Below are 72,089 nucleotides of genomic sequence, written 5' to 3'. Positions count from 1 at the left end.
GGTGATATGTGGTCTGGATTTCCTTAAATACTTTTTTTTCCTTTTTTTAAATTTTTTTTTAAACAAGGAATGGTTCTTTGAGCAGGGGAGAACAACAGGATTTATTTAAAAATGAAGATGCTATAACTGTAAAAAAGATTAATAAGACTAAAAATAACGTTTAAAAAATAAATTGGATAATACAAGTAAAAATTAATCCAACAGAATATTCTTAAACCATACTCTCCTATTTAGCTTTTTTTAAAAAAAAGTTTAGATAAAAGCAGAACCCTAGGATTTTTGTTTGGCATGGACAAGGGGAGAGGATAATTTAATTTAACACACTTTTATTAAATGTGCACTTTGAGTAAGGCAATATTCTAGTCTTCAGAATATGAAGACAAAACAAAATAGTTCCTCAAGGAGCTTTCACTTCACTAAAGAAATATTGTATATGCAAGTTTGAACAAAATAATAACAAATTTTGGACAGAATAAGAACTAGTAATTCAGGAGATTAGGAAATGAAGATTATATATAGTAAATGGCAAACAATATTTTGAAAGAATTTAAGTATACTATGAGTCAGAGAGGAGGCAAGTGACCATTCTGGATATGAGGACTAGGCAGCACTAGGTCAGTATGGGAAGGAAGTGGGTATAAAGGGGAATTTTATTAAATAGGATGGTACAGTAGAATGGAGTCAACTATAAACTTAAATTGCTATGTAAGTGCCAGGCTTGGAATTTTATATTTTATTTTGAGAGCAACTTGGAACAACAGGGAACCACTGAAGATTTTTGAGTCAAGAACTGACATAGATCTGTCATTAAGCTAACACTAAAATAAATATTTTCTGTATTTGGAGAGGAAAGGATAGATGTTATAACAGAGAATAAAACTAGTCTATTAAAAAATAAAATAAGCAATAACTAATTACTTTTTTTTTATCAGAGAAGGCAGAAGAAATATGGTTGCCACCAAATTTTGAGAAAACTGAATTGCTAGCATATATGGAGACTTCTGAAAGGGAATAATAAGGAATATATTTGTTTCTCAAGCACTCATGCATGCTGTATAAAAGCTGACTATGTTCTATATAATTAAAAACTCATAAACAAATGCAACCAGAGACTTGAGGTATTCACTTTATAGACCATAATGCAATAGAATTATAATCAATAAAGAAAATGTGAACAAAGGAATACAGGCTTAAATGGAGATTGAAAAAGTATCACTCTAAATAATTAATGGATCAAAACCTTAAGTCATAGAAACAAACAAAAATTTAAAGGGAATGACAGCTAAACAAAATAACAAAATACCTAAAAGAATCTTCATAGGAAAATGCATAACCCTAAATATTTACATTAACAAGAGAAAACTAGTGAACTAAATATTCAGTTTTTAAAAAAAAGAACACCAACAAATTAATCATCTCAAAACAATCACAAAAGGAGATATTTTGAAATTGCAACAAATGCTGACCTGAAATAAATAACTGACCTAATAAATAAAAGCAAAAGGTATTTCTAAAAAGACTAAACAAAACTAAATTGTAAGGAATATGGGGCTGCTTGGGTTCCACAAGAATATGAAAGGAGATTGTTTAGTTTACATTACAAAGACTGGGGTCTGCTTGTATCATTGCCTATGGCCAGGTACGGAGTTAAGACAAAAGATTTAGTCTCAATCTGAACAAAAACTGAGAATAGAACAGGTCTGCCCCAATTTAGCTCTGAGTTAACCTAGGGTCTGCGTCCTTCTCCTCTAAATACGTTCAAGGAGGTAGCTGTTTTTGCTCATTTAGTATAATGAGCAGGGCAGGAAAAAAATATGGGGAAGAATGCATCAATTAGATTTGTGACCCCAGCCAATAATTGGTAAGAAGCAGCAGGAACAAAGCCTTTCAAAGTGCATTTCTGGGGCGGCTAGGTGGCACAGTGGAGGAGTGGCTAGGTGGCACAGTGGATAAAGCACCGGCCTTGGAGTCAGGAGTACCTGGGTTCAAATACAGTCTCAGACACTTAATAATTACCTAGCTGTGTGGCCTTGGCCAAGCCACTTAACTCCATTTGCCTTGCAAAAACCTAAAAAAAAAAAAAAAGAACAAAGTGCATTTCCAGGATTCAGTACCCCTCTCCCCTTGAGAGAAGTGTGCCATTTATTAAGATGTCTTAATTTAAAAAAAAACTATTTTAATCACTCTGATCTAAGTAGTCATGAGCCATTTATAACATGAATAAACGTGGAATAACAATTAATAATGACTGATAAATTATCATTTGTTATAGACAGCCTTTATAGACGGTGCTTTATAGCAAGTTAACAAAATCAAAAGTGGAAAGAGAATTTGTTATGGAAGTAACTTTTGTGATGGACTTATCATAAAGAATGTGATCCACCCACGACAGAGCTGGTGGTGTTGGAACACAAACTGAAGTACAATTTTTATTATTATTATTATTATTATTATTTGGGGGGGGTTGCAGGGCAAATGGGGCTAGGTGGCCTGCCTGGGGCCACACAGCTGGATGACTGTTGGGTGTCTGAGGCTGGATTTGGACCTGGGTGCTCCTGGTTCAAGGGCCAGTGCTCTGTCCACCACCCAGCCACCCCTACTATTGTTATTACTACTATTTTATTTTATTTTGGGTCTTTTTTTTTTTTTTTTGGTTTTTGCAGGGCAATGGGTGGCTTGCACAGGGTCACACAGCTGGGTGATTGTTGGGTGATTGTTGGGGGCCAGATTTGGGCTCAGGTGCTCCTAGCTTCAGGGCCAGTGCTCCGTCCACTGCACCACCTGGCTATACCTACAATTATTATTTTTTTATTTTAATTTTAATTTTTTCTCTCCCCTTTACTTTATCGCTCATGGGACTCTATATTTTGGGGGGGTATTATGTTTACTCTTAAACAGAATATTTTAGTAATGTATAAAAAACATTATTTGTACAAAATAAGAATAAATACATAAATGGGGGAAAAGAAAAGAGAATTTGTAAGAAATGGAAAGGTAATAGAGCAAATCATCAGAAACTATCATACTTAATTACACCATATAAAATAATAAAAACTTAAATTAATGAAAATCTAAGAAAATGTAAATACAATTAAAAAAGGAAACAGACAACCTAAATAAACCACTCAGAACTCAAGAAGAGTTGTAAGAAATGGACTCCCACAGAAAAAAGAAAAATACCCCCAGGTGCAAGTTAATTTCTACCAAACCTTTAATGAATAATTGTCCCTATTCTAAATAAACCATAACAAACTCTATGCAACAAGCATAGTCCTGATTTCTAAATTAGAAAGAAATAAAAGTGGAGAAAAAGAGAGAGGAAGAGAGAGAAAGATGAAATTCGAACTCACCTGAGATTTAGCCATTAAGGGTGTAGAAGGCATTTTCTCTTTCTTTTTGAGTCTTTTTCACAGAGAAGGGCAGAATTCTGAGGACTGAAAAACAAGAGACAAGTCAGGAAAAACTAATCCTTCCTTCTAGCTCCCAAACCCACTAATTTCCAATACAATAGTTGGGAATGATCCAGGATCCAACCTACCTTCTATTACAAAGATAGTGAAAGGTTATGGAAATGAGTTTTTAAGATCAGAACAAAAATGACTTCCACAGAAAGTCAAGACCTTAGATCAAGCCTATCTTGTGAAATTGTATGCTTCTGATGTAAGAGGGTTAAAATAGAAACTTAAGCTATTAATAAACCTTAGCTTGTTTTTTCCCCTTTAGTTGAATTCTCATCTGTGCAGGGGAGACTTTGTCAGAAGAATGGTTTAGATAGAACACTATAAAAAAAATAATCAAGACCGCCATGAAGGCTGGAATTGTTTTTCTTTCCCTCATTTGAATCCCCAGCAATCATACAGCTCAGCATATAGTGGCATCTAATAAATGTTTACTAACTGACTAAATGACTCTTCCTCTAAAATGATAAATTGTATCTTTCGAAAACTAAGAGCCAGCATTATCTGTAATAGAAATAAACTAGAGGCCTTTCCAATAATATCAGGAAAAAAAGCAAAAGATGTCCATTGTCACATTATTATTCAATATAGTGCTAGAAATATTAGGTTATAGAGAAATGACTTTTTAAAAGAAATTGAGGAAATAAACATAGATAATAGTAAATAAAACAATTCACTTATTACAGATATGATAGTTTATTTCAAGGACCCTAGAAAATTAACTTTGAAAAACTGCAACATCACCAAAATTTTAAGTTATAGAATGAGTCACCATTATTTCTGAATATTACCAACAAAATCTATCAAGAAACAATAACAAGAGAAATTTCATTAAAAAACAACTTGGGGGGGGGGGAGGCAGCTAGGTGGTTCATTGGATAGAGCACTGGCCCTGGAGTCAGGAGGAACTGAGTTCAAATCCAGCCTCAGACACTTAATAATTCCCTAGTTGTGTGACCTTGGGCAAGTCGCTTAATCCCATTGCCTTAAATAAATTAAAAATAAATAAATAAAATTTAAAAAAAAAGTACAGAATGTAGCAAATAATTGTTAGACTACTTGTCTAATGGGAATCATATGAATGTAACTACAAAACAATTTTTATTTGAATAAAAATCAAAATAACTGGAGAAATATTCATTCTTCATGGATGGTAATAGAATAAAAATGGCATTACCTAAGAATTACTTTTTGAAAAATATTGACAAAATTTATTTGGAAAAATAAAAAATAGAATCTCAAAGAAAATAATGAAAAAAAGTGGGAAAGAAAACAACCCAACAGAACCAGATCTCAAAGACTACTACAAAACAGCAATCATCAAAACAGATTGTACTGGTTAAGAAACAGAGAGACCAATCAATGGAACAGATCAGGTATACAATAAAGAGAAGTAAATAAACATTTGTAGTCTAATGTTTTATAAAATCAAAGATATTAATTATTAAGGTAAGAACTCAATATTCAAGAAAAACTGTTGGGAAAACTGGAAAGCAGTCTGGAAAAAACTAGCTAAAGACCAACATCTTACAAAACATACCAGAAAAAGTTCCAAATGGACACATGATTTAAATATGAAAGATGATAGCATAAACAAATTAAAGGAGTAAAAGAAAAAAATTATCTTTTAGATCTATGGATTACAGAAGAACTCATGATGAAACAAGAAAGAGAATCACAGGAAGTAAAATATATGATTTTCATTATTTTTAAAGGTTTTTGCACAAACAAAAGCAATGCAGCCAAAATTAAGAGAAAATAAAGTAAATGCAGGGGGGGAGGGTTTTACAGCAAATTTCTCTTATAAACATTTAATTTCTAAGCTATATAGGGAACTGATTCAAATTTATAAGAATAAGAGCTACTCCCTAATCAGTACATGGTCAGTGGTATGATTAGGGTGCTTTTCAGAGACAGAAATGAAAGCTAATAAATAACTATAAGAAAAAATGCTCTAACTTAATAATTAGAGGAATGCAAATTGATACAACTGTAAAGTTCTGTCTCAGACCCATTAGATTGGCAAAATTGACAAAAAGTAAAATGAAATTGCTGGAGATATATTAATGTACATTTGGTGTTACTGTGTCCTAAATTAAGGCAATTTAGGACATGCCAAAACAGTATTTAACTCTACACACCTTTTTTGCCACAACAATGTCAATATCATTCTATACCTAAAAAAATTTGTTCTTTATCTAGAGATCAGGACTCATTTGAGTCCTAGGGTCATAGAGAGTAGGACTCATATGAACAAAAATATTTAAAGCAGTTCTTTTGGTCACCCCTGTTTACGGAGTGAGGCTCAAGGCCAGTTTTTTTTTTCCATATTTCCCACCAGCCTGCCTGTTGGAGGGATTCTTTGGCACTCTCCATCATGCAAGGCACTTTTTCTCCCCAACTTCCCTCTTCAGTTTCCTTTTGTGAATGGTTTACTTTTTTGGTGTGTAAGTTCCTCGAAAGTAGGAGCTGTGGTTTTTTTTTTTATTGATATCTGTATGCTCAGAGCTTGACACAGCGTCTGGCACCCACAGTTTTGCTTAATAAATGTGGCACTTAAGGTGTGGAAACTGAGGGGTGCCCACCTATTGCCCAGGTTGTGGTCTCTGACAGTAATAGAATGTTATTGGGCAGTGGGAGGAGGGGTGATGTCAAAAATATCTAGATGATGGGGGACGAGGTGAGAGCAACCTATGAAGACCAAGGGGAGGGGCAACCCAAGACTACCTGGGGGAGGGGCCAGGGCAACCTATGAGGACCAAGGGGAGGGGCAACCCAAGACTACCTGTGGGCAAGGTGCCAGAGCAACCTATGAGGACCAAGGGGAGGGGCAACTCAAGACTACCTGGGGGCGGGGCCAGGGCAACCCATGAGGACCAAGGGGAGGGGCAACCCTAGACTACCTGGGGGCGGGGCCAGGGCAACCTATGAAGACCAAGGGGAGGGGCAAGCCTAGATTAACTGGGGGCGGGGCCAGGGCAACCTATGAGGACCAAGGGTAGGGGCAACTCAAGACTACCTGGGGGCAAGGGGCCAGGGCAACCTATGAGGACCAAGGGGAGGGGCAACCCAAGACTACCTGGGGGCGGGGCCAGGGCAACCTATGAGGACCAAGGGGAGGGGCAACTCAAGACTACCTGGGGGCGGGGCCAGGGCAACCTATGAGGACCAAGGGGAGGGGCAACCCAAGACTACCTGGGGGCGGGGCCAGGGCAACCTATGAGGACCAAGGGGAGGGGCAACCCTAGACTACCTGGGGGCGGGGCCAGGGCAACCTATGAGGACCAAGGGGAGTGGCAACCCTAGACTACCTGGGGGTGAGGTGAGAGCAACCTATGAGGACCAAGGGGAGGGGCAACCCAAGACTACCTGGGCCGGGGCCAGGGCAACCTATGAGGACCAAGGGGAGGGGCAACCCAAGACCACCTGGGGGCGGGGCCAGAGGGAGGTGGGCAAACCCTGGGTGTAGGGGCTCCTCAGCCAAGGAGACTGACGACCGCCACAACCACGCTAGGCAAGGACTGGGGGCACAGCCTTCCATGGCATGACCTCAGGGCACTTTTAGGGCATGGGGGGAGGGAGGGTCCTTTTTTCCTCTCCTTTGTTGAGACAGTTTTGTTCTTTTTCTCAGTGGGGAGGAGGGGGGGCAGACCGGGGAGAAAAAAAAGTAGGGTTTTTTGGTGGATTGAAAAAAATGTTTTTCAATTTGGAAAAGAAAGAACAAAAGAAGGAAAGGAGAGGAGAGGCCACCAAGCTCAACCCCCCGCGCTTTAAAGAAATGGAAACTGTGCCCAGGGAGGTCAGGAGCCTCGGTCAAGGTGACAGCCAGGCTGCAAGGGAGGGAGGATTGGAATCCAGGTCCAGGCTCCTCCGTCCTGTATCCAGATTCCCCCTGCCCCTTGGGCTTTCCGCCCCCTCCCCAGCCTAGTCCGACGGAGCCCCTCGCACGGCCACACACGCTGACGCACACTCACCTGGACCGCTGGGGACCCCAGGCAGCGCTCCCGGGACTACGCTTGCGCAGACTGAAGGCTGAACTACAACTCCCAGAATGCAGAGGGCTCCGGGCCGTTGCCGGCCCGAAGGAGGGTGCGGAAGGCCGCAGCACGTGCCTAGAGTGTTTACCTCAGGAGGGGAAAGAATTTGGTTCCTCGGTCTCTTGGGAAATGTAGTCCGGGGCGGGAAACGGACCTACTGCGCAGGCGTACTACCACTCAGCCCCATTAGGGCTTCTCCCCGAGGGGCCCGCGATGCCCCCCACCAGCTGCTTTGCCGAGATGCCAGGCGCGGGGAGGAGGGGAGAGGAGAGGACAGACCCACGCCCCGCGGTCCGTGCCCAGGCCCGGGCTGGGGCGCGCAGCCCCCTCCGAGGATGGGCAGCCGCAGCGCCCCTCGAGCTGGGAGGAGGGGGCTCGGGCTCCGAGGGGGCTGCCCGAGACCAAGGCTGCGGGAAGGCCGAGGGTCCTGGGGCTCCGCACTGGGGAGCCGAGCCCCGCTGCTCCGGGAGACCAGGGCATCGCCGGGGGGCAGCAAACCGGGCAGCCCGGAAAGGGCGCTGGGGGGGGAGGGGGCAAGGCGGGCAGGGGGTGCAGACCCATAATGGGCACAAAAGAAAAAGTCTCTAAGCTGATGCCCTTGAGTTCCGGTCACCAGACTCGGGTGCATGAGCTGTCCGGGTCCTGACCAAAGCTGCAGACAAAGCCCTCCCTTCCATTCTGGTCTTTTCTTGTTTCTCCACTCTCTTCCTGTGCTTACCTCAGTGGATCTCTTTTGTCCAATGATCATCTCTATGCAGATGGCTTCCAAACTGACATATGCAGCCCTAATAATCTCTCCACTAAAATCTAAACATTTGTGACCAAAAGGCTTCACCCAACAGTATTTCAAATTCAACATCTCCAAAATTCACTATCGTTTTCCAATCCTTTCCACTTCCCAACTTCAGTATTTCTGTTGAAGGCACCAGCAGCCTTATCACTGGGTTTCACTGTGTGTCTGCCTCCAATATAATGAGATCTTCCCAAGGACAAAGACTATTTTAGCTCTATGATCTCAGTTCCCAGACTAATCTTTTGCATCACAAACATTTGGGAATTTTCTGAGTTGGGTTGGTTGCACTGAAGTAACTATGGATTCTCTCTCCACAAAAATCTCACCTCTGTTCCATTGTTTTGCTTGCCAGGACAGCCATAGTCTCTTAGTAGTCTCTGTACTATCACATCCCTGACTGTATTCCACAGTGCCGCCAAACTGATATTCATAAAATGCAGACACTGATGCAGAGATGTGTTTGAGAGGGGATGTGTGTGAATGAATTTGCCACTCAGATTCAGAGACATGAAGGACATATTAACTTTATAGTACCCTATAAAAAACAGACTACTCCTTAAAGGAGTGAATAAACATGGAAAGGTAGGAACTTTTTTTTTGTTTTTTTCAGGGCAATGAGGTTAAGTGACTTGCCCAAGGTCACACAACTATGTAAGTATTAAGTGTCTGAAGTTGGATTGGGTACTCAGATCCTCCTGACTCCAGGGTGTGTGCTTTATCCACTGTGCCACCTAACTGCCCCAAAAGGGAGGAATTTTAAAGAGGAGTTGGGCAAGGTGTGTGTGCTGAGAGGAGTTTAGGGATGGACCAGGTTGATACTAGAGAGGGACTAGTTCTATGTATTCTGCACAAAAATACAGCTTATGGCTTTTTATGGCAGAGTCAACTGATAGTCAAGGACAGTTCACTGGGCATCACTCTGTTATCTCAGCGCTCTTCTTGGGTCTCAAGCTCCCATTTTTGTAAACTAGCTTTGAAGCACTGGCAATTTCCCTCTAGGCCCAATTACCTGCGACAAGATACATGTCATGGGAGTCAGCACAAAATACAGGATACATAAGATGGTCCTTTGTTATCGAAAGATCAGCTGCTAGCATAACATTTTCTCTGGCTAACATTTCCTCTGTATCAGCTCTACCCATCCCCACCCCTTATCAGCCAATCAAATATTTATTAAGCATGTAATAATGTGCCAGACAGTACTAAGCCCATTTTCTTCTACTTTTTATGAATTATCACCCACTGATATTATTTGAACCTAATTTTATGGGATTAGACATTATATGACCTCAGAATGTCAGCCTGACCCGTCCAGGAACGCTGAGGATAGCTACACGATATTTTGGATTCCCAGGTCTTGTTTTGGGTTCCTTTGAGTGTGGCTTTGCCCAGATTTTATTGAATGTTAACATTTACCTTGCTTTCAAGCTGCCCTCTCAGTAAGATTGTTTAACGGTGCTTGGGAGGGGGGAAGGAGAGGGGCTGGAGGGGGGCTATGGGGAGACCCTTGGCTGGAGTCTCTACGACCAACTTTCCGGAGTCTGGAAGAGGCAGTCATGCCTCCTTTGTTGTCCTCTCCTCTACCAAACGACCTCATGAATTTGTTTCCAGAACTATTTCAGATTTGGGCATGTGTTCTCACAAACAACAGCTACAGTTTCACTCCGTAAATACTCATTTGATCATCCGCTCCGCTCCCCAACGACGCTCCTAAGTCTTTCGGACCTTCTCCTCGGAATCGCCCGCATTGCGCACTTGCAAGGAACTTAGAGGCTGGCCACCGCGTAGTTACGCTTAGTGCACGTGCGCAGAGCTCAGACTACAATTCCCAGAATTCTACGGTCCCTTTCCTTGTGTTTCCCGGAGACTTCATTTCCCAGAGTCCAACGACAAGCCAAAGGCGGCGCGTGAAGAGAGTTACGGCCAATAACATTCGTCCGGGCCCGCTCCACCGAGTGCCCGAAGGATTTCGGGAATTGTAGTTTGTGGTTTCTGCGCAGGCGCGCCTCCAAGGGGGCGGGGCTTCTCTTTTCCTCCTGGGCGGGCGGCAGGTGAGTGAGGGTGAGGGACAGCGTGTGGGGGTGGGGTTCCTCCGTTCCTTCACTTCCTGCCGGGTGGGGGCGGGGAGCGGGAGGCGCGGTGGCTATGAGTTCGAATCCCGCCATTCCGGTTCCTGGCTCTCTGCCCCGGGTAGCTCTCATACCCTCTCTGGGCCTCAGTTTCCTGCTCTGTAAAGCAGCATGCGCTGAGCGGGCAGGTCTTCAAGGGCTCTTTGGTCCTGGGGCCGAGGGGAGGGGGTGGGGTCCACCGGGGTCAGCGGAGGGGGCAAGGGCAGCTAGTGACCCCTTAGGGGTTCAGCATTTATTAAGCACCTACTGTGTACTAAATGCTGGGGACATGAAGAAAAGGGGGGTTTCCTAGAGTTCCCCTGCCCCCCCAGGGGAAGTTCAGAGTTCAAGTTCAAACCCTGGCTCTGACTCAACCCGCCCTTGGTGATTATAGCTGAGTTCTTCTCTCTGAGCATCATTTTCCTTAATCTATAACATGGGAATTGTATTGCTACTGGCGCCACCCGCCTCACTGGGCTGTGCGAGGGAAGCATTTTGCAAACCTGAAAAGATTACATAAATATTTGAACCAACATGTCATATTTTTAATCATTCGGGGGAAAAATCTCAATAATAGGAATCATTATCAAATAGGACCAATTAATGTAGGGAGTTATTAGAGTCTAAGGGCCACTTTTTCTCATCTCCAAAATAAGAGTCAACTAAGACCATTTCTCCGTTCTTTTTCATCTTGTTTGTTCTAAACCAAACCATCTTGTTCTTTTCACCAAAACATTTTTATCATTTTTATTACACTTTCTCCAACATTCCCTTTTTGTCTTGCTCCTTCAAGTCCTTGAAGATGAGGTTGGCGCGCATGCATATGTGTGTGTGTGTGTGTGTATGTGTGTGCATGGGCGCTCACGTGTGTGTGTGTGTGTGTGTGTGTGTGTGTGTGTGTGTGTGTGTGTGTGTGTGTGTGTATGGAGGCCACATGCTGGCCGTGGAGTCAGGAATACCTAACTGTTCGTGCCTCTAACCAATATTTGCCCCAGGACTACTGGATAGTCATCTACCCGCTTGGTGCTCTAGACAGCTGTCTCAGAACTGAGAACTCACTACCCAAGCAAAAATGGCTATGGGTTCTAGGCTGGCAAAATCTCTTGAAGACACAGATTCTCTCATATGTCTACCTCTTTGCATTATTGAGACTTATTCCTAGTCTTGCCTTTGGAGCAAAGCAAAGAAAGTCCAGCATATTCTAGATGTTACTGACTTCTGGAACTTTCCCCCAACTCCCTCCACAAGGGATGTCTGTTTGTGTGTGTGTGTGTGTGTGTGTGTGTGTGTGTGTGTGTGTGTGTGTGTGTGTGTCTGTGTGTCTGTGTGTCTGTGTGTCTGTGTCTGTGTCTGTGTGTGTGTCTGTGTCTGTGTGTGTGTGTTTGTGTACTGATGTTGTTCCAAACATAGTTAGGAATTGAACTGAACCTAATAGTCTTAAGTACATTTATTCTAGGGGTAGAAAAACAGAACTCTTACCCCTCTCATTCTGTATAGCATCTTCCTCTTTCGGCAATTTGAACTTCAACTGTTTGGGGTAGACCATGATAGGGGTGGTGTTATTTGGCACAGTTAACCCCTAAGAAGCTTGTGGCCCAGTAATATGTACAATTTTTGTCTAGTTATATTCCCCTTTGTTGTACTTGTAAAGTTGATTTTTGAGGCCAAGTATTAGACCTTATACAAATCTCTATTACATTTAATCCTTTTTAAAGTCAGCACAGTGTTTGATCTGAGAAGGCCATCTTAACCATTCCTTCCAGACTTATGTCACCTGAATATTAAATAAACTATCTATCTAAGCCTCTAAGTTATTGATGAAAATGTTGAATGGTCAAAGGAGAGCTCCCTAGGACATCCCACTGGAGACCTTCTGAATTGACTCACCCTACCTCCCCCCACCCCATCTTAGTGATTCCCTGTAACTGAGAAAAACAGTTAAGTAAAATTAGATAGTGCAGCAGCAAAATTTCAGCAACAAACACACCTCCAAAATTATGAAGTATTTCGCCCCCATAAGTCTCTCAGGTCTCTAATAAAAGAACTGGAAAGGATGTTTCATGATCTGTCCTTCGGGATCAGATTTGGTCATTAAATATAATTTTAAATCAGCTGTACTTGAATGTTATTTATTTACATTATTATAGTCATTGCTTTTCTCGACCTCTGTTCACATGCATCTTGTGTTTCTTGAATTCTTCATATCATAAGATGCAGCATTATTCTGACACAATTTGCTTGGTCATTCCCAAGGTAATGGAACGATGCCTGGATGCCTGCTTTTCTCTCAAGTCTTTGGCTATCTTCCTTGATATATGCCCAATTAATATTTTGGTGGTTCAAAGGATGTGAATAGTTTATTTACTTTTCTCATGATTCCAAACTTTATGAGAACAACATCAGAGCATTAGTGTTCCTGTCTTCCCTCTGGCATTCATTTTAATTCATTTCAGCATTGATTTAGCACCTCCTGTGGGTCAGAACCTATATTAGACTCTGGGGAATAAGAAAATGAAAACCAATGTCCCTCCCCTCAGACCTTTCTGGGTTGGGACTGATGCTGCTCATCTGTAATTTTTTTTTTTTTTTGCTGCTTTACTGGATGTAAGACAAAACTGTTTTCATGTCTTAGTAATGATTTCTTATATTGTCATACATTGTTGATAATTTGCACTTTTTTTTTACCTAAATATTAAGTGCCTTTGGTTTTATGTCATCCATGTTTTCCAATATACCCATCTCTCCCTCTGGCCATAAAACTGACCCAAGTAAGAAAGAATTTTTAAAAGAATGTTTAGCAAAACTGACACTGCAAAATGTATTTTTGTTCATAAAAAAAAAACTGTCACTGCTCCCTTTTCTGGATATTTCCTTATCACCCCTTTAATAATGTTCTAGAATTTTTCTGAGTATCAAGGTAGAATACATTGGCTTATAGCTATAGTCTATTCTTCCCACTTTTTTTTTTAATTGAGTAAGCCTTTGCCCTTCTCCAGTACTGGGACCCCTTACATTCTTAAGGATTGAACTTTCAGAAGTTAATAGTATCAGTGGTTGACTTAGGGAGTTCTTATAAACCTTGTGACATGACTTTAACTAAGGCAACTAAATAACTTTTCTTACTACCTCCTTACTTACAGTTTCAACTTGCTTTCAACCATATATTCCTCTACTGTCACCAAGTTTACCTTCCATATAATTCAACTAATTAATTTCTCACATATGCAGCAAACCAAATAGGACACTGGAAACATTTTTCTCTCTTAAATGAGGATGTAACTGAATCTTATATTCTTTATCATATTATAGCACAAAGTAGAAATTTCTAAGCATTCAATCCATGTCTCTCAATTCCCCTTTAGGAAGCTCTGGTCTTTGTAACTTGCTTTGTTAGAGATAGAACCAGTACCTTAGTAAGTAATATCCCTGGTCCTTCTCTTTGATTGGAGGAAGAGGTTAGATTGTTACTAGATTCCTTTTGACTTCATTCTTTCTGTAAATTACGGACCATGAAATTCCACCCAGATAACGTGTAATTAATTTCATCCTGGTGAGTTTTTGAATAACAAGGCAGAATTGAATTCTTTAATAACTTATTTTTTCTTCCTCAGCTCTGGCTTCTTAAGATTTTTGATTCCCTGCCAAAGAAGAGTCGAAGGGGAGGAGGAGGAGAAAATGACTACTGGGCTTCTGATAGCTGGGTCCCAGGTGAGCCAGCATTCCTTTCACTCTGTGATATGCTTAAATATTCTTCAAAGTGTGGGTAGATTTCTTTCCCTTTCCTTCCATTTCTATAATCAATCAAGTCATATCCAAGGACTAGAAGACCTAGTGTTTTCTTTCAGAAGATCAGAGTTGTATTATATGGGTGCTATAGGATTGCTAAAATCTATAGATTATAGATCTGGAAAGCATCTCAGGAAGTGTGTGATCCCTGAAGTCAAAAAGATGAATGTGGGAGAGTAGAAAGTTTGTGGGATTTAGCATCAAAGAACCTGGGTCTGAAATCCTGTCACTGTCACTTCTTTCCTGTGTGACCCTGGAAAAATCATTTACCTACCTGCCCTCATTGTCTTCTTCTGTAAAATGAGAGGGTTTGCCTCGATGGCTTCTGAGATCTTCTCCACCTCCAAGTCTAGTATCCTGGGGCCTTTCTCTAGTTCACCAGCTGCAGACCTTGGCACCTGATCTTCTCTTTCCGTTAGGTAGGGAGCTTATTTTGGTCCACGATGATTCTCTTTAGGACTAACCATCTGGATCAAGATATTTTAACCTTTCACTGAGTTCTGAATTCTGAATTCATATGTTCTCTTTCCTTTTATAAATAAACTCTCGTAAAAAATGTTTTTGAGGCAAATGAATATAGTTGTATAGCATTTGATGAGGCCCAAAGACTCCAACTATTGAGCAAGATTCACTATTTGAGAAAAACTATAAAGAAGATGGCAGAAGGGGTGGCTAGGTGGCACAGTGGATAGAGCACCAGCCTTGGAGTCAGGAGTACCTGAGTTCAAATCTGGCCTCAGACACTTCTTAATTACCTCGGTGTGTGGCCTTGGGCAAGTCACTTAGACCCAATGCCTTGAAAAATCTAAAAAAAAAAAAAAAAAAAGATGGCAGAAACTAGCTAGAGACCAATATTTCACACCTTTTACCAAGATAAGCTCTAGTCTAAATAAACACTTGACTAAGTTATAAACAAAGTAGAGAAGTAAGAAAGAAATTAAAATTCAGATCTTTGTGATCTGAGTGAATTACCAATGATAAAATAGATAATTTAATTTTATAAAAATATAAAGATTTTATACCCAAGAATGTAGCTAAAATTAAATGTAAATCAAGAAAAAGAAGGGGATGGAGGGACTCTATGGCAGGTTTCTTTGATAAAGGCTTGATAATTAATGAATTGATTCAAATATCTAAGAAAAACTGTTCCCTAGAAGAGAAATGATTAAAGGAAATGAATAGGCAATTTGCAAAAGAAAAAAATTCAAGTTATCAACAGATATGGAAGAAGTGTTCCAAATTACTAATAATAAGAGAAATTCAAATCAAAACAATTGTGAGGTTCTACCTTATATCCATCAGATTTACAAAGGCAATGTAAAAGGAAAATGACAGTTGTTAGAGGAGCTGTTCTATATATGGAGCTACTAAATGGTCTAGCCATTCTAGAAAACAATCTGGAACTATTCCTCAAAAATCACTGAACTTAAGATTCAATGAACTGGGTTTTGATCTAGCATTTGGAGCACATAAAGAGATTCATGTGCAAAAATAATGATAACAAGAGAGCAACTTATACAAAATCTACAACATTGTAAAATCAATGTGAAAGGCATAAGCATTCTTTTCAATGCAATAATCAATCATATCTCCAGAGTGAAGATGCATTCTATGTCTTAGAAAAGCTGTGAGGGACCAGATATGTAGAATGAATGTACATCTTTAGATATAACCAGTATGTGAATGAGTCTTACCAGACTAGAGCCCTGGGCTCTGATAGGTCAACTTTGCCTTATCTTGCCTAGAACCAAACCTTCAGGTCACTTGCCATCTCTTTCTAAACCATGCCATTTTGCATGTGTCTTAAAAAGTTAAGAGAGCCATAATTTCTGGGTCATTAAACATTTTATGTATAGTTAACAAACAATTAATAAAAAGGCTGGTCATTTGTCTATCTCTGATAAACCACAGATAGATCATGATGACCTATTGAGGCATATATGCCCTTGAAAGAGCAGGTGTTCTCGAGAGACAGCAATCAACTCTGATGAGTGAACAATTAACGAGTAAAATGAATATTATGATGACAGTTTATCATATTTTAATAAAGGGTTGGGGGACCACAACTGATCATGCCACTCTTACTCCAGGCTGCACAGACACAACACACACACACACACACACACACACACACAAACACACACAATCTCATTGTCAGCCCAGTTCTTTAGGGACTGATTTGAGCTAGTAGAGAATGAGGAAATAGTTTGGGAAAAAGTCCTGGATCACCCCCAAAATAATTGGTTATTAATATGAAAGAAATAATCATTTCCTCTTAGTCCCCTCCCCCTTTCTAAAAGTTCTACTTTATGTGTAGTCTTCCTCCGTTGGCATGTAAGGTCTTTGAGAGCAGGGCCTGTCTGGTTTGCTTGTATTTGCCTATTCCTACTATGCGTAGCACAATGTCATGCTTATTGACTTACTTGTTACTAGGGTTCAGCACGGGATGATATGGGGCTTCTCTTTCTCTTCAGATAGGGAGAGTTTGTGGAGAAGAATGATGAATAGTGATAATGATACCTCCAAAAAAGTATAAAGAAAAAGGCAGGTATTGAAAATAAACAAAAAGAACAGAAATAAATTCAGAAAGAGCTGCAGACAGTCACGGCAATATTTCATATTTGTCACCTACTTTAAGAAACAAGGTGTATATAATATAGATTCATTTATTAAGTTTCCTCAAGTTGTGGTCTATTGTTAAGTTAGTATATTCCTGTACTGTAAGAAACGATAAGCTTATTGATGTTAGGAAAACATGGATAGACTTAGGCAAAATCATGAAGAATGAAATGAGCAGAACCAAGATAACGTTGTATATAGTAACAGTAATATTGTTTTAAAAACAACTTTGAATGACTAAATCCTTTTGATCAAATTAACTACCTATGAAAGAAGATGCTGTCCAGATCCCAAGGAAGAATTGATAAATAGCAGTATGTATAAAATAATTTTAAATAGATATGTACCTATACACATATATGTTTGTGTCTAATGGAGACCATTTCTAGGCAGGGGTGGGGCAAGAGCAGAGAAAAAATTAAAAGAGTCACATGATAACTTTATTATATATCTAAAGGGAATAGCAAGTTATATACAATAGAGTTGTAATTTAATGTGCAGTCATCCTTTTTTTTAAAATTCTACTGAGTTATAGAAATATTTGTTTTATTTCCTAAATTAAAGAGAAAATAAATTTAAATTTTTTTTAAGTTTCTCCAGTCAGTGTGCTAGATGCTGGGAATACAAAACACATGTGACATTTAAGAGTAAAATACTTGATTCCCTGGAAACTTGACATAGGTAAGGACTGATAAGTTTGCCCTTTGGCAGTAAAAGGAATTTTTTAACATGATATACAATCTAACGTAAGATACAGAATAAGGGGTGCAAGAAATAATTCGGTTAATGCCATCTTCATACTACTATCTTCACGTATCCTTCATGCTCCATCCTCTGATGAGCAGGAATGTCTTTTGATATTTCAGAAAACACTGACCTTCCAAGATGTGGCTATAGAGTTCACCCTGGAGGAATGGGGGCTGTTGGAACCTGCTCAGAAGGACATGCACAGGAATGTGATGCTGGAAAACTATGAGAACTTTGTTTCCCTTGGTAAAGACAGGTTTTTGTTCTATGAATCATCATCTATCCATTGGAATGTCTTTGTATTCTCACACCTTCAGAGTTATGGGATACCTGAAGTGTTCTGTTGAGTTTTGACTCAGTGAGCAGGATTATTCTCCTGACTGCATATTCTGTTCAAAGATTCCTAAATCTTTGGTAAAGAAAAACATACAGGGTTGATCCTCTCTCTTTTCACATGAAAAAAGGTTTTAGGTTTTTGATTTTTGAACAATTTGAAACGAGCAGTTTTACTATGATGTCACCAAGACTTTTTCTTCTTGACAGTCTGTTTCTCTAGTCAGAGATTCTCCACCAACATATTAAGGACATAAATAGTTTACCCACTTAGCAGGAAAAATATTAAAATGAGCTCATTTGAACTCACATCAATCATCCCCCCCCCCACATTTCTACTTTATATATTGTCCTGCTCCTTTAGAATATAATCTCTTTCTAAGGTCCTCATATTTTCTAGAAATATAACGTAGAACATTTTTCAAAAGTTCTTCCTAGTATACTCTCCAGTTCCTAAAGAGAAAAAGGCTAAGGTTGAATTCTGAGATGAATCTCTGATCTCAACACTCTTCCATTCATTTCCCTATGGGCAGGCCTTCCGGTTCCCAAACCAGCTCTAATCTTTCATTTGGAGAGAAGAGAAACATCATGCCTACCAGCAGGAGAAATCCTAAGAAGTCCCTACTCAGGTGAATGAATTAACAAGCATGCAGACCGAGACCTTGCAAGCAGCAGCTGAGCAGGGCAGGGTGGCCCAGCTTTGAAGGGCTACTCTCTTCAAAGACCTCCAGTCTGTGGCCAGCTAGCCTGAGCTTCCTCCTCTAACCTCATAATCTACTTGGTTTTCTCATATTTTCCTCCAGTCTGAGAGAAAGAGGTGTTCCTCCTTAGTAATGCCAACCCTTCCTGCTTACTCTGGATCCAATCATTTTTGTGTTCCCTCCTATCATTCTTCTCTTCTTATCCTCTTAATCTCTCTTACCTTCAGATGTAAGTAAGCTTGACCTATATTTAAAGAACAAAGCCTCTGCTGGTCCTTGTTTCCTGTTTTATCAGTGTTTTCATCATCTATCATCTATCTCCTTTCTTTGTGAGAACCAGCATACATTTTGCTCTGTACCTTCTACTGCCATTTCCTCTTGTCTCTTTTCTTTCTTGAACTTTTGTAGAACAGATTGCCTTCTATTCTCACTGCCTAATGGAAAATGAACTTGGAATGCCATTTAATTCCATGACATTAGCAGTATCTTATGGATATAGTTTACCAAGTGCTTTCTAAGCCCACAGAGTAAGGAATGAAAAATTCATTTTCCCTTTAGATAGATGATGAGCATCAGTGAGCTTTTGACTTGCCCACAGTCACCTAATAGAACCTTCTGTCCAGATGTTCATTTTCTGAGCTCAGCACTTTGTCCCTTTCTTTCCACTGCACATATAACACTCCTTCTATTTACCTTATTCATTTTCCAAATCTGCATTGTTTACAGTTTTCACTAGCAATTGATGACATTTTGGAGGCCTGTTGTACAGGAGAGTCCCACTCAAGTACAAGTCATGCTAGGTGATCTTCCTTCTCTTAGATCTTTGATAGTTATCCTTAACTCTGCCATGATGAGGCCTCTCCTATTATAAAGTATCTTTTACTGTTGTTTGGAAAGAGAAAACCAGACCACTGGACTAAGTGGCATGAGAAGTGAGGCCTCAGTCTTACCTAGATTGGTAGAAGAAACAATGAATGTTTTTCCTAGGGAAAGAGAAGACTTTGGAATGATCATGTGAAGGGCAAGGAAAGCCAGATTCATCTTGTTTTCCTTGGCTTTCGAGGGCAGAACTAGCATCAGTGGGTGGACATCACAGAGAAGATGATACAGGGGAACATTTTGTATGAACTGGTCTTTCTGCTGGTGGAATGGAGCTCCTGGGATAGTGGTTTCCACTAAAGAGCAAGCAAAACTTAAATCAGACTAGTACTTTCATTCAGGTTCCAAGTTCAAAATGCATGACGGTCTTGAGGACCAGAAAATCCATTTAAAACCATATTCACAAATTAAAGGATATACCTCAGAGTTTAAAAGGATATAAAAAGGATTGTTGTCATTGTCCATGGTTTCCAGGTCAGAAAGTTCAAGAGAGAAGACAGTCAGAGGCAGCTAGGTGTCACAGTAGGGTCAGGAGGACCTGAGTTCAAATCCAGATTCAGACACTTAATAATTGTCTAACTGTGTGATCTTGGGCAAATCACTTAACCCCATTGCCTTGCAAAAACTGAAGAGAGAGAGAGAGACAGAGAGAGACAGAGAGAGACAGAGAGAGAGACAGAGAGAGACAGAGAGAGAAGGCAGTCATCTCAGCTGCCAATTAACTTAGAAATACCTCCCCTTTCTCCCAACCAGAGTTAAGTCTCTTAAACCTCTGGAGGGGTGGAGGGAGGGAGTGTAAAAACAAGAGTCATACCATGATAAAGGGTAGCCAGTCCCTGAATAGGAAGTTCATCTGATAATAGGTGATTTAAATTCATCCAGGATGCTTGTTGTACTTGGATCCACATAGACCATCTAGATTCAGGTGTTTCCTCAGCCTGAGGGCTTATGTACCTCTCAAATCCCATTCATGAAACATTATTACATTTTGTTATTATACTCTTTGGTAATAAAGGTCACAGTGTAGTCATAAATAAAAATTAAATTCTGTATGTAGCCCTCACAAGTTTTTGTTGAACAGTGCTATCCAGAGATTGCACATGCAGAGGGATGGGCCCACCATCATTAAAAAAAGTACCAAAGAAACAGAGCCCTATGTAAGCATGATAGTAAATTGGTTTTATTGGGGGCACTAACCTAAAAGGCCAGTTATGGTGGTGGTAGGATAGTGGTAGATCTCTGGGACACACTTAGAACAGACTAGAAATTGTATAGAAACAGAACAAAGTGGTCTCGTGCAAGCTTCTCATAGGGAAGAAGTGTTTCTGCTGTTTTCATTATGATACCCAAAGTAATGTTCCCACAGTCTTGCTCCCATTATACAGTACACTGTTACTATCTCGTTCATTATTCTGGGTATTAACTACCTATTATCCATTGTTTTTCCCCTCTCATTTCCAGAAACCAAATAACAATTGAGCAATTCTACCTTCTTCCTCTTGTCAGCTAACTATCCTCCCATCTATCCTAAGCCTCACCCTTCTCTCTTCTTTTATCCTTTTTCTTCAAGTATGGTCCAACAAAGTCAATCTATTTTTATTAACCTTTATCTTAAGCATTCTTGACACAATTTTTACAGAACCAGTCCTTGTTCTTATATCCATCATCTGTTGCCTGCCCTCACTTCCATCTTATATGCAGATCTTTTGACAGTCTCAGTTGGTTGGTGAGTTTCATGTTCATTTTCATTCATCTTTCTCCATTAACTCCTTTTTCCTTCTCTTTGGCATTATTTCCCTAGCTGCTATCTTTTCAGCTCAATACTTCAACAGATGTTTGGATAATTTAAGTTTCTCATCCTTATATTTTCAGTGCCAAGCTTGTGATCCAGTTCCTACATCCATAATCTGCTTTGGTAATTTGTAATTCTGAATAGATGTATCTTTGTTTCAACAAATTTCAAAATTTTGAGGTCGCAAAAGGAAATTTTTATTTTTATTAGCCATGGGATTTTAAAAGTTCTAGCTTCCTAATTATATTTTACCTGCTCCACTCTCCTCTTCTTTCAATGCTTACTCAGGGATCTCTTACCTTCTATTTTCTTTGGCTCCATGTTATCATTCCTTGGCCATGCATACAACTTATCACCCTCCTTATTTGTTATCATCCTCCTCAGGCCATACATACAACTCTTTCCTAATCAGAAAGAGCATCAGGTTTTATTTGTTTGTTTAAGCTCCAGATGTACTGTTTCCTTTCCTTCTAACACTGTGATACATTCTTCTACTCAACAATTTCTTGACAAAGGGAAGGTTTCCTTCCTACTATCTGAGATACCTTTCTGTCCCAGATATCCTACTTCTGTTTTTTTCTTTCTTTCTCTCTTCTGAAAACACTTCATTTTCCTTGATTACCTATAGTGTGTCAAAATGTTCCTTACATTTGGAACATATAGTGTCCCTTAGTAATGGTAAAACAGAAGTGGCGTACTCAATGTAAATCACTACAAATGAGCCCTGTTCTCTCTACCCATTGAGTTTCTCTGCTATTTCTGAACTACTTGTGGGTATTGTCTTACTTCATTCCCCTAAAGATCTTTAAGTCCTTATCAGCTCTTTAACTTGATCTTCTCTCTCTCTGCTTCCTTTTTTACCCCCTTCATATGGATCAATTTTTTTTTTCCACCCAAGTGAACACAAACTATACATTTACTAATAGAATCCTAGACTTTGCTCAGGTTTGGCTTAGCATTTTGAAGTCTATAGTTTCCAAACTAAACTTGTTTCCCTTTATGGAAATTCAGATGTATGTAATCAGTTGCTTTCTTTCTATCTCTTCATTTATTTTGGACCTCAGTTCTTTGTTAAAAATATTTGTTCTAATTTGTGTAATTATAATGACTAAGTTCAACTCAGGAGAAGAGAGGAAAAAAATGTTTTTCATATATTGGTGGCAATTTCATAGTGTGAAGTATGATTGCATATACTGTCAGACTTGGTTTATGTGTTGGTTTTGCCTTTTTTATTCTTTATTGCAAGGGATAGCTCATTGGGTAGTGGAGAAGGTGGGATATATATGAAAATAATATGATATAAAAACAAATTATGTCATTAAAATATCTCATTTTATTTGTAAAGCACTCTACATAGGGACTAATATATATAGTAGGCTCTATATAAATGTTAGTCGTTGTTATTATTTTTGTAATTATTATTATTAGCTATACTAGATAGATCATTATTTTCATAATAAAGGAGACAGTATCATGAACTAATCTATGTTTTAACATAGGGATAAATCAATATTTTTTGTTATTGTCTTTAAAAATGATCTCAATGTGCTTTAGTTTTATCTGAAGTTTTATTATTCCTGACCATGGTATCCTTTTGATCCATTTTTAATTACTTGCCCTTGGAGATAGATATTAATGCCACTTCTGCTGTTATTTTCAGGCTTTCTTGTACAGAAGACAAATTGTGAAAACACAGAGTCAAGTCCAAAGCAGCCTACTTCTATGGGAGAATCATCCAAGGAAAGACTCAAAAAGGCTGGTCCTTGGGATTCTAAGTTGGAAGAAGCTTGGGATTGTAATATCAGGTTAAAGAGGCAGAACAACAACCAAAGGAGACCATCCAGACGATTAAGAGTTATTCATAAGAATACTTTTAATGAGTTAAATACTAATGAATATAATACATATGAAAAAAAGGTCAATCCAGCATCAAGCCTCATTTCACAACAAAAAGTTGCTATAGAAAAATGTCTTTATAAATATGATACACTTGGAAACAGTGTCAAACTGTGTTCAGACTTAATTAAGCATAACAGAATCTCCCTGGGGAAGAAACTCCCCAAGTATAATAATTGCAGGAAACCTTTTATTTACTATTCGAACCTTATTCGATATCATAGACTACATATACAAGGAAAAGACTCTAACTATAATCAAAGTAGCAAAAATTTTAGCATCAACACCTCATGCTCTACTGTACATCAAAAAATAAATACAGGAGAAACCCCTTACAAATGTAACGAATGTGGGAAAGCCTTCAAGCAGAAGAAATACCTAAAAACACACAAGATAATTCATATTAGAGACAAATCCTTTGGATGTAAAGAATGCGGGAAAACCTTTAGCAATAATCACAGCCTATCTCAACATCATATAATTCATACTGTAAAAAAACCTTTTGAATGTAATGAATGTGGTAAAGCGTTCAGTAGTAAGCGATATCTAATTGAGCATCAAACAGCCCATACAGGAGAGAAACCTTATAAATGTAATGAATGTGAAAAAGCCTTCAGTTGGCATGCAAGCCTCTATGTACATAAGAGGGTTCATACTGGAGAGAAGCCCTTTGAGTGTAAGGAATGTGGGAAAGCCTTCAGCAAGAAGGTGTATCTTATTAGACACAAGGTAATTCATACTGGAGAGAAACCCTTTGCATGTAATGAATGTGGGAAAGCTTTTAAGCACTATTCTTCCCTTATGCAACATCAAAAAATTCATACAGGAGAAAAACCTCATAAATGTCACGAATGTGAGAGAGCCTTCAGACAAAAGGCACATCTTGAAATTCATAAGAGAATTCATAATGGAGAAAAGCCCTTTAAATGTAATGAATGTGGAAAAGCCTTTAGGAATAAGGTATACCTTAATACACATCAAGTAATTCATACGGGAGAGAAACCCTACAAATGTAATGAATGTGGGCGATCCTTCAGGCGGAAGGCACACCTGGAAACACATAAGATCATTCATACAGGAGAAAAGCCCTTTGGATGTAATGAATGTGGGAAAGCCTTCAGCAGTAATCATCACCTAAATCAACATCAAACAATTCATACTGGAGAGAAACCTTATAAATGTAATGAATGTGGGAAAGCCTTTAGCAGTAATCACTACCTAACTCAACATCAAACAATTCATACTGGAGAGAAGCCTTATAAATGTAATGAATGTGGAAAGCCCTTCAGTACGATTGCTCGCCTCCAAACACATAAGCTAGTTCACCCTGGAGAGAAACATTTTGAATGTAATGAATGTGGGAAAGGCTTCAGGTACAGATCTGGCCTTATACGCCATCAAAGGACTCATACTGAAGAGAAACCCTATAAATGTAGTCAATGTGGGAAGGTCTTCAAGCGAAGCTCATCTCTTATGCAACATGAAATAATTCACACTGGAGAGAAGCCTTATAAATGTGATGGATGTGGGAAAGCCTTTAGCCGAAAGGGAAACCTTGAGATACATAGGAGAATCCATACTGGAGAGAAACCTTACATATGTAGTGAATGTGGGAAAGCTTTTAGGCATAAAGGAAGCTTTAATGCACATAAGAAAATGTATGTGGGAAAGAAACACTTTGAATGTAATGAAAGTGGAACAACCTAGAAAAAGACCAAATTGTTATACATAATAGAATTCATAGGACAGAGATATCCATTAAACATATGGAACTTAAGGGAAACTTGCAGTGCAAAAAAAATTTAATAATTCATATTATGGAGAAACTCGATGAATGTGGTTTGGCCTTTAGCTTGAAGGGTAACCTTACTGAAAACTTATACCTGAGAGAAATATCTCTAGTGCAATGAATAAGGGAAAGTTTCCAAATGATGTAGAAACCTTAAGGATTATTAGAATTAATGCTGGAAAGAAATTTTCCTAATATAAGAAATCTGATGGAGCCTTTAGAAATAAAAAAAGCAAAGCTTCATATTGAAAGGAAACACTTTTTAAATTTTTTTATTGATATTTTATTTTATTTTTCCATTACTTGTTATGAAAATTTTTCAACATTCATCCACTTGCTTATTTATAAGACACACATTTTTCTACCATCCCTCACCTCAGTGGCAGTCTAGTAAAAGTTATATATGGTCATTTGTGTTTAACATGTTTACATATTTGTCATTTTGTGTATGAGAAATTAGGACAAAGAGGAAAGAAAGAAAACCATCGGGATAGGAAGGAAAACCATAAGAGAAGTTTTTTAAAAAATGAACATAGCATCCATTCAGATTCTGTGATATTTTGTTTTGTTCACTCTGAATGTGGATCGCATTGTTCATAACAGGTGTCCCAGGCCTGTCCTAGATGTCTGGACTGCTGAGAGGAGCTGCATCTCGCATAGTTGATCAATTCACAACATTGTTGTTAATGTGTATGATATTCTCTTAGTTCCACCCTATAGGGAAAACACTTTCAATGCAATGAATGTGCAAGCTTTCAAATAAAATAGAAAATTAAAGACCATAGCAGATTGCATTCTAGAGAGAAGTGCTTCTTGAATGTAATGAATGTGAGATTAATTTCAGGCTTAAACAAATCTGTTAACAAATAAGATCATTTTTACTGTAGAAAATGTGTTTCTTTTATTTTGTTTGTTAACATTTAGTGTGTTTGAAAGAGCCTTCTAGAGTAAACCTACATCTCCTTAAATGCTATTAATATCCTTTGGTGCTCAACAAAAACAAATATTGCAGATTTTGTTTGTGTGTGTGTGTGTGTCTGTGTGTGTCTGTGTGTCTGTAAGCATTCGTGTACAATCATAGTTTTTAGATAAAAGCTTCAGAAAATTTCACAGAATTTCAGAATTCTTGTAGAAGCTTGTGTAATACAACCTATACTTGGAAAAGAATCCCTTCTACAATTTTGCCAAATGGTAACCTGGCTTTTGAAATCTTCCAATTAGAGCACATTTTTCTAATTTTTTGGTCTGCCAAGGGAAATCTTAGACTATCTGTTGTGTAGTTCCAGAACTAAGAACTGGTCCAGCCCAGTAGGTGAAGACTATTTGCACTTGTGGTAAGGTATGAAAGAGTCCTTAGTGGTCATCTAATCCAAGCTGATTTCACCTTAGTTTTCTTTTATCTGGTCATCCCAGAGGGGAACCCTCTGTCCTCCTAGGAAGAGATCCTCTTATGCCAGAGCACTATCACAAAACAGTTTGATATTTTTAAAAAACTTGCTTTTTTTCCAGTTTTCTTATACTTCATACTCTTCCATGAACCATACAATCCAACTGTATTGAACCCCTTGATGTTTCTTTTCAGTATAATTGTCTTTCCTCAGCTCTAATCCTCTCTGGCTTCCTTCAAGATGAATCCCAAATGTTACTTTCTGTAGGAAGTCATTTGTTATCCTCCCACTTTTCAAGCCTTCTTCTCTTAAGATTTCCTTCCATCACATCTGTATATATGTTTGATGTACCTATTTTTTACATCTCAGAATGTAAGATCCTTGAAAGTGTGTACTGTCTTTTTGAATTTTGCCTTTTTTGACATGCCTAATACTTATTGCAGTGCCTAGCACCTTTTTATGTTTTCTAAGTCTCTTTCAAGGAGCCTATGTCTTACTGGTAGATCTAGGGAGAGAATACCAACAAAAATGGGACAAGAAGGGAGAAGAATTTGGAAAAGACTGTCCAGTAGAAAATGGCAATTGAATTGTTTTGAAGGAAATCAGGGATTCAGGGATGTGGAGCTAAGGAAAGCATTCCTACTACAAGGGACAGCTTGCCAAAAGATAAGAGACCAAGTTGAGTTCAAGAAACAGCCAGTTAGGCTGGCTCAGACTTCTCTGACCATGGCCCAGCCAAGGCTGCTTGGCTGTTCTTTTATCTCTCTCTCTCTCTCTCTCATCCTTCCTTATGTCCTGTAACCTTTTTAATAAATTTTTGTTTTATTTCCACCTGTGCTTTCCTGAGTCTAAATAATGATTCCTCATAGGCATAACCAAACCCAAGTAGCCAGTGGCTACATTTTGGCAGCCAACAAAAGGATTCTCTCTACACAGACTGGGAAATTGGATTGAGCTCCATGGCACTGTCCTTAGCTCCATGAGCAACAACTGAATTACGATTTTTCTTTTCTGAATCTCTTATACCAAATGACAGCCTGGAACATTCTTGGTTCTCTTTAGTGCTCAAACCACCTGATGTTCTGGTTTATAGCTATATAGCTCCAAGACCAGTCTTTACAGGATGCCAACCAGCTGTGCCAGCCAATCATTTCCTGGACCCTGCCTCAATGAAGCCCTCACTGTAATACATTCATCTCCAAATGGACTCTGAAAGGCCCAGAAGACTGGTCCTAAAATGACTGAGGTGGGAATGATGCAGGGAAGGAGGAAGAGAATTTGAATGTAACAGAATTTGGGTGGACATGTAAATTGACTTGAAGCAGAGAATTATGATTGTAACAGAAATAATTATAATTTTGGGTGGGGACCCTCCCCATTCTTAAAGTACCATTGTTTAATGTAAAATTTTTACCTTATCTCCTTGGGTTTTACTCTCTACCTAATTGTAGGTCAAGTATAGGGGAAGGGAGTTCACCTTTTGCCCTCTAGATGAGAGGCAAGACATAAAAACCTGAACTGAACTCAAGTTCAGGGCTGGTTCAGTCTTCCCTGACCATGGCCCAGTCAAGGATGCTTGGCTGTTCTCTCTCTCTCTCTCTCTCTCTCTCCCCCTTCCTTATGTCTTATAACCTTTTTAATGGATTTTCATTTTATTTCCAAAAAAAAAAAAAAAAACCAGCCAGTTGGTGAGTTTGGTTGGAATATAGGCTGAATTAAAGAGGTTTAATATGCAATAAATTTAGAAAGGAAGATGGGAACCAGATTGTGAAGTGCCTTAAAACACAGGTGAGGGGATTTGCATTTGGTTCCAGAGGTAGTAGGTGCCACTTGAGACATTAAAGATGTTTTGACATCAGTTACTTTCAAAAAAGGAACTCCCCTCAACTTCCATAGACCTTTACCAAACAAACAAAACAGTTAAGTAAAAGCATAAAAAACAATGATTGCAAGTGATTATATAGGCAAAAATCCACTTTTTGTGTCTTACTGTTTGAACAGAATGAAAGAATATGTAAATTATTGTTAATAACATAAAACCAACATTGTACCATGAGACCTTAGGTTTGTTGTATTTTTTACATTGTCTTCATTTATGTTGTAGACATTATGACATTCTTTTTATTTCTTTTGCACTCTAACTATTCAAACAGTAAACATTTAATGAGCATCAACTACTGTGCTAAGTACTGGAGATACAAAAGGAGGCAAAAAACAGTCCCTACCCCCAAAGGGCTCACAATCTAATAACTTCTTGCAAATCTTCCCATTTTTGTCAATTCTTCATGTCCAGATTTCCTTATTGCATAATAATATTCATTTATATTCACATGGAACAGTTTATTTCAGTCATTCTTCAACGTTATATGTCCCCAGCTTTTGGTTATTAGAATGAGCAATTGCTATGCATATTTTGGTACACATAGAATTTCTCTTTTCATTCTTGCCTTTGTCAAGCCACAAGCCCAAGAGTGGGGTCAGGTAAATAGAAAGATAGGCATAATTTCCTAACTTCTCTTGTATGAGCCACATTGTTTTGTACTCACCACCATCAGTGAATTAGTTTGCCTGACTTCCTACAGCTCCTCCAACATTGTCTCAATCTTAATTTCTTTTGAAAACTAAACTACCTAGCATTCCAACATTACTATAGAGAGTGCAACTTAAGATGGTCTGGACAGGTTAGAATGCCAAAAAAACTTTTAAGGAGAACTCACACAGGGCAAGTGCTCACAAGGGGGTCAGAAGAAGCAGTATTGAGACACCCTGTAGGTCTTGGAATTGATCGTATAGCATGGGAGACGCTGGCACAGGACTACCTAGCATGGCGTGTCCTCGTCAGAGAGGGTTGCTGGCCTCTATGAGGAAGGCAGAAGTGAAGCAGCTCAAAGGAAATGTGATATTCTGTAATTTTAGAGCACCCACCCCAGGGGTTCACATGGACTATTTGTGCCTAACCTGTGGTAGAGCATTCCGAGCTCCTACTGGTCTGATCAGCCACAGTAGGACACACTGCAATTTGTCTCAAAGTGATGTCAATTTATCCTTCTTTGATAAGAACCCTTTCTTTATACTTTTTGACCACTTGTGTCTTAGCTCATAATCATAAATTTTGTATCAAACACTTTGGATATAAAACTTGTATCAAACCTATGTAGTGCAAAGATTTTTATTATAATCTGTTTCTTTTCTGCTTTTGGCTCCATTTATTTAGGCAAAAAACACCCCCCAACACCTTTCAGGGCTTGGCACTGTGCTTGGTTCCTGGTGAGTGCTTCATAAACACATGTTCTTTCACTGATTCTTTTTCCTTCTCTGCATCTGGTTATGCCATCTCCTCCTATCCACAGGTGTGGATGATAGAATTCAGCTTCCAATCGTCCTTAATTGTTCTGTACTCTGGTATCTTCTCCTTGTCATTCATTTAATTGAAATTTGTGGTAGGTGGCATGAGAGGAGCTCAGAGTGGGAGGACAATGCCGCAACTCTTGGAGATGCGCAGGATTCGGGGGCAAACCTTTGGCGCCACTCTGGGGTGCCGGGGTACAGACACAGGGCCTTGCCCCCCTCCCTGGAGCTAACCCTTGGGCTTCCTCACTTTCAGGTTTTTGCAAGGCAGCGGGGTTCCACACGGCTGGGTCATTGTGAAGGGTCTGGGGCCGCATTTGCACCCAGGTCCTCAGTCGGGGCTCCAGCCACGGGAGGCGGCGTATTCCACAGCACGCGCCCGCGGGCGCCCCCAGCGCGAGGCGCATCCGCAAGGGGCGGCCGGGGGGCGGCCGGGGGCGGCCGGGGGCGGCGGGCAGTCGGGGCTCCTGGGGGCGGGGAGCCCCGGGCTCCCGGCACCCTCTTTCCTTCCAGGCGGGGACCCCGCCCCCCGCCCCCCGGGAAGGGGAGGGGGCGCCAGGCGCGAGAGGTCGCGCCGCCGCAGGGAGGAGCCGGGCGCCCGGCAGCGCGGCGCGGAGCCCGGGGAGGCCCAGGGAGAGCGAACGCGGCGGCGGGGGCCGGCGGGGGCCGCTCCCGGAGCGGGGGAGCCCGGGGACCCCTAAACACTGGCGGCCCCACGGAGGAAAATAAAAACCCTGGAGCAGATGCCGGAGGACTTGGCTGGCGCGCTTGCGCAGAGGCATGCCGCGGACTACATTTCCCAGAAGGTCAGGCGGCGGCGCCTCCGGGAAGCACCATCCCTTTCCCAGAATCCACCCCGAGGTCACCGCCCGAAGCACGCATGTCCCGCCCGTCCCGAGCCTCGCCGCCCCCGCCCCGGCGGCTCCTGGTCGTTGTAGTTCCGGGCTCGCTGCGCGCAGGCGCGGCTGGGCGGCCAGTGGGCGGGGCAGGGCTCTCCGCCCTTCCTTCTCCGCGGAGCTCGGTGCAGGTGAGCCGGGGCGGGCAGGGAGGTGCGCGCGCACGTCGGGGCCGGAGGCAGCGAGCGTGCGGCTGTGAGTGCGGCGGGGCCGGGCGGGGCCGCCGGGAGGGGGCTGGGCGCGGGGGAGGGGCGGACTGCTGCGGGACCCGCACCCCCATTCTTCTGCTTTGCTCCCGCGCCCCCCGCCCCTCCTCCCAGTAGCCGCCCGGCCCGACCCCTCCACCCCTTCCTCGTCCCTCCTCTTCCCCCTTTGTCCGCCCCTGCCCCGAGCCCCTCTGCCTCAGCTCCTTCCTCATGCTGCCCCCTGCTCCCCATCCTTCCGACTTCCCCCTCTGCTTCCCCTTCCCCCGTCTGTTTCCCCCTTCCCCCTCTCTGTTTCCCCCTCTGCTTCCCCTTCCCCTTCTCTCTTCTTCCCCCGTCTCAGTTCCCCCTTCCCCCTCTCTGTTTCCCCCTCTGCTGCCCTTTCCCCTTCTCTCTCTCTCCTTCCCCCTCTGTTTCCCCCTCTGCTTCCCCTTCCCCTTCTCTCTCCTTCCCCCTGTCTCAGTTCCCCCTTCCCCCTCTCTGTTTCCCCCTCTGCTTCCCTTTCCCCTTCTCTCTCTCCTTCTCCCGTCTGTTTCCCCCTTCCCCTCTCTGTTTCCCCCTTCCCCTCTCTGTTTCCCCCTTCCCCTCTCTGTTTCCCCCTTCCCCTCTCTGTTTCCCCCTTCCCCTCTCTGTTTCCTCTTCCCCTTCTCTCTCCTTCCCCCTGTCTCAGTTCCCCCTTCCCCCTCTCTGTTTCCCCCTCTGCTTCCCTTTCCCCTTCTCTCTCTCCTTCTCCCGTCTGTTTCCCCCTTCCCCTCTCTGTTTCCCCCTTCCCCTCTCTGTTTCCCCCTTCCCCTCTCTGTTTCCCCCTTCCCCTCTCTGTTTCCCCCTCTGCTTCCCCTTCCCCTTCTCTCTCCTTCCTCCTGTCTGTTTCCCCCTTCCCCCTCTCTGTTTCCCCCTCTGTTTCCCCTTCCCCTTCTCTCTCCTTCCCCCTGTCTGTTTCCCCCTTCCCCTCTGTTTCCCCCTTCCCCTTTCTGTTTCCTCTTCCTCTTCTCTCTCCTTCCCCCTGTCTCAGTTCCCCCTTCCCCTCTCTGTTTCCCCCTTCCCCTCTCTGTTTCCCCCTCTGCTTCCCCTTCCCCTTCTCTCTCCTTCCTCCTGTCTGTTTCCCCCCTTCCCCCTCTCTGTTTCCCCCTCTGCTTCCCCTTCCCCTTCTCTCTGTTTCCCCCTTCCCTCTCTCTCTCTGTTTCCCCCTCTGCTTCCCCTTTCCCCTCCTCTGCTCCCTCTTCCCCCTCTCTGCTTCCCCCTCCCCCCGTTTCCCCTTCCCCTTCTCTCTGCTTCCCCTTCCCCCTCTCTGTTTCCCCCTTCCCCTTCTCTATTTCCCTCCTCTGCTCCCCCTTTCCCCTCCTCTGCTCCCCCTTCCCCCCCCCTCTCTCTGTTTTCCCCCTTCCCCCCTCTCTCTCTCTGCTTCCCCCTTCCCCCTCTTTGTTTCCCCTTTCCCCTCCTCTGCTTCCCCCTTTCCCCTTCCCTTGCCCCCCTTCCCCCTCTCTCTGTTTTTCCCCTTCCCCCTCTCTCTTTCTCTGCTTCCCCTTCCCCCCTCTCTGCTCCCCCTTCCCCTCCTCTGCTCCCCCTCTCCCCTCCTCTGCTTCCCCTTCCCCCCCCTCTCTGCTCCCCCTTCCCCTCCTCTGCTCCCCCTTTCCCCTCCTCTGCTCCCCCTGCCCCTCCTCTGCTCCCCCTTTCCCCTCCTCTGCTTCCCCTTCCCCCCTCTCTGCTCCCCCTTCCCCTCCTCTGCTCCCCCTTTCCCCTCCTCTGCTCCCCCTTCCCCCCTCTCTGCTCCCCCTTTCCCCTCCTCTGCTTCCCCTTCCCCCTCTCTCTCTGCTCCCCTTCCCCCCTCTCTCTCTGTTTCCCCTCCCCCCCTGCTTCCCCCCAGATTTAAGTGCCGTTTTTGCTGTCTGATCTCATTTTGCTGTTGGTGGAATAGCGTGTGAGCTTAGACAATCTGATCATCATTTATTAAGCACTTTGCCCGTAGCCGCTGCTGCAGGGGGAAGGGTGACCATGAAGGGGAAGCAGCCCCTGCTCTGGAGGCGCCTCTCTTAGAGCTTGGGAGGACCCCCGGTTCCATCAGGGCCTTCCTCATTAAAGGAATTTCCACTTGACTTAACCAAACAACCCTCATCCTTCCTGCCTTGCTCAAGGACCTTCTGAGACCAGCAGTCACCCCCTTCTTGGAAGGCAGCTCATTCCAGTGTTTGACGTTTCTATTCATTAGTAAGGTCTTTTTGATATCAAGCCTAAATTTGCTCCTTGTCATCCCATGACAGATAACAAACCTAATCCTGTTTACACGTGACAGTCGTTATATCCTTCTTAGTCTTCTGTTCTTCAAATTTAACCTCTCCAGGGCTTTCAGTCCGTTCTCCTGTGACATACATTCAAATGGCCTCCAGCCATTTAGGCTGCCTCTCTTTGGACAATCTAAGATTAGCATTATTCTTAAATTCGGATGCACTATAGCTGAGGGCACAGTATGAAGGAATTGTCATCTGAAAGTCCTTTCTTATTGCACCACAAGATGATATGAATTTGGGGCTACCATTCAACTGTGGTCCCATCGAACCTCTTCCCCACTAAAACCCCGCTTTTCAGTCTTATTCACCCAGTTGTTTTCAGACAAACTGCCTTCTCCCTCCTGCTTTCTGGTGACTTCTGATCTCATGGCCCCTTAGGTCTTTCCCAATCCACGACCCCTGCACTGGCTACATACACTCTGTCCTTTCACCCCTTGTCAGACCAGTACAACCCTTCACTTTGTCTTTTCAAGAGTGCCTTGTCCCCTTATCCTATCTGTCAGGGATCCTACCTTGCCAATCTTAGCTCTGGATTTTCCTCACCGTCCACATTGCCTTCACTCCTGATGTGTGCCCATTAAAGAAGCTTGAGAAAATCATGACGACATGCTGGCAGGGTCCACTTCAAATTTATATTGCATGATCTCACCTGGGCCAGCTGCAGTCCTTTTACGCTTCCCTAATTAACTCATTATCTCCCTCACTACAGCCATTCTACCAAATCCCTTTATCCCATACCTCTCCCAGTTCCCCCACTTCCCACCCTCTTAGCTGAGAACCTTGTCTCATACTTGACTGAAAAAACTGAAGGCCATTCTCCAAAGCTCCCTTTTCTCCCCTTTCCCTCATCTCACATCTCTAAGTCACCTGCCACTTTGTCCTCCTCCTATTTCACAGGAGGAGGTGTAGGGCTAACCCTTCTACAGGCATCAAATGATCCCATTGCTTCCTGTCTTCTCCAGCAGATTTTCACTCTAATCTTCAGTCCCTGGCTATCAGCTGCTTCTCTACTGCCTACAAACATGCTTACAACTCCCCTATCAAAAACCCCCTCCCTTTATCCATCAGTCCATCCCTGCTAGCCAGCTTCCTAGATGTTTTTTCCTCCCTTATCAGCCTAAATTTAAGGAGACTATTTACAAGCAGTGCCTCCACTTCCTTTTCTCTCACCTCTTCTTAACTCTTTGCAGACTGGCTTTCTGTCTTATTGCTCATCTGAAATTTGCTTACTCTAAAGTTACCAGTGACTTAATTGTCAAATATAATGGCCTCTCAATCTTCATATTTCTTGATCTTTCTTCAGTCTTCAACACCATCAGTCTTTCGTCTGCATATTCTCATCTTTGCAGGTTTTTGTGATACCATTTTCCCCTTGTTTACCTCTGTCTTGTCTAACTGTTCCTTCTCAATCTCCTTTGCTGGATCTTCTTCCAGATTATTTCTTTTAACAATCAATATTGTTTTTACATGTAACTGGAAAAATAATTAAATACATTTTAAATAAAATACATCACACTAACAATGGGTATTGTTCAAACTTCTCTGTTCTTTGACCATTTTCTCTTTTCTCCCTGTAATGTTTCATTTGGTGATCTTCTAACCTCACATGTTTACACTATCATCTCAATACAAGTACTGATAGTTTTCAGATTTGTCCAGCCCTAATCTTTCTTGAACTCTGCTCTCACACTGACAACTGCTCATTAGACATTTCAAACAAGATATGTCCTAGATATCTTAACACATATGCAAAACTGAACTCATTCTCTTTATCACCAAACCCTTCCCTCTTCTTAACTTCCCTAGGGTAACACCATCTTCCCATTCACACAGACTCACTACCCAGGTATCACCCTCAACTTCTCAAGCTTTCTCATTCTCCTAACCAGTCAGTTGCCTAGTCTGTTGCTTCTACTTTTGTAGTATCTCTCTCATATATGCCTCCTTTGACACCAATACCACCTTGGTGCAGACCCTCATCATTTCACATCTGGAATATTGAAAAGCTTGCTGATTGGGGTAGTTAGGTAGTACAGTGGATAGAGCCCTGGAGTCAGGAGGACCTGAGTTCAAATCCAGTCTCAGACACATAATAATTACTTAGCTATGTGACCTTGAACTAGTCTTAACCCCATTGCCTTGTAAAAAAAAAACTAAAAAGAAAAAAAGAAGCTTGCTGATTGATCTCCCTAACCCCATCCTTCACATACCAATCCACTTAACTTTCTAATTGATCTTCCTAAAACACAAGAGTAAACATATCATTCCTCTCTCTTCAGTCAGTGTTTGCCATCTCCATTATCAAATATAAAATCCTGTGGGATGGTCAAAACCCCTTATACCTTGACCCCTTACCTTTACAGTCTTCTTACACCTTAAACTCTCCCCACATACTCTGCAATCCAGAGGCCAGGTACACATGTTGCCTTGTTGTTCCTCAACCTAGACACACCGTTAACTAAATCCACACAATTTCCTGGATTATCTCTCAGCCTGGACCAAATTCATCTCTCATTGTAGTTTCCTTGGCTTTCTTCAAGTCTCTGCCAAAACGCCACCTTCTGAAGGAAAACCTTTCCTTCTTCCCTTTAATGTTAGTGCTCTCCCTCTGGTGACTTTCTATACTTTGTCCTGTATATCACTTATCTATGAATAGTTTTTTGCTTATTGCTTCCTCCACTAGATTTTAGCTCCTCAAGAAAAGGAATTACAATTTTTCTTGGTCTCCCCAGCCCTCACATAGTCACTAGATTGAGGGAGAAAGTGGAAATCAGGAAAAGCTACCTGTTGTCCTTAGAGGAAACAAGGGAATCTACAAAGAGGACTCCAGGGAGTCCATTGTAGCATGAAGATGAGACACAGACAGTTAGTTTGGCTAGATAGACCAGAGCCAAGTGGCACCAAACCATTGCAGAAGTAATGAGAAAGGAGTGAGCAGAGAAGGGGTGTTGTTGGATCTGTACTATAGGCTGCTTTGTGGAAGATGGAGTGAAGAGGAAGGCTGACCATTGAGAGACCATCATAGCAGTCCAGAGGTGAAGTGGGAGGGCCTGAAAGACAGTGGTGACTTCCCACTTGCAAATGCAAGAGGCATTGACTCCTTCCTTCCCTTGTATAAAAAGTTACGATGAAGTTTACCCTTCAGTTTTGTGGAACCTCTTATGTCACCATTTTTCAGAGTTCTTTGAAGCAGCTTAATATTGTCTCGCAGGTCTTTTGGTACCTCAGTGAATCAAAGCCACTCATTGGTGTTGTTCATTCAGTTTGAATGAGACCTATTTGTGCAAGTTCTAAAAGTTTTAAAAAGAGAGCTAATACTAAATAGTATCTCCATTCTATTTGAAATCTTACATTTGGCAGAATTGTGGGTGGTGGGGTCTCCTTATGCTCCTATTCATAGATGACATTGGGTCAGTTATTGCAGAGCCTCTGGGAAGAGATCTGTGACCACTTATTAAAGATTGGTCCAAACATCAAATGGGAGAGACCACATGGGTAGGAATGTCCATTGCTCTTACCATAGCAATTGGACAACGTACACAGGATTTCTAACAGGCTGTAGGTGTGTGTGTGTGTGTGTGTGTGTGTGTGTGTGTGTGTGTACATATATATGTGTATATATATATAATAAATACATAATGCTATAATACACAATTACATATGTATGTGACGTGTGTGATATGTATATATAGCATATTTAGTGCATGCCTGTGTGTGTGTACAGTATGTAGATATGTATATAGAGAGATAGTATCAGCATGCTACCAGAATTGTTTTATAGCAGTGAGATGAGGAGTGTAACAGTATATGAAAAATTAAAAATGAATATTAAATAAAGAGCAAAGGACAGGAACTTGATGGTTAGGAGAAGGCTACAACACATTTCAGATGAAGAACCTTGAATAGTGGAAGTAAAAATGTCATCAAAGGAAGGCATGCTGGGGGGAAAGATGGGTTGGTCCCGTGTCAAAGGCAGGGGATGACAGGAGGGCAACTAAAAGTACTTCACTGACCCTGTTGGATTGCCAGGAAAAGTCAGGGAAGAATGTAAGCACTTTGGAAGGATATGGACAGGAATTGCACATGGATATGTTGTGACTTGCATCATTACGATGAACTTCCAGAGTAGTGGGAGCACAGATTCATTTGGGTATTTCAAATTGAATATTTGTCAGCAAAGAGTTCTCCAAATTAATGATGGGGTGATAAGGCAGCATCTGGGAAGGAAAACATAAGGTGTATTTATCCAAATTAGATTCTTTTAAAGGTCATACTTTTGTCAGGTGGAGGTGAAAAGAATACTGCAATTCTCCAAAACTTGTCCAGATTAGGGTGGTGATTTGGTAGCTCTGGAGGTAGATTCCCAACTGTCCCTTTTTGTACAGGAAAAGTCCCATGTTAGGGATATTTTCACTTTGTGGGGCTTCATTGTGGTGACTGGTGGGGAAGCAAGATGTTTATCTGTTTGTTACCTTGCTTCCAGACCTATGCTTTTAGACTTTTTAGTATGGTAATTGGTTGATGGGCCAAAGATGAAAAGAGAAGAAGAGAAGAAAGAATCTGACTCATCCCAGGACTAACTTTGGATCTGTCCTTCATTGAGATAAGAATCTGTTATTCATGGCCATGATTGGACATGCACAGTTAGCTCTATGAGCTCATCCTAAGAATAAAAGTGCTAAAGTTTGTTTATGGCCTAATTCTCTGATTTAACTTTCTTATGCAGATCTACAATTTCAAAAGTATACATGGAGTTAACAGGCTGACATTTACTTAGGACCTTTTGTTCAGTATTTCATTAATTAGTGTGTTTGGCCAGTAGGCAGTTAATTGCTCAGGGCTAGAACAGGGGAATAATTCTTTTGCACCTTGAGATTTTTAACTCATCCAAGGTAACCAGGTGCTTTCTCATCATTTCTCTAATTTTCCTGAGTTTCATGTTTTGATCTGTCCTCAGGATGTGGCCTTTCCCTCTGATTTTAATAGATGTGTCTGATTCTGGTTCTCTAAGGCCCATGAGTATAACAACCAAACAATAGGTGGGAAATTTGTGAGTTACAAGGCAGGACTTGGTCTCCCTCTTGATTTCTTTCTTGTCCTTCAGTTCTAGTGTCTCAAGATTCTGCCCTTCCCAAAGAAAAGAAAATCAAGGAGGAGATGGAAATGACTTCTGGTCTCCTACCAACCCAGGTGAGTGAAGATTTCCTCCTTCTTGAAATATCATAACTTTTCTCAAAGTGTGGACTCTTCTTTCCCTTGTCCCTATTTTGTTTGTAATTGTATTCAGCAATTTGAGCATCAGTTTTCCCTACCCCAGAAGAGGGGTATTTCTGACAGATGATAGAGTTCATACATCATTAAAGCTTGACAGAATGCTAAAAATCACCCCTAATTTGATTCATGAGAAAGCAAAGCCTAAGAAAATTGGTGTCTTATTCAAATTTACCAAGGAACAAACCTGAACTAGAGCTTGAGTCTCATCATACACTCCAGTCCTGCTGCTCTGGACCTCTGTGTCATGTTCCCCATTTGCCTTGTGTCTTTTCTCTGACTTTCCTTCCTTTGAAAATTCATTCATTTGTCCTTAGTACTGGGGCAAAGAATTCTAAGACCTGCTGCCTGGCTTTAAAATTTTGTTGACACAGAAATATATACTCACCAGAATTAATATTAAAAATAACTGTTGATAAATTTTGTTTTGATACATCATAGATACTCATGAATTACTCCCAGTTGAATCCCCTACAGTGTGTAGTTTTGGAAAAAGGTAAGTAAAACAATATAAATGAGTGATTGTGACCAATGGTACGTGCAGTCTTAGGTCCTTCAGTGGTTAAAAGAAGGGCTACAGTATAAGCTATTACTAATGTCATCCAGTGTTCAGAGATTTAGAATTGTAAGATACCTAATGGTTCATCTTATCCGATTGTCTTATTTTACAGGTAAAGAACTCAAATTGTTCAGTCTCCCATTGGTACAACCAGAATTACTAGGTCCTCAAACCCCCCAAACCAACATTCTTTCCACTAATAAATGCTGTTCTTGATCTTGTCTGCCATTTAAATTTGTTTTTATCTTATGGGTGAAATAATCGTGTTTTTTTTTAATTTTCCAATGTTGTTTCATATAGATCATACCATATTTCTTAGAAATCCATACTTATCATTATAGCACATTATAGTAATATTCTATCCTTGAGATGACAATTTATTTTCACTTTTTTCATATTTAAAATGGTTTTTCTGTAAATATTTTTGTACAGATATTTTCTTGTTGGCAATAATTTCCTTTGGGTATAAATCCAATAGAGGAACCTAATAATTGAATTAGAGCACCTGAACAGTTTTGTAACTTTTATTGTTTAATTACAAAATATTTTGGTTGGACCAATACATAACTTCATTTATTTTTATAAATAATTATAAATAATAGACTTTACTAATTTTTCCAATTATAGGTAAAGATAGTTTGTAATATTTATTTACTTTGGGTTTTTGATTTTTTGCAAGGTAATGGGATTAAATGATTTGCCCAAGGTCACAACCTGGATTTGAACTCAGGTCTTCCTGATTCCAGATGCTCTATCCATTTCCTCACCTAGCTGCCCCCCAACTTTTAGCTTTGTAAATTTTTCTACTTCCCTTCCTCCACCCTAAGATAGCAAGTAATCTCATATAGGTTATAAATGTTCTATCATGTTACACATATTTCCATATTAGTCATGTTGTGAAAGAAGAATCAAAACAAAAGGGAAAAAAAAACACAGAAAGAAAAAGCAAAAAGTTAAAAAAAATGTGAAGAAAATATTTTTTTGAACTGCCTTCAGACTCCACAGTTCTTTCTCTGGATGTGGATGGCATTTTCCATCACAAGTCTTTAAGAATTGCTTTTGATCACTGTTGCTGTTAATAGCTAAATCTATCAAAGTTAATCATCACACAATGTTGCTGTTAGGATGAACAATGTTCTCCTGATTCTTTTCACTTCACTCAAACGCATAAATTTATAAGCAGCGAATATATCCTGTGTTCTCACGTCCCCACAAACACTTGAGTTTTTTCCATCTTATGTGAAGTGAAAAAGCTCAAATTTGTTTTAATTTGACTAATAGGTTGTATTTCATATTTTGAGAAATGTTATCGTCTTTACATCTTTCCCCTAAATTTTCTTTTATTAATTCAGCATTTATTTTCTCTTCTTCATACCTCTTTCTTCTCCTCATGATAAAAGCAAAATCCTTATAACAAATACGGATATTCATGAAAGGCAGATTCCCACATTGCCCACATTCCACAAAATTCCTCTGTTTGAAGATCTGTAGCATTCTGCCTTAACAGTCTTCTAAAATTATGATTGATCACTACATTGACCCCACTCTGAATCTCTCTCATTTTTATTTGAACTGTATGTAATTGTGTGTGTGTGTGTGTGTGTGTATGAGTGTTTGATAGTAGATACTCAGAAGCTTTCTATTTTAATATTATTAATCTGTTTTATCCTTTGTGATACTGCCTTTTTGAGATCTGATTTCAAGTTTGTTCCCATGCTCTTTGATTCATTGATTTCCAACAAATTCAAAGACAGAATATAAATATTCTAAAGTATTCATAAAAGCTCTATTTGTTTTAGTGAAGAACAAATAAATTGGGTTTCCATCATTTGAAGAATGGTTAAATAATTTGTGTTATATAATTGTATAAAAAACAAGTAAAATAAATTTTAAAAATTGGGGGCTTCAGAGAAATACAAGAAGATTTGTACAGATTAGTACAGAGTAAAGAAGGCAGAATCAGGGAAAAGAAGCATGCACAATGACTAAAACACTGAGAATAAAAAAAAAACAATAAATTACTGAGCTCAGTTTAAATGCAAGAACTATTCTTGGTCCCAAAGGACCGAAATTAAAGCATATATTTTCCTAGTAAAGAAATAAGGGATTGTGGTTGAGAATGTTTCATACTTTATCTGATTTGGTTGCTGCTTTGGTTATGCTTTATTGTTTATTTTGTTATGAGAAGATATAAGTTGGGAGGGAAGCATATCAAAAATGTCTATTATTTAAAAAACAAAAGACATCAATAAAAACTTCAAAATGATCAATTATCTATAATTGTGGGAGATATTTTCATTCTTTATTTTATGCAATTTAACTTGCATAGGATTTATCTCTAGAATTTATTATGGCATGGCCAAAAGATGCTGGTTTAAGCATATTTTCTACTTATTCTCAGTAGTTCATGAATAAAGAGTTCTGTCTCAAGTACTTTGTGTTCTTAAATTTGTTTGAAAAATTAATTGCCACAGACATTTTCTTCTAATTTATCCAGGTTCTTTCACTGATCACCTTTTTTTGATTCAGGAGCAGATAGAGTTGATAATTACTGTTGTTCAGCATAAATTAAAATTTGATAATGCTACCTCTCACCTTAACATACCTAGAGTTGGTTTTTATTTTTTCATTTCCTTTTTTTTTCTTTGTAAGTCAATGGGGTTAAGTGACTTGCCCAGGGACACACAGCTAAGTAATTATTAAGTGTTTGAAGCAGGCTTTGAACTCAGGTCCTCCTCACTCCAGGGCCAATGCTCTATCCACCGCACCACCTAATTGCTCCCCTTTTCATTTTTCTTAACCTTTTAATTTACACAGTGAATTTTATTACTATTTTGTCTAGTTCCATAAGCTCCCCCTTGATAATTTGAATATTATGATACTATATTTTTAGATGAATTTGAGTAATGTTTCCTCCCTCCATTTTATTGTAACCTAGCCTTGAAAATTGAATTCTTTCAATTATTTTTGACTTTCTTAACCAGATTTGTGATGTCATTTGAATAGTGAATTATTGATGAAGAAATATTCTCCACCAATGCAGATTGGTACTTTTTCTACCACTTATTACTTAGAACACATCCTGGGGTCCTGCAAGGTAAATCTACCTTGGGGTCACATTGCCATTATGTGCTAGAAGTAAGATTTGAGCCCAAATTTTTCTGCAAACAGTTCTCTGTTCATTAGGCTAGTCTGCCTCATACACACATATATGTATTTGTGTATACATGTTTACACATGAATATGCATGTATATAATTTACATAACACATTATACCTACTTTTATGTGTACCTATGTGTATGTGTGTATACAAAGAGGTACATATAAATAGTAGTCTCTAGAAAATTTTTTTCCTTTCAAGAAAGACTTCTGGCAGAAGTGTGCCACAAGAGTCTCTGTCTTCATCATAAATGAAAGACAAAGATGACAGAAAATTAAATAGACCCAGACACAGAAGGAGCGACCTTATCAGTTCTGACCCTAAAGAGATTAGGAAGTCCAGTTCAGACAACCACTGACTAAGGTGGACTTCTAACCACTGGAGAGTAATACCAGGTGTTAATTAGATAGAGCAGACCTTGGCTGACCCTCCAAAAGTAAGAAAGAACCAGAGTAAGACTGATCACAAAAGCCTAGAGATTTTACTTGATGACAAAGGGAGACCAATTTGGATTGCTCTGAGCACTGTTCCAATTTTACAAAACCTAGACATATACTTTTATTCTCAGTGAATGTTACAGCATCCACAAGGAAAATGACTACAATAGCTAGAGCATTTCATGAGTTTGAGACCTATTCTGAAACATTTTTCTTCATATTCAGTTTGTTCCCCTGAAGTTGCTAAACTAGATGAATTTATTAATCTGGATCATTTTTCCATATAGCTACTTAATGTCCCTTCTCAGTATTTTCTGACAAAAACAACTAACCTGAAACATTGTTTGAAGAGAGATAATTTAAGAATTGTCAAAACTCCCTGAAAACCCTATACAAATAAAAATTGTAGATATGAGATTCTAAGAAACCATAAAATAAAATTGCTTACATCTATTAGAACCAGAGGGTAAAGTGAAAAATAGAAAAGACTCTCTAGTTACCTCCTGAAAGAAATTTCCAACTTGAAACATTCAAGAATGTCATAGTTACTTGATAGAATTTCCAAATTAAAGAAAAGATTTTGAAGAAAGTTCAAGAACCAAGGAACACAGTCAGAATCACACAAGACTATGCTGTAGTTATAACAAAGGATAGATAATCTTGGAATATGTCATTACAAAAGGTAAAAATTCATGACCAGGAGTAATTTACCCTGTAAAACTTGTACATAATCCTACAGGGGAATTTTAACCTTTGATAAACTAGAGGACTTTAAAATAAAATATTAAAAAGACTGGAGTAGACTATAAACTTTCAAATACAAACAAGAATCTAAAGAAACCTATAAGAGTGATATATTTTAGCAATTGGAAGGGGATAAAAATGATGAGTATTTGCATTCTACTAAGCAGGAGAGAAATGAATAAGTTTTGAATCTTAATGTCTTCAGGGGTTATAAAGGTATTCAGGTAAATAAGGCAGATACAGGAGCAGGAGGTAATTTTTTGGTTTTAAGAAATGAAAAAGGGGCGGGTAGGTGGCACAGTGGATAAGCATCGGCCCTGGAGTCAGGAGTACCTGGGTGCAAATCCGGTCTCAGACACTTAATAATTACCTAGCTGTGTGGCCTTGGGCAAGCCACTTAACCCCATTTGCCTTGCAAAAAAAACTAAAAAGAAAAAAAATTAAAAAGAAGGGGAATATACACTAGGGGAAAATAATGAAAAGGGGAAGAGATTTACTATGTGATATAAATTATCTGAACCAGAGAAAGAAGGGTGAACACATACCAAAGTTTTAGTGCAAGCATATATTAAACAACAAAAATACTAGCAAGAAAAAGGAAAAGAGAGAGGAGAACATACAAGGAAGAATAGAGTTAGAGAAGGAATACTCATAAGCAAAATAAACTCCAACTTTGGAGAGTTGATTATAAAGGAAGAATAGATTAAAGTATAAAAAATATATGAACCAGAGATCAAGGTCTGGGCTTGGTGAAAAGGAGCAAAAGAAAATATGAAGAAAATATACAATTAAGACATAACTGTGAATGATATAAACTGATCCATAAAATGGAAAGGGGATGCAGACTAGATTAGAAAGTAAAATCTAACTATTGTTTATAAAAAATACACTTGAAACAAAGACACAGAGTTAAATTGAAATGCTAAAGCAGAACTTATTAATGATTTGGGTGAATTTTAAAAAGCAAGGATAACATTTGTGATCTCTGACAAAACAATATTAAAAAGAGTTAAAAGAGATAACAGGAAAATGGCATTCTCCTCAACAGTACTATAGCTAATGAGCTATATATTTAATTTATGTACCAAATTGCATGATATCTATGTTCTTGAAAAAAAAAGTTGAATTATAGAAATAGATAGTACAACTACAAGAGTTGGAAGCATTAGTGTTTCCCTTTGTATTTAGAAAAATCTAGCAAAAATAAGAAAGGAAATGAAAATAGTAATAGAAGAGTTAAGATGTGGTTGATGCCTGCCTATTACTGCATTTGTAACAGAAATTTACCTATTTCCCAGTTTTGCATGATACCTTTAAAAATCTAACCACTGGGGTGACTAGGTGGTGCAGTGTGGATAAAGCACCCATCCTGGAGTCAGGAGTACCTGAGTTCAAATCCTGATTCAGACACTTAATAATTACCTAGCTGTGTGGCCTTGGGCAAGCCACTTAACCCCATTTGCCTTCAAAAACCTAAAAAAAAAAAATCTCACCATGATCTAGGGCAAATTTCTATTCTATGCATAACTTGACCCACCCCTTCCAACTTTATTTTATGTGTTGTCTTCCCCCGTTAGATTGTAAGCTCCTTGAGGACAGGAACTCTCTTGTTAAGACATACTTGCATGGCCAGTACTGGTACTGTGCCTGATATATCATAAACACCTACTAAGTGCTTTTTATCAGGAGATTGATTTGTACTAATGAAAGAGATGATGTATAGGAGGGCATCCTTTTAATAGATTTCTGAAGGTTAGAAAATAAAATAAAGCAATATCTTAGCTAATCAAAAGCAACCCAGGTTATACACTTTGGGCTTCTTTAGTTCCTTATCCACTCCAATAGACTAGTCATAAAAATACTATATTGCTTTAATGAAAGCTAGATTTCATATCAAATTAAATCTGTAAATCACAAATATGAAAAAAAATTTCAAGTCTTCACTGTAACACCTTTGATGTAGCACAAAAAGTGCTACAAAGCGGTATATTTGTGTGCCCACTGTATATTTTTAAAATGGTAAGCAACACCATCCCCCTTCATTGCAAAGGTAAGAAACTGTGGATGTGGTGCCCAGTCATCTTCTTACCGTATTACCCAAACCAGTCTCTCAGCTCAAACCTCGGGATCTGGGTGACCACAGGGCCAACCATAAGCATTGTGATCAACTTCCTGTCACCAGCCGGCTGTTGCCTCAACGTCTGACCCAGCCCTCTAGCTCTTGACCTTGGCACTGCTCCTGAAGGGCTGTCTGATTCACTTTTTTGCATCTATTCCTACTATTTTAAAAAGCTTGTCATTAACATTTGATGCTTTTTCTTTCTCTTTAAATTTTTTGTTATAAAGAAAAGTTTTTTTAGGTAGGAGACAGGGAGAAATGCATTTGGAAATGAATTTGATGTAAGAACTAAAGTTACTGATTTAAAATAGTTTTTAAAACAAAATAAGTATATATTAGAGGTGACAGATTTGGAAGTATCAAGATAGTAATTTTTGGGATAGTTGGAGAAAAGAAATAACATTTGCCAGTCATTTCTGTACATCCTACTCACATTGTGGCTATCCTCCTCTTCCTCCTCCTTCTTCCTGAACTCAGACTCTGCCCCCTGGTTTGATAGAGGAGTCCTTGGCTTATCGTACCTGGAAAAATTTTCCTATTTCCAGACCAGGCAGCCACCAACACACACCATTCTGGTTCTTCCTAATGCTGTGCCTTGTCTTGCCTAATTAGAGTCTAAATTCCTTGCAGGTCTGGATGGCTTTATTTGCTTCTATATGTATTGGGTGGTTAGAGCCAGAGCTCACACAGAGAAAATGTTAAATAAATGCTTTTTCATTCATTGAGTCAGTACTAAAGTTTAGAAAGAAATCATAGATGCTGTTATTTTTAAAATGTGATTAGGTAGCATAGTGCAGTGAGAATGGCATTGGATTTGAAGTCAAAGAACCTGGAACCAAATCCAGGCTCTGTTACTATCCGTGTGACTTTGGCAAATCTCATTCAAACTTTCTGAGCCTCATTTCTTCAACTATAAAATAAGAGGATTGAACCAGATTACCTGTCCCTTCCAACTATAACTCTATGATCCTAGTCATTACTAATCCAAATGCCAGTTTTTCACCTTATATTAAATATAATATAAATGTTATGTATTTTATTATAATAATATAAAAATAATATAATCCTTGGTAAAATATGCAAATGGAAGAATGACTTTTTAAAACTATTTTCTCTAATAGAACACCATATTCACATGCACAGAATTTATCATAAGGTATAGAGATGGAAAGATTCTGTTTATTGCTTACTGATTATTTTTAAAAGCACCTGACTCATAGAAAAATGCAATTAAGAAGCTCTTCTCCAATAAGATATGTTTAAGACATGCTAATAATTTACAAGATTCCTTGAGCACAGTAGATAGAACATGGTCCTGGAGTCATGAGGACTTGAGTTCAAATTTGTTCTGAGACACTGTGTCTGTGTGACTTGGACAAGTCACTTAATCCTGATTGCTTTAAAAAAAATCCTTAATAGGGGCGGCTAGGTGACTTAATAGATAGAGCACTGGCCTTGGAGTCAGGAGTACCTGAGTTCAAATCTGGCCTCAAGACACTTAATAATGACCTAGCTGTATAGCCTTGGGCAAGCCACTTAACCCCATTGCCTTGCAAAAACTAAAAAAAAAAAATCCTTAATAGATACAATCATTAAACAGGAAGATAAATGCTAACATCAAATTGTTTAATCCAGATGTATATCATTCTTTGGTGTGCAATATCCAAATGGGAGCATAATTCTCATTAAATAAGAATCTTCAAATAGTCCTGTTGTGGCTGATGTGCACATTTCATTAAGGCCCAGAATACTGCAGATGTTCACTGATCCATGCATGGCTATCCAAGGGAGCAACTGACTAATTGTTAGGTTTTTTTTTTAACTGACTAATTTTTTGAAAGGAAAAGTATGTTTTTAAGAATGACTACTGTCCACAATATGATATTGAGTTGAAGGGGCAGTCCTTCCATGATAATACGTCAGTATGTGGATCTAGACAGTTACTTCTGATAGTGAACTAAGACAGAAACTAAACAGAGAGAATGAGTTTACTTCCATTTGGAAGGTTATATAATTTCAGTGATCTCAAGGGATCTTAATTCAAAAACATCTCTTTTTAAACACCATTCTCTCTTGGTGTTCATCCCAAAACAATACAACTATTTAGTCAGTCCTTAAACCCAACTGATAAGGGCTTAGCAATTAGATCTCTGAAAAAAAATGTGTTCACTTTTTAGATTTACTTTATATTAGCATTTTCCCCCCAACACTTCTTAAGGCTGCACTAGATAATCAACAAAACAATAAATCAAGGCCTGATTTGTACTTTTCCCCATTTCCAAGATGTAAATGAGAGCTTGTTAGGAGTTGACTCTGACACACACTCTCAACTCCTGCCCAAGAGCTAAACCATATTGATCCATATCAGAACATACTTAGGCTACCATTTCTTTACAGCCCTGGATGCCAGACCAGACAGACCTTGTTGCTTCACGTATCATCTAATCATCCATCTGGGCTAATATCCCCTTCCCATTCCATCTTTTGTCCTGGGCACAATTATCAACCAATAGTACCATTGCTTGAGGAAAGGTCTTGTCACTTAACTGTCATATAGATCCACTCACCAGGCCTGAGATTTTTCCAGACCATAATCCCATTTACCTGGATGCCACATCCCTAATATATGAGATCTCCCCCAATTAGATTGTGAACCTCTTGCAGATGGAGATAGTCTCTCTTTTTTGTATTTATAATTATACTTCTTTAAGTATAACAGCTGGAAAAATTGTTATTGAATAAATGCTAATTAAAAATAGATTTTCAAAATCAAATTCAAATACTTTAGCATGGCATTGTATATGTTTTGGCATCATCTTACCTTTTTAGTTTCTTTCTGTTCCATTCCAAACAAGATTGTTCACCAGTCCTTGTGATGACTTCACACAGTCTTGCCCAGACACCTTTGTTCATTTTATTATGCCTTAAATACTGTTCTCATTCCTATCTCTACCTACTGACATTATAACTATTCTTTAGCATAAATATCATCTCCACGCAGAAATGAGAGTACATAAATATGGAATACTGCTAATAATATCAGTGTTTTTTGACATGTGGTTAAGTTTTTTCTTTTTAAAAGAGGTGGCACAGTGGATAGAGCACTGGCCCTGGAGTCAGGAGTAACTGAGTTCAAATCCGGCCTCAGACACTTAATAATTACCTAACTGTGTGGCCTTGGGCAAGCCACTTAACCCCATTTGCCTTGCAAAAACCTAAAAATATAGGTGGTGCAGTGAATAGAGCACCAAGCCTGGAGACAGGACGACCTGTGTTCGAATGTAACCCTCAGTCACTTGAATATTTTTTTTTCTGATTGATATTCTATTTCATTTTTTCAATACGTGTTGTAAAAGGTTTTCAACATTCATCCACTTGCATATTTATAAGTTACACATTTTTCTACCACCCCTCCCTTCCCAATCCCCCCTCACCTCAGTGGTAAACAGTCTGGTAAAAGTTGTATATGTATGTGTATTTGTGTTTCACATGTTTTCATATTAGTCATTTTATGTATGAGGAACTAGGACTAAGGGAAAAGAAAGAAAACCATGAGAGAGAAAGAAAAAATATAAGAGCAGTTTTTAAAAAGTGATATAGTGTCCATTCAGATTCTGTGTTTTTTGAGGTTTGCCCCCCCCCCGGATGTGAATGGCATTGTCCATAACAGGTCTTCCAGGATTGTTCCAGCTCTCTGAACTGCTGAAAGGAGTTGCATTCATCATGGTTGGTCAATTCACAATGTTGTTGTTAAATGTGTACATTGTTCTCTTTGTTCTGCTCCCTTAGCTCAGCATCAGTTCCTGTGATTCTTTCTATGCTTCTCTAAAGTCCCACTATTCATAGTTTGTTATAAAACAGGAGTACTCCATAACATTTATATACTGTAACTTGTGCGTCCATTCACCAGTTGATAAGCATTCCCTCAATTTCCAATTCTTTTCCACTACAAAAAGTGCTGCTATAAATATTTTTAACATATTGGTCTTTTCCCATTTTTTATAATTTCACTTGTATATGGGTCTAGTATTGATATTGCTGGGTCAAAAGGTATGATCAGTTTTATTGCACTCAGGGCATTGCTCCATATTGTTCTCTAAAATGGTTGGATTAGTTTACAACCCCACCAACAGAGAATCAGATACTTGACACTTAACTGGCTATGTGACCTTGGGTAAGTCACTTCACCCTGACTGCCTCACATCCAGGATCATCTCCAGTCAACCTGACTCATAACTGGCCACTGGACCCAGTTAGCTCTGGAGGAAAAAGTAAGGCTGGGAACTTAGCACAGCACCCCTTCACTCAGATCCAGTTCATGGACTTCTCAGGGCATCACCTCCCCTGATGTCATGGTCTTTAAGAATGAAGGACAAAAATCATCTTTCCACAAAACATTCCCTGATTATTTTAAAACTTCTTAAATTCCTTTTGTATAAGGGGGAAAATTTTTATGTATTTGCATCTTGTCCTCTCACTAGTAGGTCTGGAAATTTGTCTCAGAGATGGTAGCCAACTGATCATAATCACGTTCACATGGTTGGTATTCAAATTCTCTTGAACATTACTAGAGTTAACCCTGGTTTGGAGGTGGCAGGGCCAAGGGTAAAACACTCCTACTGCTTGCCAGTATTACTCCTTAATCCCCTCTGATAGTCCTGTCAACTGATACATAATCAGTCACAATGATCCCATTGACACTTAAGATGAAACATTGCTAAGTAATAAGGCAAAAATAAGATTTAGTCCATAGAAGATAAAAACAGTAGGAATGAACATCCATTATCCAATGTATATAATATCTGGGGAAAGTGGGTTCATATAGACAGAAGGAGGCAGGAATATGCATGAGGAAAGCCATGTGCTGATTCAACTCTTAGAGAATGGTCAGTCATGCATGACTTCCTGGAGAATGTTCTCTTTATTCTCTCTTACATGTTCTCTTTCTGGTTCCCTTAGTTCATTTAAGTGGATAGAACTACTCTGCTACTTTTTTTTTTTAGGATTTTGCAAGGCAAATGGGGTTAAGTGGCTTGCCCAAGGCCACACAGCCAGGTAATTATTAAGTGTATGATACCAGATTTGAACTCAGGTCCTCCTGACTTCAGGGCCGGTGCTTTATCCACTGCACCACCTAGCCGCCCCAACTCTGCTACTCTTGAGCTGAAATTGGGACAGATTCTTTTAGCACATAGCCATTGTTGACAAGATGTTTAAAAAAGATGTTTAAAGGGGAGGCTAGGTGGCACAGTGGTGGAGTGCTGGCCCTGTAGTCAGGAATACCTGAGTTCAGGTCTGGCCTCAGACATTTAATGATTGCCTGGCTGTGTGGCCTTGGGCAGGCCACTTAACCCCACTGCCTTGCAAAAATCTAAAAAATAAATAAATGAATGAATGAATAAATAAGTGTTTAAAAAAGTATTGCATCTTCTCTTAAGCTAGAGAACTGCCATACTCCTTGGGTAAGATCCAGCTGTCTGGAAGAGTTTTTTCTAAAGCTCAATAGTGAGAAAGTCATCCGGCCTTTCTCTCATCCAGCTCTTCCAACAACCAGGGGGTCTGTTTTATCCGGCTGGCTCTTAGAACTTTCCCAGCCTCTTATCCCAGAAGTACGGGTTCAGATACAAGGCCTGTCTCTCCCCTGCCATTTGTCCTCCTCAAACCAGAGAAAGCATGGTGGCAACACATACTCCTGAAAAGTTTCCTCCCTCAGACTGGGATGTTGCCAGGAAACAGTAGACCCAGAGATCTCTTGAAACAGTGGGGTTCAGCTCCTCCAAAGACTTACAGCAGCTGCAGACAATCCCACTCTCTCATCTGACTCACTCCCTCTGGCTTGCTTCATTCTTTCATCTGTTAGCAGCTTTCCCCATCTCCTCCTTTGCCTTCTGTCCCTGACTTCTGCATTCAGCTATCTCTTCAACTGATCATCTCCTACTCCTCCCATCTTCCTCTTACCTCTAATGCTTCCTCATAAGCTACAACTTGGAAGCTGAAGCCCCAGAGATCTACCTTTCCATCAAGTCTGACTCCAGAAGTCCTTACAGAATCTTCCCTATAGTCTCCAGGCACTTACTTGACTTATAATGTCCCATTAGATAGAACCTTTTAAACTCTGAAAATGGCCACATTCACAAGAGTTTATGTAGAACAGTGCCCTGCAGCCAGTGTTCTGTCATCAAATAGGTCCTCTCAGGACATCTATTTGTGTGGCAGCTCTGTGTCCGGTGTACAAAACAGTTTCTCTTTCTCTGACAAGATTTTGTATCTCTTAAAGTGAATTCACTTATTTTCTTAAATAAACTTTCCTTTTTTGCTGCTGTGAGCAACCAAAATGATCATATGGAGAAAAAGAATACCTCATATGAGTAAAGTGCATAATGTACTTAGGGCTTAGTTTAGGAGATGATTTGCAAGGTTGACCTTGAGTACTAAAGCAAAGTTTCCTATAAGATGTAGTCTGATTAAAAAACAACCAAAGTAAGGCATCCAAGTGAAGTAAGACTCTTCCAAACCCTTATCCTGTGAGATCCTCTCCCTTAACATTCTGCTGCCTTCACTCTACCTCCTTGTTTTCCCTATGAGGAGTGGTTCCTGGTAACCGTGAATATGATTGGACATTTCAGGTAGCACTCACTTTCCAAGATGTGACTGTGGACTTCTCTCAAGAAGAGTGGGACCGCCTGGAGCCTGCCCAGAAGGACATGTACAGGGATGTGATGTTGGAGAACTATGAGAATTTTGTCTTCCTTGGTAAGGATTACTTTGCCATCAGGTAGCATTTTCTGTCCATAGCTTTGCCTTTTCATTTCCTAATAACTGCAGGATGTCTGCAATGTTTCGCTGAATTTTGACTTTATATACAGGCTTCTAAGTCCTTTGATGTAAAATAATATTAACAGCAACAATAACAATGATAACTCGCACTTATTCAGTGCTTTAAGGTTTGCAAAGCACTTTACAAATATCTCATTTGATCCTCACAATAACCCTCGGAGGTGAATACTTTTAATATCCTCATTTTATAAAGGAAGAAACCGAGGCAGAGAGAAGTTGAGTGACTTAACCAGGGTCACACAGCCTTGCCCACCTTATATTTTTGGAGTTTTTTTGTTCTCAAGTGTAAGACTCCATTTAACTTTATTGAATTTCATCTTAATAGATTCAGCCCAATATCTACCAAAATTATTTCAAATCCCAACTATCATCCTCCCAACTTGGTGTCATCTGCTGATTGAATGAACATACCATCTATACCTTAAACAAACTTGCTTTCTTTGAAGCCATTACCCACCCCCCATTGTCCACCCCTTTGGATCACTTTCTGGCCCGTGTCCTTTACTCCCCACAGGAAGAAGGTTGAATTCTGTGATGTCTCTCTCTTTAGCCCTTTCCCATTTATCTCCCTTCGAGCAGGACTGCCAGTTTCCAAACCAGAGGTGATCTCCCATCTGGAAAGAAGAGAGACCCCATGGATGACGGAGAGTGAAGTCCTCCTAAGCACGTATCTGGGTGAGTGACAGTCAGTGGATGGAATCATTTGAAGAAGCAAACTGAAGAGGGTTAGAATGTTTTCCCTCAAGTTTCTATGGCCCCTGGAGAAGAGCAGTGATTACCTAACCTCATTCTTCCATCCTCACACCTTTCTTTTACTGCCTCCTGCCATGGTGGTTTTCTCCTTGCCTCTTTACTCTCTTCCTCTTCAAAGTTCCCTTTACTTCTGCTTTCAGATTTATTTGTATTCAATCTATATTTAAAATTAACACAGAATAAACCCTTCCCTCAGTCTTGCTCCCTTTCATATTTAGCCTGCATTTTTTTCTCATTTTTTTTCAAACCCCTTTCCCAGATGTACCCTCTGTACTCTGTCCATTTCCTTTGGTCTTTCTCTTGTGAAAAGCCAAAATCTGCCTCTATTCCATGATCTTTAAGTCTACTTCGGAGTTCTCTGATAGTACTGATAGTTTGCATACATGAAAGACTTTCTGTGCTTTTTCACCTTATAAGGCATTTTACAGCAGAGGAGGTTGATGCTCATGGGGTTTTTTCCTTGTCCGTTGGCCCCCAGCTGGTTAGAATCACTGAGGATCTCTCTAGTCCATGGCTTTTCCCATTCCTGCTGATGCTTCTCTTCTGTCTTCCGCAGGCTTTCCTCTCATATCTTCCTCTCATCTCACCTTTGCAGTGGTCACTTAATGATATTTCCTGAGGAGATTTCAGGTGGAATTCTCAATCTGGTTTAGGTCAGACTTGATGGGCTCAGGGATTCCTTTTTACTTTGGGATTATATGAGAGCCTCACTGGACTCTGCCTTGATCAACCTACAACTGGAATATTATGATCGGTTCTGGGCCCCTCGTTTTAGGAAGAATGTTGACAAAGGTGGAGCCTGGTTGAAGGAAGGAAACCAGGAAATCAGATGTGGAAGGATAGGAAACCATGCCTGTCCTAATGTATTGCAACTTGGTAGGGGTCTTCACAGAAGCAGCAGATAGTCTGTAATGCAGAAAACTAAAGGCTTTCATAATGGTTATATTTTAGTGTGCAGAAGAGAAGGCATAAGACCTACCAGGAAATGTCCAGGTGCATTGGAAGCAAGGGCATTAGGCTAGAAGGGTAAGTGTATAGGAGTCAAGGCAGATGACAGATCTGAACTGTAATCAAGAGGAATAACAATAGAACTATCTCAGCAGAAGGATGCAGCCTTCTCTCATGGAGCAGAGAAAGGTCATTGTGCTTTGGTGATAGTGATCTTATGGCCACAGGAGCAGGAGGAATGGCATGCCCAGATTCTATCCTGCTCTGTTCTATCTATGGTTCTATACTTGCCATCATTCCTCAAGGCTTCCGCCCATTGTCACATTCATGGTCACAATTCTTGTGCAACTTTCCCTTTTCCAGGAATTCCCCTTATGAGAATTGACCAACCTGATGTCACTGATGTTATGGAGGGGTCAGCCGCATGACTAGTGGCTACAGCTGCTTCCTTCAACCTCAGGGTGGGGGTCAGAGGGCTGGGCCACCCCACTGAATCATATTAATGAAGTGGTAGGGATGGCATTGCCAACATCATTAAGAAGCAGAAAGCTTGGAATTAACAAAGTCAAAAGTAAGCTTGATGGAAAGAAAAACTTCCTAATAATTAGAGCTTCCCCACATTGACATGGGCTCTCTTGAGAAGTCATGATTTCCTTCTCACTGAAAGTTTTTAGACGACTCAAAGTTCCTTTGTTGGGTGTGTTGTGAAGGCGATTCCTGGACTAGATGATCTCACTCTGAGATCCTATTCCTTGTCTCCTTCCATGTCCATTCTAAATCACTTCACCTTCAAGTATCTTAATAATCTTCAGCTACTTAATCAGACACACTTCCAAAGATATTCTCTGTTCATAGAATCATAGATTTCATGTTGACAGTGACCATTTTGAAGCAGCCCCCCATCTTGCCAAGGAAACAAATCAAAGAGATTAAATTACTTGCCCTCAGTCACACAGGTAGGTAGTGGTAGAGCCAGGATTCCAACCCAGATCTTCTGACTCTCTCAATTGTACCATGATTCCTTCTAATCATAGAAGTAGAAGTTAAACTTCTGGGGATAAGTGAAAGTGTCTAGAGGTTGTTAGAAGAGAATTAATGACCAACAAGGGATCAGAAAAAATATGGACGTCATATGGAAGCCAGTGGAGGAGAGTGAACAACAGTGACCCTAACTGGGTAGAGGCCTGAAGAAATAAGGTTTGAGAAAAGACCCTGTGGTCTAGGAAGTTAGAAGTCAATTGTGTTCCAGAATTATAGCAGAAGCACACTTGTATTGAAGAAGTAAGAAAGTCAGATGAATACACATTTTAGAAACCGAGCAGTGAAAGAGAGGGGTGAGTTCAGGAGAAGGTACTCGGGTTTGTTTTTTGCTTTTTAAAATTTTAAAGACTGGAAACGAGCATATTTGCAGCTCAATGAAAGAAAATCAGGGGTGAGATGAGAAATTGAAATTGCTAAAGTAAATATATAAGTGAAAACTTTAGGAGAAGTAGAGAGGGAGTGGAAATTACACTCTTCCACTAATTTTTAGTGAAGGGCAAGTATTTCCTTATAAGAACTTGGCAGAAAAGCACAACAAGAAGAAAAACCTATGTGAGGGTTTGTATAAACTTTGGTGTTTCTATTCATTTAGGATCATCTGCACCACAGGAAACTGCTTGACTATCTGAACTTAACCACTCTTCAGCTGGCAAAATCTTTTCTTGTCTACTTGAACATAGCAATTACAGAATCTTTCAATTTATACTTACCATTAAAAAAAAGTGTTTAGAAAATGTTACTTTTTTGTAGAAAGCATTTTATTTTCATTGGCATTTTTCATCAGTTCCTCCCACTATTCAACTGTTGAAAAATTTTTTTAAAACCCCAAACAAAATTCTCATCATAAACATGTGTAGTCCAATAAAACCAATTCCCACACTAGCTATAACCTAAAATCTATGTCTTTATTTTCATTTTAAATTCATTACCTCTCTAACAGGAGGTAAGTAGCATGTTTCATCTTGAATTTTCTGGACTTATATTTATTCATTGCATTGATCATATTTCTAAAGTCTTTCAAAGTGTTTTTTTAAACAGTTTTGCTGTAAATTGTATAACTTGTTCTAGTTCTGATCACTTTGTTCTGCCTAATTTGAAATATTTCCATTTTCCAAAAGTTTTATTGCATGTGAATAATGGTTCTCTCCAAACCAGAGAACTGCAAAGATCATGAAATTAGCTATCTGTGGGATATACCAGCACAGTTATTCATTCACCTGTCAGATAGAGCTCACAGCTACAGAGTACAGGTTGATCTTAAACTAGACAGAAAACCAAAGCAGATATAAAAAGCCTTTCTGATTTTCATTTTCAGGTGGCATAAAAAATCAGCAGCACCTCCCATCCCTTCTTCTTGGGCTTCTAGGTCAAGTTCCTACACCCTATTATTAAATACTTTGGTAGCTTAAATGAGAATGTTCTGATTTTCAGTGACTTGCCTTTCCTTTAAAAAGTCACAAACTCTAAATTTTTTTCTACAGAATTCATTATTCAGTTTAAATCACACATCACTGTTCAAATGTTTATATGGCTTTAAAAGAATATTTATCATCTTTAGTAATAAAATACCTATATGTATGTGAGCTGAAATATAATCTCTTACAACTACAACTTTTCCATTATGATCCATTATCTCTTTGTCATTCTTGAAGCTATTTTCTTTACATTCATTTTTCTCTAGCTTTTATTGAATGAAAGATCTTTTCCTACCTCTTTATAACATTATTTTTAGGGGTGGCTAGGTGGTGCAGTGGATAGAGCACCGGCCCTGGAGTCAGGAGTACCTGAGTTCAAATCTGGCCTCAGATACTTAATAATTACCTAGCTGTGTGGCCTTGGGCAAGCCACTTACCCCATTGCTTTGCCAAAAAACCCTAAAAATAAATGAAATAAAATAAAAAATAACATCATTTTTCTGCCCACACAAGTGAGGCATCATTCTCCATTGTTCATATGGGTATTTGTGCTTATCTCTTTCAGAGTGGGTTAATAAATGGAATTTTTTCTTTTTTCAATCTTTATTTCTCTGAATTAATATATTTCCTCTTTCTGAATATTGACACATTTTCTCTAGAATTCCAAATATTGGTACTCTGATGAAATCTTTAAAGTTTTTCCATACCAAAGAATGTATTCATTTAGTTCTGGGAAGCAAGACGTTCTTTTACTCTTTCTAGAACTTGGTATAAATCACTTTTCTTTGACCCAGCAAGCAACAGTGAATATTGACACTTTTCTGTCTCTTTCAGATTCTCTTATTCAGAAGACAGGATATGAAATCGAAGAATCAGTTCCAAAGCAGTATATTTCTATGGGAGAATCCTCTAATGAGAGTCTCAAAATGGAAGATCCCTGGAATTCCAATTTAGGAGAAACTTGGGATCATGTCAGGTTAGAGAGGCAAAAGGGAAACCAAGAGAAACAACCAAGGCAGGTCCCAGACCCTCATGATTATAATATCTTTGGAAGAAAGCTCATTCTAGGGTCTTTCCTCATTCCACAACTGAGTTTTCCTAGAGGAGAAAATCTCCATAAATATGATACACTTGGAGAAAGCTTCAAACAATTTTCAGACCTAATCAAATATAATAGAATTGAATTAGGAAAGAAACTTTGTAAATATAATAAGTATAGGAAACCCTTCAATTATCAGTCAAATCTTATCCATTACTATAGAACACATACTAGAGGAAGACCTCTTAAATGTAATGAATGTGGCCGAACTTTTAATAGCATTTTAAGCCTCACCATACATCAGAGAAGTCATGCTGGAGGGAAACTTTTTATATGTGATGAATGTGGAAAAGCCTTTAGCCAGAAAGAAAGCCTAGATACACATAAGATATTTCATACTGAAGACAAACTCTTCCCATGTAATGCATGTGAAAAAGCCTTCAGTAACAATTCACGCCTTATTGTACATCAAAGAATTCACACTGGAGAGAAACCCTATATATGTAATGAATGTGGAAAAGCCTTCAGTCAGAAGGGAAACCTTAAAACACATAAGAGAATTCATACAGGGGAGAAGCCTTTTGAATGTAATGAATGTGGAAAACTCTTCAGCAGTAATAGACATCTAACTCGACATCAACGAATTCATTCTCAAGAGAAACCATATGTATTGAATACATTTGGTAAAGCCTTCAGCAACACCCCTTACATTCCTAAACGAAGAGTAATTAATAATAATAATAATACTGGCGAGAAACCATTTAAATGTTATGAATGTGGAAAAGGTTTCAGGTACAGTTCTTCTCTTATGCAACATCAGAGAATTCATACTGGTGAGAAACCCTTTATATGTAATGAATGTGGAAAAGCCTTCAACCAGAAGGGAATCCTTAATACACATAAAATAACTCACACTGGAGAGAAACGCTTTCAATGTAATGCATGTGGGAGAGCCTTCAGACACCGTTCATCCCTTATGCGGCATCAGAGAATTCATACTGGAGAAAAACCCTATAAATGTAATCAGTGTGATAAAGCTTTTAGCCAGAAGGGAGGCCTTAATGCACATAAGATTGCTCATACGGGAGAGAAACACTATGAATGTAGTGAATGTGGAAAAGGTTTCCGGTACTGCTCATTCCTTGTGCAGCATCAGAGAATTCATACCGGTGAAAAACCCTACATATGCAGTGATTGTGGGAAAGCCTTTGGCCGAAAGGGAAGTCTGAACACCCATAAAAGAATTCATACAGGCGAAACTCCTTTTGGATGTAATGAATGTGAGAAAGCCTTCACCAATAACCAGAGCTTGGCTCGACATCAAATATTCTCTCATATTCGAGAGAAACCCTTTCATTGTAATGAATGTCAGAAATCTTTCAGCCAGAGAGGAGATCTTAATAAACATAAGAGAATTCATACTGGAGAGAAACCTTTTCAGTGTGAGGAGTGTGGGAAAGCTTTTACCCGTAGTGAAAACCTCAAAGGACATAAAAAAATTCATACTGAAGAGAAACCATTTCAGTGTGATGAATGTGAGAAAGCTTTCAAATGGAGTGGAAACCTTAAAGAACATAAAAAAACTCATGCTGGGATGAAGCTCTTTGAATGGAATGAAAGAGGAAATGTTTTTAGTCCAAACTTTGTTGCATATGATAAAATTAATAATAACCAGAACCTCTTTGAATATAAATAAATGTGTGAGAACTTTCAGAAACAGTTCATTGCTTTTAAAAAAATCAAGAATTTCTACTGTGTTCCATTTCAAAATGAGGAAATTGGGAAAGCCTTCAACAGGGGGAAAAAACTTAATTGCACATCAGAAATTCGTGCTGGAGAGATATGTTTTCATGATTTTAAAATGTGAGAAAATTTTCAATTCTAGAAGAAAACTGAAGGATATAAGTGGATTCATTCATCATTATAACCAGGATTTGTGATTTCAACAGTGTGGGAACTCCATCTACCAGTGTAAATCACAATCCATCTATAATATTGTCTTAGTTTCCTGATACTCAGAAATATTAAGTGACTTGCCCAGATAGCATCAGGCTAGGGCTACTTGACTCTTAAGTTTTATGCTCTATCCAATATACCAACTAGTAACCTCTCAAGGATATACATATTGGAGAAAAACTCTTTGAATGTAATAAATTTCATAAGATTCTTAGCAATAGTGTAACCTGTATTAGTCATCAAAGAATTTATACTGAAGAGAAACCCTTTCAGTGAATTAAGTGTAGGAATGCTTTCACCTAGAGTAGAAACCTGAAGCACCAGAAATCAGTTCATACTGGAGAGATTCTTTGAATGTAATGAATGTTGTACATCTTTCAGCTGATATAAAAGCTTTGTTAACATACGAAAAATTCATATTGGCTAGAAATCTTTTGATTATAATGTATTTGAAAAAGCATTTAATCTAGAAAACCTTGTAGAACATTGGATAATTCATACTGGTGAGGATGTTCGTAAAAATCATGAATGTGGAAATGCCCTCAGAATGAGCTCATCCCTTATGAAGCATAGTGACCCTGCTAAAATCTTTGGAGTCCATTCTTCATTAGAATGTTCATACTGGAAATTAACCATGCGTATAATTGAAGGAATGCTTCATAAAGTTTTATCATCTGTTAAAAATTGGAGAGTCAAGGTGTCAAGTTTTGTCATTAAATTGTTGCTTTGAGTGGGGGGAATAGCCTCATCTTCCTTTATGTCCTTTTTTGTTATATTAAGCTACTAGTCAAGTACAGTTCATTTGCAAAAGTATGAAATTTGAAGGATGGTCAGTGAAATACAAGTTTTAAATTTTTTAAAGTAGTTTTAGTAAACATACCAAAATATTAATTAGCAAAATAGTTAAACTTTTATAACTTCTTAGAGCCAAGAAATCAAAGATGATTCTAGAATGATTCCTCTACTCCAGGAGAGGTTTAACATGGGAACTATCTCTTTTGGAAGTTCTTATGAAATGCAAATTGATTACTCTTGGGCTTATCTGGATCAGATTTACAGTCTGGAATAGAATCATAAAAAGGAAAGGACTTAAAAATTCCTTGATTCCATTGCTGTTTTGGAAATTAAGGATGAAAAGTAGAGAAAATAACAAATTTTTTAAATTGCTTCCTGATTCAAAAGGAAAATGTAACAACTCAAAGAACTCCAGATCACTCTAATGAGATCTGGATTCTATCTTACTAGGAAAGTAGCCTAACTGGTTCTTGAATGGCCTTGGAAGCTCTGGCCTATTCTTTCCTCCACACTTTTAAAGCCAACATCAACCCCTCAGAATCTCCCTTTTCAGGATCCTGAGGTGCAGTACGGTAGGCATCACTGTGGTGATTCAGCCCACTGTCAAGTAGTATAACTTATATTGTATAAGAAAGGCAACATGGTAGAGTCGATAGGATTTGCAGTAAATAAGATCTAAGTCCAAATCCCAGCTCAACCACTAGCTGTGTAACTCTGAACCAATCACTTAACCTTTCTGGGCCTCTGCTTCTCCATCTTTAAAATGAGATAGTCAAAACTTTTTTTAAGGGTGCAGTTAGGTGGTGCAGTGGATAGAGCACCGGCCCTGGAGTCAGGGGAACTTGAGTTCAAATCTGGTCTCAGACACATAATTAATTGCCTAGCTGTGTGACCTTGGGCAAGTCACTTAACCCCACTACCTTGCAAAAACTCAAAAAAAAACTTTTTTAAATCAAGTGTTAAAAAGTTTTATGTTTTAAACATTATTTTACATATAATTGGTGGGAAATAAAATATTACTTAAAACTAAAAATAGGGGGTATTTGGAACTTTAAGGTCCTTTTCAGCTCTTAATCTATGATCCTATTGAGTCTGCTGGCACTGAGAATTGAGTTAGATTGGATTGGATCGTAATTGACTGGGAGTTGCCTCTTGATGGGGAATGGTGTTAAAGGACACTAGTTACCCCTTCCTGCTCTAAGGTTCAGAATTTTTGCTTTGTAGCCATGACCTTGAAGAGTATGTGTGTTAAATTATTTGGTCTCATTTTGATCCCCAGGATAAGAATATCTGCCCTTACTATATCTGGAGGGTTATTAGTAGAGGAAAGTGATCTGGTATCTTGAGGATTATTGGTAGGGAAAATGATCTTATAGTTGGATGGGAGAAAGCCAAGGCTTTGCCTTAAGTTTTGAGGCTGAAAGTTTTTGGACCAACCAAGATTGCATTCTGCTTTATTGGGAATAAAGGTCACCCAAATTAGTCAAGGTCCTCCAAAATCCAAAAGATTCTATAAAGAGGATGGAGACAGCAGCCTCAAAAATAGCCAGAGTGAAAGATGTATATATCAGCATAACTTCCACCCTCATCCCCCATTATAAATAATGCCTCAAAAAGCAATTTAATTTACCATGAAAAGAGTAGAAAAGAAACACTTCCCACCCCCCACCCAAGGTAAAGGCTTTTAAAATGGCATCAAAATATCGATGAACCCAATTCCCCTCATTGTATCCAGCCCCTCTTGAGCTCCCGAGGTGATCATCTCTATTCTGTTTCTTGTAAGTTCTTTCAGAATTCATTCAGCCTCAGAGGCAGAGAAATTGAGTTAGTGGAGAGACTCAGAAATACAAAGCCAATCAAAACAGAAGGAACTTGTGTGGTGAGTAAAAAGGATGTTTAAACTCAGTGTATAAGAAACAAGCACCTTACCAAGAACTCAGAACCATCATAAGTGGACCAAACCAGATCCTTTTATTAAAACTTTTTTTTAGGTTTTTTCCAAGGCAAATGGAGTTAAGTGGCTTGCCCAAGGCCACACAGCTAGGTAATTATTAAGTGTCTGAGGCCAGATTTGAACTCAGGTACTCCTGACTCCAGGATCCGTGCTCTATCCGCTGTGCCACCTAGCTGCTCTATTAAAACATTCTTAAAGGACAGGTGTCCATAATAGAAATGGGCACGCATGTCACATGAATTTAGGGCCTTTTATCTCCTGTCTGGAAACACAAGTCACTCCCTTGTCCCTAATTGGCTGGATATTGCCAAAGTCAAAGGCCTATCTGAAGAACCCAATTCTCTCCTCGTGTGGGTTCAGGTTCCTTATCAAACCTCCCCTTCCCCACAATAGATGGACTTTGAAAGGGATAACACCAATATGTGAACCTGACTACTGGCGCCACTTCCTTCATCATTCGCCTGACCTGCTAATTCTATGGTCCCTTGTCTTCCTGAGCTAGACCCCTTCCCCTCCGTAGAGAGAGAGACTCCCTATTTCCCAGTAAGATGCAAATTAGCTTGATTTATACCTATAAGCCAACATTCCTCAGATTCTATCACTAGCTTCTTTCCTCATCTTTCCTAGTTGTTTATCTGTAAGATATAAACTGCTTTCCTCAGTTTTCCATAACTAATGTATAAATGAAGCCTACTCACTTATCACAAGCTGTAATCATCTCTCCATGAAGTTTCTTCAAGATAATCTACCTGGATTCTTCCCGCAGCACTTAACTGAAGTTGATTATTAAAGTGACTCATATTTGGTTATGTAGATAGACATGTATGGAGATAGGAATCAAACAAGGAAACGGGTCCTGATAAAAAAATATATATTTGGAATAGATGAAAAGGGATGATAAGTAGGAAGAGAAAGATTGGGAGTAAGGCCCACTCCAGGCAACCATACATTCAGTGCCTACAATCTAGAAAATAGTAGAACCACGTCTATAAATCTTACATTATGAATGATCCCCACTAATTTCATCAAGAGAAAATGGAGGTAAGTAAACATAAACAATTTTCAATGACTTCTAGGGAAAGATAAGGCTATTTTTAAATCTTAAGAGTCAAGGAGATGACAGAAATGCAGCTACACAAGGATCTAAGGGGTTAATGATCAAAGGGGTTAAGGAATTAGGAAGGAAGGAAGAATTTAGGTCATTTGCATTATAATCACTTTCCCTCTTAATGCGTGGGGGCAAAGAGTTGCTTAGCAAGGGAAAAATGAAATTGAAGAGAGGGGAGGATACCAAACATCTCTCTGGGGATTTCTTCAGCCTTTCACCATAACTGTGGCCAAGTAGAAAAAGAGCATTAGGAGAAATGGGCAGATGGAAGACTCGGGAGACAGTAGCACCACAAGAAACGAGAGAGTAACAAAAAGGAAGGGGAAGCAACAATACCAAGGACTGGAGGGAGATCCGGAAGAATGAGGGTGGGGAAAGACCATTTAATTGGCCAGAGATCAGTAATTTTGGAGAGATCCGTTTAGGTTTAATGCTAAAAGCCAATCTGCAAAGATTTAATAGAGTGAGATATCCTATGACATCCTAGAGCAACTTCTACCACAAAGCTATTTTCACAAAGCAACATTTCTGGGAATCAGACTTTGCAAAGGGATACTTAGAGGAAAATTTAAAAAGAACAGACTGAAATCTACAATAGTACTAATAGATGAATTGATCTAAAATGGGAGCAAAGTTTTTGTTTTCCAGAAGCCTTGATTATAAAGCTAAGATTTCCTTTCAGAAAAGCCTAGGATCAGAAAGGAATAAGATGGTTGACAGATTCAGAGTTCCAAAAGGTTCATAGAACAATCTGAACTGTAGTTTCATCCAAGCTGGGAAAAGGAAGAAAAAAAAAGTAATGAAACCAAATCCAGGAACTTGGGATAGGGTACAGTACTGGGGAAGGCAATGGATGGTTGAGTCTGTGGGAAGAGATTAGTCAACTCTCTCCATTCACACAAACCTAAGTAGAAAAATACAATCCTAAAAATTACAGCATTAAATACGAATGGCTTAAATTCCTTCCCTCCTCTCCCCCCACCTAAAAAAGAATGGCAGAATGGATAAGAACAAAACTCAATTTCCTAAATATTTGAAACATACTAAAAGAATAAATGCAAAATTTAGATGAGCTGGGAAGGAAGGAGGGTGGGATGGAGAGTATTAATATGTTTCTGGCTAATTTCCCCCCCAAAAGGAGTTGGAATCATTATTTCAGATATAGTAAAAATTGACAATGACATGAGAAATGGGGAAACCCCATAATATGTAAAGGCATTACAAACAATGAAGCTATGATATTAAATATATGTGTACTGAACAACAATATGTAAAATCTTTCTTTTTTTTCTTTTTTTTGACTTTTGCAAGGCAATGGGGTTAAGTGACTTGCCCAAGGTCACACAGCTAGGTTAATTTAAGCATCTGAGACCAGATTTGAACTCAGGTACTCCTGACTCCAAGGCCAGTGCTCTATCCTGCTCTATCCACTGCACCACCTAGCTGCCTCTTGTATGTAAATTCTTAAAGATGAAACTAGAATTGCAAAAAAGGTGAAATGAAGTCATAGTAAACAGATATAACAAAAAGATAACAAAAAGTTGAAACAATTATTGGGAAATTTAGATTCTAAAGATGTCTTCTGAGTAAAAACATTAAAGAATATATAAATATCTCAGCATCACATGTTCCCTTTATAAAATTGAATATGGACTAGGACATGAAATCATAAAAGGGAAAAGAAAAAATTAAATCAACTTATTAGATTATAATAATAAAGAATGAAATATACTTAAATACAAAGTAAATAATGTCCTGAATAATGATTGTGTCAAAAAACAAATCACAGAAACAAAATATTTTGAGTGTATATTTGAGTGGGAGTTAACCACTTACTAGCACAAATAATCAGAAAAGTGCCCCAAATGACAGGAAAAAATGAAAAAAATAAAATATAAGGTAATCATTATAAAAATAATAATTGAAGTGTGACAGCTCATTTACGCTCATGAGCAGTATCTTCTACATTGAGTCTAAATGCCTCATGTTGACTGTGGTTTTAGGCATCAATTTTTATTGTTAATTCTTTTGCAGTATCTCACAAGATATCCTGCTCCCAGATTGATGTAAGGCTTGTTAATCAGACCAGCCCCAAAGCTTAAAATGAAGAGTAGAAGAATTGGAGAAATAGGGATCCAGAAAGATGATACTGGTTACAACAATTTCATATTATGGAGGAACAGAGAGACAGTCAAGAAAATACGATTAGCAGCAAAAACTTTACAGGTTTTCTCTTCAGCACTGTGGAGTTCCTCAGCAAAAATATTTGAGCAACTTCATAATGGTGGGAGGGAGTAAGCCAAGAAGGGGTAGGGGGGAAATGTTGCAACAAGCCATCAAGGGCTCTCAGGAAGGAGACATTTAGAGGATGTTTGTATAAGAGTAGTTGTGTGTCTCAATATCCTGACTTCCTTTTGGGTTGGGGGAAAATAGCTACAACCTCAGAAAGGGGCTTGTGTGAATAAGACTTGGTCATGGGTTTAGAGGCTCCTCAAAAAGGAGGATGGCAGTAAGGGAAAATAGAACACAATGGCCTAGATAAAGATTATAGATAATTTTCATTGAATTCAATGTCTATCAAGAGTTAGCATTTCAGGGGCAGCTAGGTGACGCAGTGGATAGAGCACTGGCCCTGGAGTCAGGAGGACCTGAGTTCAAATCCAGCCTCAGACACTTGATAATTATCTAGCTGTGTGGCCTTGGGCAAGCCACTTAACCCCATTGCCTTTCAAAAAAAAACAAAAAAAAAAGTTAGCATTTCTAGGAATTAGTTATAATTCCATCCCAGGATAGATAGAAGAATAGCATTAGATTGAAAACAACATTTCTTGATGTAGTAATATGAAATGGAGGGAGAACACTAACCATCATCTGTAGCAAATATGGGTGTCTGCCACATCTACTTGTAGGTCATCAGCCTGTCAATTAACTCAGCACTCACTTCCCCATTAGCTTTCCCAAGGAATAATTCATCATGGGCAGAGTGGCAAGTTCAGAGATAGAATCTATTAACCTTAAAATGGGCAAGTGGACAGAGCTAGATAAGCAGATCTGAGAATCATCTCCATAAAGATCATTGAACTCAAGAGAGCTGATGAGTTCATTAAGTGAAATTAAGTGACAGAATGTTGGAGGAGGCTCTCCCTCATTTAGTAGGCATGGCCTGCTGAAGATCTTATATTTAAATTTGTCATCCTATACCTTAAAACAATCCAATGCTATGATTGAATGATGCCTTATTACTCAATAAAATTGCAACTTTCTAAGTTCAGGGAACCATCTAATTTCATTAAGCATTATTTATTATATAAACTGGAGAAATTTTTCCCAATAATTGTTAACAAATAAGTCAGTAATAAAACAAAGATATAAATAACATTTTTTTCTATGATAAAGTTCACAGCCATTTACCTCTAACCCTCAATATTCACCTTTCAGGAAACTCCAAACCTTGCTTCTTCTACTCTGGCCATTATGCCCAATCCCTCCACAATGGTACCCTAGACTCAAACCTTAGAACTACACTGGACTCTTGTACTTGGCCTCCATGAAACTTTCTTTTCCTTCCTCTTATGGCTGCTTTAGTTAAATCCTATAAACTTTGGTATGTTGTCTTCATTATCATATTCAATAAACAAACATTAATTGATTACTCTATATTAGGGACTATACTAAGCCTATCTTTGAAAATAATTAAAAATATAAAGTCAAGATCAGCAAACTAAGGTATAACTTAACAAAGTATAAAAAAGTTATCAATCCTAAAAATATAAAAGAATTAAAATTAAGGAAAAAATAAACTAAAGGCTATGAAACTTATCAAACTCAAGAGCTTATTTGATTTAAGAACCTACTGGTGAGAATGCAAAAGAGATGGTGGTCACAAAAATATAAAATACCAAAATTATTAAAGCAAGAAATCAGATGCTATATACCCAATCTCAGAAAAAAATAAATTGAGCAAGCAAATCTGGAAAAGATGGATTTGCACATGAATTCAACAAATATTTAAAAGTAATTCATACCTATGCTGTAGTCTCCAAAAGAGGAAACAGAAGGCATTCTATCATACTTTGTTTCTGAGACAAATATGACCTTGATTTCAAAACCAGGAAGAAGGAAGGCAGAGAAGAACTATAGACTATTTTCATTAAGGAATAATAATTCAATAAGATTTCCTTTTTAGATGATTGCTTATCATACTAACTCTGTTTTTTCTATTAAATAAATTTTATTGATGTATTTTATCTTCACTTTGCTTAAATTTCTCCCTGTCTGCCTTTTTTTCCATTCCTCCAGCCATTTTGTATATCAAAGAATCTTTTTAAAGAAAAGAAAAAGAAGAGGAACAAAACAACAAAATCAATCAATATGCTGAGAAAATCTGATAATATGTATAATAGTTTGCATGCATGGATTTCCAACCTCTGCAAAGGAGTTGAGAAGATATGTCTTCTCATACCTCTTCTGTGGGGCACTTTGAAGAAACAGCAAAGTTCCCTTTCAATCAGCAGATCTCTTTCTAGATTAGTTCACACAGCTTCTCAGAAACAATGTAGGGGACTAAGGCTTGGGATTTTTAGAAGAGGTACCCTAATGCATCTGTAAAACTAAGGAAATGTATATTCCCCTGGAATGGATTGATCAGAGTTCTTCATTTGTCTTTAAAATCATTGTTGTATGAATCAGGAAGGGTAGTCTTAATCTGGGTGCTAATAAGAATGTAAGTATAGATAGCAACAGAGCAATAGAAAATAGTGACCGATTAATATGAGCCTGTGCCTTCCAACAAGGTGTTTGTTTCTAAGTTGCCTGGCCATTTTCAAAAGGATGGTCTTGGATTTGACTTTGAGAATCTACCTTGGACAGGCTATTATTAGTTTCTAAAAAGATTAAAGTTACCAAATTTGTTCATAGACTGAATTTCTGTTTTACTCTTTATTCTCTTCAACTAGAATCATGCTTCTTAAGCTTGCAATTCACAGCTAACATTTATTGTAATATAAAATATCCTTGGCAGTCTTCTGTTTAGTGTCTTACATATTGTGTTGTCCTGTATCCATTAATAGGAGCAGACAATTGGGCCAGAATAGTCCTAAGGTATTCCAAACCCAAGATCAATGCTATAAATTAACTCTCATAAGGATAAAAAAAATGAAAGATTTTAAAAAGAAAACCAAAAGTCACCTGAGTAGAGTGCAGCAGTAGAGTTCAGATTTTCACTAAATTTGTTATTTAAATACTTCTTTCCCTTTTAAAACCATTATTCTTCTCCTGGTTATGCTACTGACATTCTAGAGTTCAATTCCGTGGCCACAGCTGAAATCTCAGCCTGCAAGTTGTCTTTAGTACCTGAGGCCTCCTCACCCAGGAATATCCATCCACACATGTGGTCTTCTCAACGTGGAATATCTTTCATATACCAACCTTCTGCCTCCATTGGTGAGTTCCTCCAAGGGTCTCACTATCTTCATTATCCTCCCACCTGTGCTTCTAATTTTATATACATCAACACTATGTACCCCTCCTCTCTCTTATATATTATCTTGTCCATTGGAATGTAAGCTGCAAGAGGTATCTTCCTTATTGTTTGTATTCATATTCCCATTTCTTATAGCACAGTAATATTCTATTATATTCATTACCCTGATTTATTTATCCATTTCTCAATTGATAGGCATCTACTTTGTTTCTAATTCTTTGCTATCATGAAAGTCCTTCTATAAATATCTTGGTGTATTTGAGGATTTATCAATGTCTTCTTCGGGAGTAAAGCCCAGAGTTGCCTATTATGAATTGAGTAATGCAAGATGACTATTCTCACAAACTGGGTAGGACACAGAGACTTCTGTGATTAAGTAAATGTGGTACATTCACACTATACTGGCTGGGGTTTTGATCCTCTTCATGAACCAGCTGCAACTTTGGAAAGACTAAAGCCTCCCATTGTAGCCCTGACAGCCTACCTTCTCTGGTAATCTATGAGGATGTGGCTACTAAAGAAAAGGAGCACCATTTTTCCTTGTTCACCAATGGATCTACCCACTGCAAGAAAGCCATGTGCCACTGGACTTTCACAGTCATTAATCTAGTTATAAAGTACTCTGAAGAGATGAGGTGGTGGGAAGAGGAATCCTAACATGTTCACCTAGTGAGCAGAGGTGTAAATTACATGAGTGGAGTGGTAAAAGAGACTTGACGGATGGTCAGATAACATCTTCATCTATATGATTGGTGGCTGTTCAGGGGCCTGGTTACTGGAGAGAACAGAAATGGCCAATCAATCATTCTCACCTCTGGTATCAGCTCCAGTGAAGGAATATGCTTCCTATGCCATAGTTGTTATGGGTTACAGAACCCATTTCTACCCATTGGAAATATCATATGTGAATTCTAGAAACTTATAGCCAAACTGAAGCTGCTATGAGAATGACAGATACTGAGGAGCAGGTTCATTTGCCAATCCAGGTCACAATTCTAGATGCTATGAAAAATATAGAATCATATGATTTCCTAGCTTTGGATCAGACAACAACTTCTACCCAACAGGTCTCCTCATGCCATTCTAAAGATCCATTACTCAGAAAACCATATGGTCTTCAATTTGGCTCCAAGAGGCAAATTGACCACCACTTCAGGTCAAGAGATTAGCTCGATAACCAAAATTTTTGCCATCAGGATAGGTATCTTAACTCATAGAAACCAAGTCTGAAATGAATCAATGATATCTTGCAAAGGGATATGATTCTCCTGTTCAAATTTTTCTTGGATTCAACTTAGGAAGTCTCAGAAAAGATGTACTGCTTTTGGCAGAGTTATAGTTGATTCTTTCTCAAGTTAGTTAATAAGAAATTACACAGCTTCTATTATGTGCTAGATGCTGTGTCAAGAACAGAAAATACAAAAGCAAAAGACATTCCTTGATCTCAAGGAGCTCACAATTTAATGCAGGAGGCAAACATATTACAAACAAGCTATATATATGGGATTAAAAGGAAAAAGGAGGAAAAGCACTAGAATTGATTTCTCATCATTCCTTATTCCATTCTTTGACATTGAGTTACCCTAACCTTGAATTCCTGCCCCCTCAAAGGCCTCCTTACACTTTGAAGAAATAGCAAAGGTCCCCTTCGATTGGAAGGTTTCCTTTTCCTCTAGAAATGATGCTTCTCAGAAATTATGTGAGGGGATCAAGGCTTGGTAGTGTAAAACTTGGGAAATGTATTTTGCCTAGAAAAAAGGTGAACCTGGTCAGTAATCTTGAGTTTCTTGAGTTTCTGAATGAAGGTGACACAGAATCCTTTCCCTATCCCCCATGAAAGAAGGGAGCAGTCCCTCATCAGAGACCTCTAAAGAGGAAGAAGTCTAGTACGATTCCCCACAACGTGGCTCCAAGGAGAGGAATAGTCTGCCTAGTGGAATAGGTAACATTGAGAGGGTATAGGAATTTGTTTTAAGATGCCTAAGAGGAGACCTTGACTTGTAAAGAGAATCAATGTAGAGAGAATCCTCTTCAGGAACTTGTCACTGCAGCCCTAGTACTTATTCCAGCTTATGCTCATTGATATATATTGAAAGCCCCACTTTGAATTACAAATATTTTTCATTGTACTCTTCATGGATCCAAATTGGTGAAATCATAGATCCAGGTGTTCTGAAAGGTGAAAAAGCTTGGAATTTTCAGCCTTCATTCCCTTCCAAATTCATTCACTTCTTCAGGAGTCATTAAGTTTTATGTTGTTTTATTGCTGTCTTTTTGGTTTAGTCCCACATCCACCTTTCCCTCCCAGTGCTGTCTATGCCAGGCTTTACTCATTCCTAAATGAAGGTTGTCCACTGATAGCCCAAAAGTCATTTATGTGGTGAAAGATTCTCTAGAAGATATCTATGAAATGAACACACATGGGGAATGGTGGGGTGGGCACAATAGTTATCCAGCTTCCCTTCTAGCAAGGACATTGTCTCTGAGACTTTCTAAGCTCAGGATGGTAAGGTTCCCATTGTCATTGACCTAGCTTTTTGTTGATCTAAAGGCATAAAAAGAGACCAGTGCCCTTTAGCTTTGTGCTATACCTCATAGCCACTTGAGGCATTATTCCCTTTTCTTCTTACCAAAGTATTTCGGTTGCAAGATAAGGGGGCTTCCTCTACTGGAACCAAGTTCTGTTTCCTCATTTAATGATCTTTTCATGCTATGATTAAATAAATCTCTTTTATTAACTGTAACATATTCTAAGAGTCTCATTTTCTTCTAATTCTAAATTAGAACTACCATCTGAGACCATCAGGCCAGTCCTACTACAAAGTCAGATATCCAAACTCCATTGGGAATTGCCATAAATCCACAGGACTAAGGGCCATTTCTGAACAAACAAATGTTCCAAGTATAGGAATAGTTTTCCAAAAAAGAAATGCAAACGATCAATAATGATATGAGGTATCAGATAACCAGGCTGCAGGTGTGCATAGCCAATAATACTCTAGAGTATTCCATAGATTAAAACCCAATTGGAGAAATATTTAATAAAATAAAAATACAATAAAATACAGTTAACATTACATTTTAAATGTCACTATAAAAATGCAGTAAAACACAGCATGTAACCCACAGGGGTCCTTTATGTATGATTTGGTGGCCCCATTTGTATTTGAGTTTGCCTCCACAGTTCTAAATCACTAAATTCTGTTGAAAATAAATCATTTCTAATTAAGAGAAATGCAAATCAAATAGTTCCATGGCATCACTACAAATTGCCAAAGGTGGCAAATGATTTAAGAAGTTGATGTTGGAGCAACCATGGGAAAACAGATGCATTAATTCACTATGGTGGAACTATGAATTGGTCCACTGACTATGGAAAACAATTTGGAATAATGATAAAAAGTTATAAAAT

At 39.2% G+C, this 72,089-nt stretch overlaps 3 protein-coding genes across 5 annotated transcripts in view; 2 read left to right on the top strand and 1 right to left on the bottom strand.

The window, feature by feature from the left end:
- LOC141495934 (uncharacterized) overlaps window positions 1-7,521 on the bottom strand; it is a 21,254-nt gene extending 13,733 nt beyond the window's left edge. The window contains exons 1-2 of the mRNA XM_074197852.1: window positions 7,433-7,521; window positions 3,351-3,434 (exon numbers count right to left, since the gene is read on the bottom strand). Coding sequence (XP_074053953.1) covers window positions 3,351-3,383 — 33 coding nt within the window. The 5' untranslated portion in view covers window positions 3,384-3,434; window positions 7,433-7,521. The remainder of the gene's footprint in view (window positions 1-3,350; window positions 3,435-7,432) is intronic.
- A 6,489-nt stretch (window positions 7,522-14,010) lies between these two features.
- On the top strand, window positions 14,011-28,371 carry LOC141495923 (uncharacterized). 2 transcript variants are annotated; one of them, XM_074197830.1, is made up of 4 exons: window positions 14,011-14,104; window positions 17,668-17,794; window positions 18,415-18,510; window positions 22,914-28,371. In XM_074197830.1, the coding sequence occupies exons 1-4, from the start codon at window positions 14,072-14,074 to the stop codon at window positions 24,854-24,856; spliced, it is 2,199 nt and encodes a 732-aa protein (XP_074053931.1). In that variant the 5' UTR covers window positions 14,011-14,071; the 3' UTR covers window positions 24,857-28,371. The 2 variants fall into 2 exon arrangements, with proteins under 2 accessions (XP_074053931.1, XP_074053940.1); XM_074197839.1 differs by lacking the exon at window positions 18,415-18,510.
- Window positions 28,372-30,653: 2,282 nt separating this feature from the next.
- On the top strand, window positions 30,654-60,022 carry LOC141495908 (uncharacterized). Of its 2 annotated transcripts, none has more exons than XM_074197784.1 (5): window positions 30,654-30,701; window positions 38,163-38,248; window positions 51,976-52,102; window positions 52,766-52,861; window positions 57,178-60,022. In XM_074197784.1, the coding sequence occupies exons 2-5, from the start codon at window positions 38,216-38,218 to the stop codon at window positions 59,076-59,078; spliced, it is 2,157 nt and encodes a 718-aa protein (XP_074053885.1). In that variant the 5' UTR covers window positions 30,654-30,701; window positions 38,163-38,215; the 3' UTR covers window positions 59,079-60,022. The 2 variants fall into 2 exon arrangements, with proteins under 2 accessions (XP_074053885.1, XP_074053895.1); XM_074197794.1 differs by lacking the exon at window positions 30,654-30,701 and adding an exon at window positions 30,723-30,765.
- The last annotated feature ends 12,067 nt before the right edge of the window (window positions 60,023-72,089 follow it).

This window comes from Macrotis lagotis, chromosome 1 (assembly GCF_037893015.1).
Source record: "Macrotis lagotis isolate mMagLag1 chromosome 1, bilby.v1.9.chrom.fasta, whole genome shotgun sequence".
In the NCBI taxonomy this organism is placed as follows: Eukaryota; Metazoa; Chordata; class Mammalia; order Peramelemorphia; family Peramelidae; genus Macrotis; species Macrotis lagotis.
The sequence above is the reverse complement of the archived record's forward strand: the minus strand, read 5'-3'. Positions and strand labels throughout refer to the sequence as shown.

Bases quoted from the DNA above. Each gene is read 5' to 3' on its own strand.
- LOC141495923 (XM_074197830.1), top strand. From the start codon at position 14,072: ATGACTACTGGGCTTCTGATAGCTGGGTCCCAG. The intron at 17,795-18,414 runs GTAAAGACAGGT...CCCTATGGGCAG, and splicing joins TGAGAACTTTGTTTCCCTTG to GCCTTCCGGTTCCCAAACCA. The intron at 18,511-22,913 runs GTGAATGAATTA...TGTTATTTTCAG, and splicing joins CCTAAGAAGTCCCTACTCAG to GCTTTCTTGTACAGAAGACA.
- LOC141495908 (XM_074197784.1), top strand. From the start codon at position 38,216: ATGGAAATGACTTCTGGTCTCCTACCAACCCAG. The intron at 38,249-51,975 runs GTGAGTGAAGAT...TGGACATTTCAG, and splicing joins CTGGTCTCCTACCAACCCAG to GTAGCACTCACTTTCCAAGA. The intron at 52,103-52,765 runs GTAAGGATTACT...CCCTTCGAGCAG, and splicing joins TGAGAATTTTGTCTTCCTTG to GACTGCCAGTTTCCAAACCA.